Consider the following 55865-nt stretch of genomic DNA (forward strand, 5'->3'; position numbering starts at 1 on the left):
GAGCTATGAAGTGTGTTGCTGGTACTACACAGAAGGTGATGGCAGAATGAGAAACAACTCAGCCGACGTCAGTAAAAAGCACTCAGCTTGTTGTGCTTAGAGGTTACACATCAGTAAAGGAGTTCTTCAGTTGTTCGTGGCATAGGAAAGGGATCTGAGTCTGAAAGCTTTTGTAATCCAGATGTCATGATTTTGCGGCAGACCACCAGCAGTTACCCCAGTGTAAAATATGCAATCTGGGATGCATCGGGGTATGATTCCATAACAAAACTGAGCTATATAGTAAGTCATGCACAAATAAATAGAATTCATTCTTTTTGGATTTCTGTATTTCATGTATGCTTGATGTCTCCTGTCAGGCTCTAGCAACCCATGGCAGTGTAATGCATGGAGCAAGTTCAGAAAATAGACAGATGGCGTTCTGTGAGGTCAGGCTTATTGTACAATAACTGTTCATCTATATATTTTCATGTCCCCCACGTGTATTTTTAAAATATTTTTATTCTCTTCTACACCTCCACTCTAATGATATCCATGGTAGCTTATCAGGTTAATCAAACTCTTTTGACACATGATGTGATTTCTTATTATTTTCCTTTTGTATTGGTAATGCACCAGTTCATGACTGTATTCTACCACTCTTGTCATTTTGAGAGTTCTTTTCACTGTCACCACAATTTTGTGAGTTGGTTTCATGGGCACTACCATTCTATTTGTGGTAATGACATAGTGACCTGTGACATCATCGAATTCACCCAAATATAATGGTGATGACCATTACTTTATGTCCAAGCTTTGTAATTTACACTTGTAAAAAAAAAAGGATGTTTTAGTGATGGGTTAATTATACAATATGTTAGGATTTTTTGATAAGAATAACTTTTGACTGTGATTTCTGTGTTTTGCACTTACAGTTTAGGCAATCATTTCCAAGGGACAGATATATCTGCCCCCCTGTCTTTTTGACTTAGAACCTGCTCTTTTAACTATTCCGTCTCCTGGTCATGCTGGCTCTTATATTAACTCCCTGGCACACAACCCACCTCTTTGTGGCCAAAACAGTAGTTAAGTTAACAAGGTGATATCTGGTGGTGGTTTCTGATAAAGGCAATTAAGGTAATATGCAAGATACTGAGAAATTAATCCATTCATTTATTTGTAGTAGGATTGACTACTGCAATGCATTTTTCACTGGCTGTTCTAATCGTTCTTCATGCAGCTTTCATCCATCCATCCATCCATTTTCCAACCCGCTGAATCCGAACACAGGGTCACGGGGGTCTGCTGGAGCCAATCCCAGCCAACACAGGGCACAATTCAAAATACTGCTGCTAGAAATATTAAACAGACCCAAAAATACGAACACATAACTCCACTTCTCAAGTCCTTACACTGACTTCCGGTTAAACTTGATTTTGAAATCCTCCTTTTAACTTATAAAGTCTTAAATGACCAAGCTCTTGCTTACTTATCTGATGTGATCATTACTTACAAACATGAGCGCACATTGAGATCTCAAAATCCTAGGCCTACTTAAAATGTCAAGAATTCATAAAATAACAGTGGGAGGTTTAGCTTTTTGCTACAGGGTCCCAAAGCTGTCTAATGGTCTGTCTTCTAATATAAGAGGTGCCCCTTCAGTCTTAGCTTTTAAATCCTTAGCATTTTGTGTTTTTTTTTAAGTATTTCAATAAAAATGGTGCATAGTATACCACATTCAAGTTAAAACGATGTTGTCATCCTTTGGGGGATGAGGGGTTAGGGTTTGTGAAGCATTTCCTTTTAGGGTGAGGGGAATTCCTAGGCAGGATCTCACTTAGGGCATCAAATGTGCCAGGACCACCACTGGTAATACCATTCAATTAAGAAAAATGCCAAAAATGACAGCTGGAGTTTTATTTGATATTTTTTTAAGTGATGGATTCTAAAGCTGAACCAACCATTGAATTAGTACAGTGGTGAGTATGGTCAGACACACCTGCCTGGAAAAAAAGAGAGTTTTAACTATATATCTGTGCCATTTTGTATATTTCGGTGTCCAATTTACAGTAGATTGTTTATGACTCTTATTGCAAGACCATGTCGTCACTTACTAAGTACCACTTAAACTGCAGAGAATGTAGCACTTCCGTATGAAAGCTATAAGAAAATATGACCACAAGAGGGCTCTCTCGCTTCAACTCTGATTTAGCAGCAGGTACAGCCATGCACACACAAACCCACAACTTCATTTAATTTACCACTCTGAAAGCTTTCATGAGGATTAATACCAAATGTTAGCCAATACCTGTACATCTGAATAATACATTTGGCACATCAAGCCTGCAACAGACTCACCAGACCATAAAGGAACTCCTGCTGTGATAAGGCTGTGGCGTGCTGTCTCTTGTTATATACCAAATCTACCGTAAACACAGATCAGTAGCCATTTTAGTAACTTTTTCTTCAGCTCTGCAGACTCCTTCTGATTCTTTCCATGCAAAGCTCGTCATTACCCTTAAGTGCTGACATCTTTGCCTGCATTTGATAAGTTGAATGTGTCTTTCCTGTGACCCACAGCAAGTTATTTTCTATATATTGCACATTTTCTTACTTCAGAACGTCAGGTTCAGCTCAGGTCAGGCTCCAAGTTAAAGATCTAACATACCGTGACGGTCTGGCTGTTGCTTATGAGTCAGAGAGATGGAAAAAGTGAGAGCCTTAGAAATGCCGACGGAGACAGGGAAGGGCCTCTCAGACTGAAGCTGCCTTCCAAAAAAAGCTCAGTTTTTGGCACATTATAAAAAGGAACCAATAGAAGCAGTTACAGTTCACAAAAAAAATGTACCTTTCAAAGAAATACTTGTGTTCTAACAGCTCTGTGGGATGCCACAGGGCATTCCCCCAGTTCAATCAGTCATTCATCTTCTGAATCTCCTTCTACAGCTTTATGGGCAGCCAGAACTTACCCCAGCAGTAAAGGAGGCCAGTGATGGGATTCCATTCCACTTCAGGGCCCATTCATACCAAACTGGAGATCAGCTCATTCGTAGGAGTGTCCTTCAGGTGGCCAGCCTGCATCCAATAACTTGGATAGTTAGAGAGTCAGCTGTAACAAAAAAGTGAATTAGGAAGGAGGGTTCCAGCAAAGAAAAGTCAGAATTGATTAGAGACCTTCTTAGAAAAAAATGGAGTCCCTGTGACTTACTTTCTTATGTTGTACTACAGCCTGAATTCATGTAACTAATTTTGAGCCAGCGTATCCAGTTCAGGGTAGCAGGGACACTGGAGAAAGGTTGGAATCAATTCTGGATGGGGTGCTAGTCCATCACACTCACATTCTCAGGACAAACTTAGCCTCTCCAATTAACTTCTGAGATTTTTCTGGTAAGGAAGACAGATGTTTTGAGGTAAAGTAGCTGCGAACACTAATCATGGTGACAGAGATTGGTGGCATGTTGTATGTTGGTCAGCCTTTTATTGACAGATCAAAATGTAAAGTATGTTATGACAGATGATTTTTCAAAATAACCAAAGGACACTAATACTAGTGCAAGCCACACATTTTAGATCTTACTGTTAATAATAATGATAATAATAATAATAATATGTTCTTTGCATGCATGTCATGTTTTTCTATCCATTAAGCTCATCTTACTATTGCATTTGACTGAAAAATCAATTTCCATGGAGACCAATTGTTTCTGATAATTGTCTTTATCTCCCACTTCTGCTATGGACTTGAAGCATTTTGTTTGTTGGAGTACACTGGTCATCATATGCTGTTACTATGGAACAGCCATTCCAGTTTACACAAAGCAGCAGTCCCATGGATCATCAGTGAAAGTGAGATTATGTCTTTTGTTCATGTCTTGTGCTGAGTTCATGTGTCATGTAACAAATCATCAGCATATTACATTAGATTAGATATGTTTTATAAATCTCTCCAGAGAATGTCAACTGCTTACTGCAGCAAAATAAAACATTAGCACGTTTCAAGAGCTGAAAAACACTCCAAATGATAAGAAGTGTTACTGCTGGTTAATCACGTAGAAACTGATCTACACGGTAAAATTCTGTTAGGAACCTACATTTCATATGTGATACAAGTGTTTCCACACATAGAAGTTAAGGAACATTGAGTAACACTCAACTTCAGCTTCGCCCAATGCATTTCAATGGGGCCAATCCCAGCCAACAAGGCAGGAAACAAACCCTGGGCAGGACACCAGCCCACCGCAGGGCGTGCACACACACTCACACACACACCCACACACCAAGCACACACTAGGGACAATTTAGAATCGCCAATGCACCTAACCTGCATGTCTTTGGACTGTGGGAGGAAACTGGAGTACCCGGAGGAAACCCACGCAGACATGGGAAGAACATCCAAACTCCATGCAGGGAGGACCCGGGAATGAACCCAGGTCTCCTAACTGCAAGGCAGCAGTGCTACCCACTGCGCCGCCGTGCTGCCCAATAAATATTATGCAAAAAATAACTAGTAAACTAATGTTTGTACAATTTTCCTATGACTTTTGGATGCAATAAAGAAAGGGACATCAGGAGGAAGCATTGACTGCCTAATGGCAGCAGGTAGAAAATGTTCCTAGAGACTGTGGAGTTATGAGCCTGAGGCTGAAAGTACTCCAAGAAAGCACCCCCACAAGGGGCAGAGCCACTGTGTTGTCAGACCAGTCCAGTTTACCGTTCATATGGAGCCCCAAGTACTTGTAGTTCTGTACCTCCTCCACTTCCACCCCCAGATGGTGACTGGTCTTGGGAGCTTCTTAACTTGAACATTTGTCTTGTTGATCTTGATCTGCAAGTGTTTCTCCATACAAGACAAGGTCCTCCACCAGCCTCCTGTACTCCAACTCCTCTCCATTATCAATACAGCCAATGATGGAGGTGTCTGTGGATGAAAAGAGATGGTATAGTACTAGAAGTCTTTTGTGGAGAGGGTAAACAGTAAGGGAGATGGGATGGTTCCCTGAGGTGCCCCAGTGTTACACACAACCACACAGACATAGACAGCAGCCTGTTAGTCAGGTAGTTCATGACCCAGGAGACTGTGGGGGCATCAAGATTCATAGGTGTTAGCTTGATCATTAGTATTTGAGGCAGAATGGTGTTAAAGGCATTGAAAAAATTAAAGGACAGAATCCTAACTGTAGTGCAAGTAGGCTCTGTGGAGCATGTCGATGAGAGAATCCTCCACACATAACTGTGTCTGATAGGTAAATTGCAGAGAATCAAGATGGTGTGTGAGCTGGGGTTACAGTTGTTTCAGGACCACCCTCACAAACATCTTTATAATGCATGAAGACAATAGAGCAAGCAGGAAAATTACTTGCAGTGTATACTTTTCAGCATAAGAGTTATATGTACCTGTTGGAGTAGTAGTAATGTTTAAAACGTGTGCATAAAATGTTTATATAAGATCAAAACTTTATATATGCAAAAAAAATATGTATGCAGTTTTCAACATAATTCATAACTTAACATCTTATACAGTACTCTTAGTGATCACACAAGTAATCACTCATCCTATGGTGCGCTCCTCCTTAACTAAGTCATACCTTTGGTGGGCTTGGATCACGAAGTTGGGCATTACTAAATTGTATTATTAAAGAAGTAATATAAAACATGAAGGTTAAACAAACATGGGTTCCATTAAAAAGAACATTTGGTCTCTAATAATGAAATCATTGAGACCGATAACATCTGCATTGCACCCATAGGACTAGAATGTTGGCAAACAAATCTGACTTAGCATTATTAATGTTAGGTGCATTATTAATGCTAAGTGCATCTGTTTGTTCTATGCTATTTAATCAAACATCTAACTAATCTACTCCTTTACTACTCATCATCCTTTGTCGTCTAGAGTGGGTCTCTTTAAAGTAATCTGACTTAATGACTAACTCAGATAAGTTCTCTTTCTCAGACAGCCATTGGTATGGGTGTTTTTATGTTTACACTAATATTCCTACATATTAGCTCATACATATTATGCTATTTGTTCATGGTTTTTTAGCAGTTTGTATTTGTGTATATTTTGTTCCTATTTATTTTTTCTTTTTCTAATTCAGAAGGGTACAAAAAGAATAAAAGCACAGAAAAACATCAGATAAATAACAATGGATATGAATTAATATGAAACATTAAACTTCAAATAATGGTTTATTATTCCAGAATCCTCTCATGAACATCCTCATCAGACTAGCAGAACTGGTTCTTACCCTCAGCACTTTGTCTTTTGAAGACAACTTTTTTTTTTACCAGGTCAATGGAGTACTAGAATTGGACCTAGCTATGTGGACATCTTTGTTGGCTGATGGAAGAGTGTTTCTTTTCTTCCTACTTAGGACATATGCAAACGATTCATTGGTGTTTGTGTTGGTGCTACCTCTTGCTCCAGAAGTTAGCTACAGGAATTCAATAATCATTTTGCTAGTTCCTTAACATGTATGTGCACCGGAGGATCAACTTCTGGGCTCATCAGAGGTATGTAATACCACTCCAGGACAAGAGAACACTGTCACTAACAGTATTCTCTCTTTTCTCATCCATAGCAGCGAGAAGATGCCCAGTGAGGGCTTCTGATTCCTCCCATTCTGGTTGGTGTTCTCTAAAAACCAGACGTCTCTGGAAAGAGGCATCTCATTTGGACTTGAGCTAACTGCAGGATGGAGCTCCCCCAAGACAGACCTGCTCTTCTGAGCAGCATTGACGTAAGCTAACCCAAGGCAACGACTGCCTGTTTGTTTCCATTCTTTTGTGTCATTGTGCACCTGTTTTCTTTACTGAATGCTGGCATCAGGTTAAACAGAGCAACCTGGTTGGCACCCTAACAATTTTTTGGAGTCCTCCAGTGTCTTTACTCATCCACACCACCCATCTCTCAGGTTTACAGTCAATGTGTCTGAGACAACTCTGTCATTTCTGGTATCACTCTTTCTATCAGCTTCCCAGGCCTTAAAACTTCTGTCTATTAGAAGCCAACTAACTCACATAGTTACCTTCTCTATAGCTCATTCCATCCATGGCATACTGAAAACTGTCTGCCTCTTGCACAGCTTCTTAGACTCCACCATCTCTGTGGTGATGAGGTTAACTTCTGTAAAGAAAGAGGAATTCCTTCATCAATAGAGGTTACTCTTCTTATACGGAGGTCAGGGCCTTCAATCAAACCTGAAGTACACCATGTAACATCCACTACAAAAGGGACCCCAATAATAAGCCCCACATCATACTGGTCCTCACCTTCCACCCTAACACTCTTATCTCTTCCACAGATCATCAAACAAAATGTCATTTTTTTGTAGACTTTTTACCTAAACGTCCACTGATCTCCTTCTGTCTACCACATAACTTATGAAAAGAGCCTTATTCCTCTCCTGGTACTTGACTTGTAACAAGAGGTTCTGTGTCACTTGCAAATTTGTCACCAACAATACCCTATTTCTGGTCCCTCTCGTAAATTCAATATTAAACAACAGTTTAAAAATTTTATTTACTGCATTTCTTGTAGGAAGCGCCCGATGATGAAACAGTGAGACGGTCATCTACATGATGAAACAGTGAGACGGCTAGCAGAGCACATTCAAGCTGTTAAAATCAAAGTGTTTTACAATGCCGCTTGTAGAACACTTCATGTCCTTTGATCATAGCCACACTGTTCTCTCTGTTTGTCTTTTCTCACAGGACTTCAAGGACACTGTTCAAAGAAAAACAGAAGAAGATAAGCTTATTTTCACCTCGTGATCACATATTTCTCCAGGTCTTAATGACCCACTAACTTTTTAATCTCTCCCTCCCTCCCTTACATTCAAGTAGGAATTTCAGTGAATTTTGTACATATGACTGTGATGACCCTAGAAACCTATAACTGAACATGCATGTTTTTTTGGATTTGGAAGGCAAACTGTAATTACTGCTAAAAAAACTCCTTGTGATCCAGTAAGAATGCACAGACTCCACACAAACAGTAGCCAAGCCTGGATTTATACCCAGGACTCTGAAACCCCAAGTCAGTATTGTTGACCACTGCATTACTATGTCACCCTGAGTGTATTAAAGAAATTAAAATGTATCATTTGTGGTCAAGGAAAGCACCACAACCTCCATGGATAAATGTTGGGACACCAACTTGGTCGTCTCCATTTAATTCTGTCCAGCAAAACTAACATAAAGTGGATGCTAGATAGATAGATAGATAGATAGATAGATAGATAGATAGATAGATAGATAGATAGATAGATAGATAGATAGATAGATAGATAGATAGATAGATAGATAGATAGATAGATAGATAGATAGATAGATAGATAGATAGATAGATAGATACTTTATTAATCCCAATGGGAAATTCACATTCTCCAGCAGCAGCATAATGATACAATAAATAATATTAAATTAAAGAATGATAATAATGCAGGTGAAAAACAGACAATAACTTTGTATAATGTTAAATGTTAACGTTTACACCCCCGGGTGGAATTGAAGAGTCGCATAGTTTGGGGGAGGAACGATCTCCTCAGTCTCTCAGTGGAGAAGGACATTGACAGCAGTCTGTCGCTGAAGCTGCTCTTCTGTCTGGAGATGATACTATTTAGTGGATGCAGTGGATTCTCCATAATTGATAGGAGCCTGCTGAGCGCCCATCGCTCTGCCACAGATGTTAAACTGTCCAGCTCCATGCCAACAATAGAGCCTGCCTTCCTCACCAGTTTGTCCAGGCGTGAGGCATCTTTCCACTTAATGCTGCCTCCCCAGCACACCACCACGTAGAAGAGGGCGCTCGCCACAACTGTCTGATAGAACATCTGCAGCATCTTATTGCAGATGTTGAAGGACGCCAGCCTTCTAAGGAAGTATAGTCGGCTCTGTCCTTTCTTGCACAGCGCATCAGTATTGGCAGTCCAGTCTAATTTATCATCCAGCTGCACTCCCAGATATTTATAGGTCTGCACCATCTGCACACAGTCACCTTTGATGATCACTGGGTCTATGAGGGGTCTGGGCCTCCTAAAATCCACCACCAACTCCTTGGTTTTGCTGGTGTTCAGTTGTAGGTGGTTTGAGTAGCACCATTTAACAAAGTCATTGATTAGGTCCCTATACTCATCCTCCAGCTCATTCCTGATGCAGCCTACGATAGCAGTGTCATCAGCGAACTTTTGCACATGGCAGGACTCCGAGTTGTATTGGAAGTCCGATGTATATAGACTGAACAGGACCGGAGAAAGTACAGTCCCTTGTGGCGCTCCTGTGTTGCTGACCACAATGTCAGACGTGCAGTTCCCAAGACGCACATACTGAGATCTGTCTTTAAGATAGTCCACGATCCATGCCACTAGGTATGAATCTAATCCCATCTCTGTCAGCTTGTCCCTAAGGAGCAGAGGTTGGATTGTGTTGAAGGTGCTAGAGAAGTCTAGAAACATAATTCTTACAGCACCACTGCCTCTGTCCAAGTGAGAGAGGGATCGGTGTAGCATATAGATGATGGCATCCTCGACTCCCACCTTCTCCTGATATGCAAACTGCAGAGGGTCAAGGACGTGTTGAACCTGTGGCCTAAGGTGGTGAAGCAGCAGCCTCTCCATGGTCTTCATCACATGTGATGTCAGAGCAACAGGCCGAAAGTCATTCAGCTCACTAGGACGTGATACCTTTGGGACTGGGGTGATACAAGATGTTTTCCAAAGCCTCGGGACTCTCCCCTGTTCCAGGCTCAGGTTGAAGATGCGCTGTAGAGGACCCCCCAGCTCCGATGCACAGACCTTCAGCAGTCATGGCGATACTCCATCTGGACCCGCTGCTTTGCTGACACGAAGTCTCCTCAGCTCTCTGCTCACTTGCGCTGTTGTAATTATGGGTGGGGATGTCTCTCCTATGCTGGTATCAGCAGAAGGATGTGTGGAGGGTGCAGTACTCCGAGGTGAGAGTGAGAGTGGGTTAGGGTGGTCAAACCTGTTAAAGAAGTTGTTCATTTGGTTTGCTCTCTTCACGTCTCTCTTGATGGTGGTACCCCGCTTCGAGCTGCAGCCAGTGATGATCTTCATCCCATCCCACACTTCCTTCATGCTGTTATTCTGCAACTTCTGCTCCAGCTTTCTCCTGTACTGCTCCTTCGCCGCCCTGAGCTGGACTCGGAGTTCCTTCTGCACGCGCTTGAGCTCATGCTGATCACCGTCTTTAAAAGCCCTTTTCTTCTGGTTCAAAAGGCTCTTGATGTCACTTGTAATCCATGGCTTGTTGTTAGCATAGCAGCGTACAGTTCTTACTGGAACTACAATGTCAATACAGAAGTTGATGCAGTCAGTAGTGCAGTCAACAACTTCATCAATGTTCTCACTATGAGATCCCTGCAGGATATCCCAGTCTGTAGTTTCAAAACATTCTCTCAGAGTATTCTCAGCCTCCGGGGTCCACTTCCTGAATGATCGTGTGGTTACAGGTAGGACTCTCACTTTTGGTTTATAATGAGGCTGAAGCAGAACCAGGTTATGATCTACTTTCCCAAGCGCAGGCAGCGGGGTGGCGCTGTATGCGTCTTTAACGTTTGCATACAGTAAATCAATAGTCTTATTTCCCCGGGTGTTACAGTCCACATACTGGGAGAATGCAGGTAATGTTTTGTCTAGCGTCACATGGTTAAAGTCCCCAGCGATTAGCACAAGCGCCTCAGGGTGCTGCGTTTGTAACTTAGCAACAGCAGAATGGATGATGTCACTCGCTGACTCCACGTCCGCCCGAGGAGGAATGTATACAATAACAACAATGACGTGTCCAAACTCTCTGGGCAAGTAATAGGGACGTAAACTTACGGCCAACAGTTTGATGTCCCTTCAGCAAGTGGAGATTTTGACGTTAACATGTCCAGAGTTACACCACCGTGTATTGACATAGAGAGCGAATCCTCCTCCTTTGTGCTTCCCACAGGTACTTGCGTCTCTGTCCGCTCTAACTGTGCTAAACCCGGGTAGTTCCACATTAGCGTCTGGGATGGTATTAGTTAGCCACGTTTCGCAAAAACACAACAAACTGCATTCTTTGTAGGTTCTGACATTTTTCACCAGCACAGCCAGTTCGTCGATCTTATTTGAGATTGAGTTTACATTCCCCAGAATCACAGAAGGCACCGAAGGCTTAAAACGCCACTTTCTCGCAAGCCGCTTCATTTTTAGCTTAGTGCCCGCTCTGCTGCCACGATACCACCTTCTTACCTCGTCGGTATGCAGGGCAATATAAGAATTCAAAATAAACAAAATAAAAAACCATCAGGCTAAGCAATCATAATTCTGGTTAAGAAGCTGTGTCCTATGATGTGTCTTGTTCCAGGCTGAATGCATCCTTCAAACCACGGTGGACTTTATAGGTGGGGAACTGGAAGGGACAGAGTCAGTTGCCCTCACTGGCCTTCTTTGCTGTATTGAAGAGAGAACAAAAGAAGAGAAAGTTAACGCAAGTGCCTCCTCTTGACCCAGAATAGTAATAACTATGTCAAATGAGCTTGGAGAGTGATCCACAGGTACGCATATGTCACGATACACTGTCTTAAGTCAGTGCACGCTAGTAGTTCATAGCCGGATGGCACTCAAGGTGCCCCAAAACAAAAATAAAGCACAAATATACCACAAAGTATTTTAAAATTAAAGTAACCAATGTTTATTGCAGGAAAAATCATATTTCAGTATTTGTTGGTGAAAGAACAAAAATCCGCAAGAGAAAAAAAAAGGTGTCATGAAGAGGTGAAGTGGGGTCCAACAAATACGCCCCTGCCTCTGGACACCTCCACTAGCTCCCTTCTGTCTACTGCACTGTACCTCAGTCTGGAGCAAGGTAAACTGATGTTGAAGCGTCTTCCACCTTTGTTCATGTTGACGGTCATTCTGCTCCTGCACCAAAATCAATTTTTGCACTAGTTGTTCCAGTTCCTGCATACTCAGTGAGGTACCTACTGATGCTGGCTCTGCTGTTATTGTAGCGGGATTATTGTCAATACTGGAACTTAAGGCTGTCCTCTGTGCCTTCTTAGGTGCCAGCATGCACTCTTCAATGAATTCCAGGGCACCTTGGGCTATCCCACTGCTGCCACCAAAATGTCACGATACACTGTCTTAAGTCAGTGCATGCTAGTAGTTCATAGGCGGACAGCATTTTAAAATCAAAGTCACCAATGTTTATTGCAGGAAAAATCCTGTTTCAGTATTTTTTGGCGAAAGAAAAAACAAAAATCTGCAAGAGAAAAAAAAAGTGTCACGAAAAGGTGAACAATCCATAAAAATAATATGCAACAATCAAGCAAAACAAAATAGTTGTATTCAACAAACAGGACAAATTTGGTAAATTATTATGTAATTACAGGCAAGGGCTCATAAAATGTACACAGTCCAAAGCTGCCAAAAAAATGGTAGAAAGAAAGAGGTTGAATAATTGGTCCAATGCTCTGTAGCAGCCAAAACTTATCTCTCACCCCTTTGCTGAAGCTCTCCCAAAATCTAGGAGACACCCTGGCTTAAAAAGATTGAAAAAATACCTTTAAGACAGCCAACAGCATGGGGGGAAATAAGAAACTTTGCAATATGCACAATAGCGACACCTATCCTCCTCACTGACTTTTTGAACTAATGGCACAGGGGCCTTTTAAACATTTCATACCTACTCGCCTAAGGGCAATAGGCTCATACCATTCTGATGGGGGGAGGGGGTCCACCTTTTCCTATACATAAATGATCTTTCCTACATTTCACACATCCCCGGGGATTATTTCTAAACTCTTACACAATAACAAAACATAAACTCAACAAACAAGTAAGGCAAACCTGCTACCATCCCCACTCTGCGAATGCTTTCCCCCTTTCCCATTTTCTTACTCTCGACTGTTGCAGATCGGCTGCTTGCCGTCTTTTAGCAGCATACAGGGAGTATGCAGCCACGCGCATGCAAAATGAAAACTGCCCGTCAACTAATGCGGCTAGTCCGCTAAAGAAGAGGACTTTGCTAAGCTGGTAAGTGAAGGCATTGTATAAAAATCTAAATATCTGATTGTTACTGGAATGACGCCCTAACATTAAGCATCTTGTGGGTATTTGTTTAACATTCAGCACTGCACCTGTCCACTCTAGACTGTGTTATATTTGGTTAAACACCGGTGGCTACTTGTTCTTCTGGCTCACTGTAGCCGACAAAGGACCCAGTGACAGTTCTACTTACCGTCACAGCATGTGTGACATATTATGTATTAATTGAGTTGACCACAGTTGTGTGAGTCACTGAGTTACTGCAGGGAGCATGCGCTGATAGTGCATTACCGCTCACACCACACAACCTGGATTGTGACCCAAGTCAACGAGTGACACCTCAGCACCACACTAGAACAGTGTGAGTTTTCTTACGGTAGCTGGAGTGCCAATCCTGCCACCAACCCCCACGTTTTCCCGGTAAAGTTTTAACAAAATGAGCAACTAGTGTCTTTGGAGCAACAAGGAGGACTGCAATATGGAAGTATTGTTATACATTCTTGTTTCTGGGTCTTGTTGTCGGACAGAGTTAGATGTCAGAAAGGGGTAATTTTATAACAAAAATTCTACAATGTTATAGTGAGTTAAAGAACGATTGAAATAGTACTGTTGTTTGGATCAAAATTCAAACACAACACTCTAGAGTTGTGAAGCTGATTACTGTGCTGTCGTGCTGTCTTACTACCTAAATCCTTAAAAATGAATTTAATTTAATGCAGCTGCTTAGGATCCTGAACACAGTGGTGCTACTAACATTATATTCATTGAATACACAAGGTAGGGACAAAGAACACCCTCTGCTCAACTAGACCACTTCCTTTCTACCTGAAATGGTAGCACATTTCCTTGCCTGGCCTAAAGTCCCATGAATCTCTTCTCATCACTGGTGTTGTTCCTTGCCTCCTAGAAAAATTCTTCCCAGAAGGTGTTGTCCTCAACTCAGTTTCAAACCTGAGATTTATTGACTGTGAGTAGCCGCTTTTAATAAAGTTTTAATAAAGTCTCAAGAGTTATATAACCATTCATGTGCTTTGGATAGTAGGAGCTTCCCTGAAGGGTTGGAAGCCACCATATGGCAGTGCCTTCTGCCAGCTCCAGCCATTACTGCAAATCCCATTTTTGAATTTGAGCCTTAAACAGGATCAAATGTAACTCATCTTAAGTACCAATCACAGACTGAAAGCAGAGCCAAATGGATGACACGGGTGCTTAGTACAGAATATCAGGTTGTGAATGGGGTTGATTAGTGCATTCTAGCAACTTCACCTTTTATTTTAATTTATGTTTGTTCTTCTTTGCTCTCTTGACTTCAGCCTCAGGTCTTAATGGTAATTCTATGTGTACTGAAGTCTGACCCTGACCCTGTATTTTTTTTTTTCATTTGTAAGTTCTACTAACCTTTTATCCATCAGTTTCTAAATGTGTTTCAACTTGCTTTTTCAAATATTTAAGTCAGGATCACAATCTAGGCAGCATTAGATGTAATGTGAGAACCAACCCTGGACAGGTTATCACTGGGTAAAGTGCAACTCATCAATCAACCTACTGTAAGCTTCAAGTCTTCTGGTCATGGGAATTATTTATGCTGACACAGGAAGAATATGTAAGCAGCAGTGCCCAGACTCTGAAGGCATGAGGCAGTAGCACTAACTACTGTACCACTGTGCTCACTCACAAATACATCCACACATCCATTACCAAACTCTTCTCATCCGGTTCAGGATCGCAGACGCAGAAAGCAATTCCAGCAAAGCATTATTCAACCAGAGAATGGGACACCAGCCACCATGCACACACATTTTCTCAGACCAATTTTAATATTTTAATTATTTGTCTGAAAATAAAAAGGTTTAGAATTGGAAGACTGTCTATGTGCTCTGTAAAAGTAAAAAATAATATGCTTGGGCAGCCCTTCACAATTTCGTTTAAGATGCCTTTTATTGAGTCATGGAGCAAGTAGCCAAGATGATCATCATTCTACACTATTGCACCAGATACTTTGGAAGTGTGTCTTTTATACGCTATAATCAATATTCATGTGAAATCTGGTAGTCATCCCCCCAAATGAGAACACTGGACTTGTTGCTCACTTTTGGTGAACAAATCTAGATTGTTGTTCAACTTAAATAGTTTGGACTGCCACGAACTGTTATCACATATCTTCAGCAATGGTATATACAGGGTGTCCCACTCGGGAGTACAACTTTAAAAATGCGAATTACTCTGCAACGTGTGTATGTATCATCATGCAACAAGGTTCAAAATATTCCTTATTTAATGAAGAATTGATTCTGTGTCATAAAGAGGCGGGCACTATAGCGGGCGCCGCTACGGGGCAACAGGACGGGGCAACGTGCCATACCTCTCATGCCAGTATGGAAGAGATCTGATCGTTTTTTGGAGACAGGGTGATCTCAAAAGGTTTGTGGCCACCTCGATCGCCCAATTTAACTCCCCCAGATTTTTTTCTATGGGGATATTTAAAGGGCAAGGTTTATGCAAGCAAACCCAAGGCCATAGAACAACTGAAAGCAAACATCGAGCGTGAAATTGTTTCCATCGACAGTGACATGTTGCAGAGGACATTCTCAAATATGGAGCGTCGCGTTTCCTTGTGCGCGGACTTTGAGGGAGGAATTTTCAGCACCTTTTGTAATGTGGACTTGTTTTCCACTAAATACAGGTATGTTCAGTTCTTACAGCTCGCCTTTACATTCACGTGTTCGTGAGTAATTCGCATTTTTAAAGTTGTACTCCCGAGTGGGACACCCTATACATCAAGAAGATATGGCATCCAGCACTTACCATTTTGTAAGCATTTTGCCAGGAGACATTTATTAAAAGGATAATGCCAGACCACACTGGATGCTATCTTCCAGGAATGCTAATGAATCAGGTAGATGATACCAACTACACTTCAGGCTTTTCATGGGCTGGTACAGCAGCCTTACTTTCCTGACACATTGAGACCCTGCTACCTGCATTCAAGAGTATCTGGCTGTGCTCCACAACTGAGAGCCCAAGATCAGGCACAGAATTATAGCGCCTCTCATTTGGGGGTTCAGTAAAGGTGTATGGCACCATTGTCTCAGCAGGTAGCCACTATCACCTTGTAGCGGTCATGATAACACTAAGGTTCACATCATCCAGACATGGTGATTTGTTTAATTTTTTGTGGGGTCCAGGAGCACACCCAGCCTTGACCCGGCATGCAAACACTCACACACAGAAATACTGATAAATAATAATAAATATATTAGTTAAATAATGGAAAATGAACACACAATACAACCAAAACTGCATAGACAAAGGACCTCCTCAGATCCCCAACAGCATTAATATATTACAACACAGAATAGCAAACAATAAACAACAATGTCCAAAACAGTCCAGTATAAGAGGAGAAGCTGATAATGGATGAATGAAAGATATAACTTGTGAACAGCTCTCTGAAAGCAATGTAAGGTTTGGACCTAAGACATATTCAATAAAGATGAACTCATATGGATAAGCAGGCACAGGGCAGCACATACAGCCAGATGGAAACTGTAATCCAAGGTGGTTGAGATGTAATCCAATTGAGTGTGAGAGGCATATGAACAAACAGATGGATGATCTCGATCCTCCCTAGTGTTTTTAAGGTTCCCTTGTAAAGGGCCCATTTGCTCAATCCCAGCAGCCCCTGCACCCCTCCAACCCCGCAAAGCTGTCCAATAGCATTATACTGTGCCTGGCCACTAGGAGATATAGTGCATTTTAAGTAGCACTGCTTCAATCTAGCACATGTGATGATGTGATTGTTGTTACATTTCATAGTACAGGCCATATGAAACACTGCAGGTTCAGCCAGTTACCTTACCAATAAGCCAGCCACCATGTTACATCACCATCACATCTGTCAAATCTACTTTGCCTCAAAATAAATGAATCTCAAGTTGACACAGGCCATGGAGACACAAAGTTTGTCAGCCACATCTTGGATGACTTGTGCATTAATGGAATTTAACAGCTTATGGTTAACAAAAGCAGTGTCATTCTCGCTAGGTACCCTTATTGCAATATAAATGCAGTGCTCTGATTATGTTAAGAGAGCCAGACACTGCTGCAAATTGCCTTTTTATGTTTTTTATGTTGGCAGAAGTATATTATGTTTATGTATGTGCTCCCTCACCAAACGAAAACTGAATGTAGTGGGTTTCAGCACAGTGGGCATGACAGAGTGAAGCTTGGCTGAGATATTCCTGACCTGTCGGCCAGTTCCCAGAGAAGTGACAACAGGTATTCTATATAAAGCAATTGTCCCTCTTAAAATGCCACTAAAATAGAGTCTATACATTATATTTATCACTTTTGAGGTGTAATATGTTTGTCACATCAACACACATTATATTAATGGCTTGGTGATAATTAATTATTATGAGGGCAAATCATTATTTAGCTGGTTTGGCTACTTGAACAAGGGTGCCATCATTTCCCAGTTTGTTTAAAATGTTGTGCATGCATGGGTCAGAGTTGCCGTAAATATACAAAAGCTTTCGGATCAAATTTTCTTTTATAAATCCTGATATTTGCATGGGAAGTTGTGATGCACATTTCAAACCACATTTTGTGCATACACTAGCTTTATAAATGTGACCCCAGGTGTGGTCAGATTTCAGAATGAAACATAGCCTGCGGTCTTCCCCTTTGCAAATGGGGAATGTGTGTAAAATTTGGAGGAGATGGGTCCAACAGTGTGGATTTACATACCAGACAAACAAATACACATTCAGCTTTAAATATTACATTTTTAAGCAAATTGGACCACTGTCTCTGGGGGTAAATACTTTTTACAATGGAATTCATACATGTGGACTTGTCATTCTGAAAATACCACTGATACTATCCTCACCTGCTTTTTCTCCTTTGTTCCCTATCTCATCTTAGAATTCCCAGACAGGCTGGACTTGACCAGAAATGACATTCACATCTGTGAATAAAATTTCTAAATAAACTCCAACACTAATTTTGGCTGTGGAAAGGCTGATGAGTGTGTTGAGGAGACCACCACAATAAGCCCCTGTGGTCCTCTTTCAGGTAGATACTGGAGATGGAAATGCAGAGAAATAGGAGATCTACTAAGCCCATTACTTCTATTGCTTGCTGTCTGCCTTTTATTTGCCACTTTTCTCTCAACTTGCAGTGAAAATCACTTGATCCATTAGTTAATATGTTTCTAATTATGACACGATAAAACAGTGCAAAAATCAAATGCCCCATGCATGTATTGCATTTCAATGTAGTGAACACATTGGATTGCATTTAATTTTGGCACAAATAATCTTCCATACTAGAAGCATTTACATTCCTTATTTCAGCATGCATATGGCTGTCATTTAGTACTTAAATAAAGATCTAGAGATAATAAAATCACCAGACTCATTTCTACCCCTAACCCTAACCCTAACCCATACCAAAACCCTAACCTTTACCTCACAGGATAGGGCAGCAACAGTAACCCTAATGCCTAATCTTAAATCAGTAACCCTGATGCGTAATCTGAAGTTATTAAACAATTATGAATATTAATATTAGAACTATTATTAGATGACGACCAACCCCAAACAAAAAATCCTAACCTTAACCTCACAGGATAGGGCAGCAACAGTAACCCTAATGCCTAATCTTAAATCAGTAACCCCGACGCGTAATCTGAAGTTATTAAACAATTATGAATATCAATATTAGAACTAATATTAGATGACGACCAACCCCAAACAAAAAATCCTAACCTTAACCTCACAGGATGGGGCAGCAACAGTAACCCTAATGCCTAATCTTAATTCAATAACCCTGACGCGTAATCTGAAATTATTAAACAATTATGAATATTAATATTAGAACTAATATTAGATGATGACCAACCCCAAACAAAAAATCCTAACCTTAACCTCACAGGATGGGGCAGCAACAGTAACCCTAATGCCTAATCTTAAATCAGTAACCCTGACGCGTAATCTTAAATTATTAAATAATTATGAATATTAATATTAAATTATATAAATAACAAAGTCATGACAAAATACAAAAGGAGGTCGACCACAGTGGAACCAGGCCAATACAGGCAGGACTGCTGTTGGAGCCTCGACCCAGTATGAGTCTTTTTTCTGTTGCACTATATTAAACAGATAACCATAGAATCAAAAACAGAATGATGGCGAATACAGAGGGAAGTTGACCAAAGTGGAGACAAGCCTAACCAGGCGGCACTACTTCTGGAGCCTCGGCCCAGTATGAGTCTTTTTTCTGTTGCACTATATTAAACAGATAACCACAGAATCAAAAACAGAAGAATGGCAAATACAGAGGGAAGTTGACCAAAGTAGAGACAAGCCTAACCAGGCAGTACTACTTCTGGAACCTCGTCACAGTACGAGTCATGCTCTGTTACAACATAGGATAAACTAATAAAAGCAAACATACAAGATTAAGATCTCTCTGTTTAGAATAGGATCCAACAAAAAAACACAGTCGGAAGATACAAGATAGAGCAAAACTTGGATGAGGGCAATACAACAAAACTAATCAATCTTAGTTAAAATAACAAAAAAACCAGGTGAGGTGGATATGTCGGCCCGAAACAAACTAATATTAATGGCCAGTGCATTCTGAACACCCATAAGACTGAAAAACATCCAACTCAATATTAGAGTGGTGTGATCGGAGCTTATGGGAATTCTGATATTTCTCCTGAAACCTAACCCGCGAGCGCCTTATATTAGGGGAGGACTTCCACTTGACCTACTTGGAGTTGCTTTAGTTTCTCTTATTCTTTTCTATATCCCTCCTATCTTACTTATTAAGGAGATAAGAACTTCTCACATACTTAATTATTTAGGATATCTTTATACCATATGTGGTTTCTAAAAAAGTCACTAGAGGAGAAATACAGGGGATGATCCTTTAGAGATATATCATAAATATAAAATAACAAGCGAACGGCCCACCAGGAGCTAAGCAGCGAACTCAACGAACCAACTAGTCCATTGTCCAAGTAGCCTTTTGATCATTTCCCTAAGTGTCTAGAGCAAGCACTGAGCAATCAGGGCAGAACGACAGGGCAACCAGGGAGAGGGATTAAACAAAAGGAAGGTTGATGGCTCTTAATCCTGCCTGGACTCGGCCGGCAGAGGTCAGGGAGGGAGCAACTAAGGGTCATTGACATCTCACAGTAGAGCTTGGGCGGAGTTGGTCTCTTTGAAGCCTGTACCCAGGAGCAGAGTGATTAACACCTCTAGGCGGCTGTGTCAGGGAGGTATAAAAGAATGGGGCTGCATAACACCAGCAGATACTAACCTTATTCTGAAAAGGATATGGAGATATTCTGGCTGTGTGGAGCGGAAACCCTACTTTGTACCTGCAAGCTTTTTATTTTTTATTTTGGGCACCTGATGAAGCCTCGACCGAGGCGAAATGCATTGTGCAAGTTTTATATTTTTTTTGCTCTAACCCTATTTCCTTCCCAAACTAAATAAAATCTAGCTTGGGGCCTCCAAGCAAGGGAACGTCTACAAGAGGGGGTAAAGTATAGCGACCATTCGGTTATTTCTTTAGAACCCAGTGGTAGTTCTTTTTCTTGACTGTTAGGACATTTCTTTTGCATGACCTGGTATTGCTTTATATAAGTCGTTATTGCCATAGGAGTGATTGTCGGATTGCTGTCTAGCTAAGGGGAAGTAAGTCCATTCTGAACCAAATCAAAAGTATTGAAGACTGTGTTTGCTAAAACATTCATATTAGTGACATAACTTAATGGTTCTAATTAGGCAAAAAATAAATAGAGATCAAATACAAACATAAAATTTTTTTTTAACAATGTTTAGTGTCAAGGGTAATTAATAAAGAACTTAATAAATAACTTAAAGACATGAGGCTTGGGGGCATTGGATTGTAATTGCCGTCTCGGTATAAATAGGACTGTAATTGGGCCAAACTCTAGGATATACAGATGTGTGACTAGTTAGGTGGGTGAAAAAATAAGGTGCACAAAGGTAAATGGACCAGAATGACCTCTAGGCTCACTAGGGCAGGTTATCCTTGGATGCCACAACCTAATGCAAACCTTCGTTTTGCCAATGCCAAAAACAATAGGGACAATGAGGAGCCAACCCGGGCTGCACTCACCCAGGGCTGCATGGCCAAAAGTGCACCTGAACTTCCTGAGTCCAACATAATATAAAAGTGGTCTTGCTTTGACCTTACTGATTGGGACAACAACTACAACCCTCATACCTCATCTAAAATAAAAACGATTCAAGATAGGTGTCCGCTCAAAATAGTTCAAGTTCAAATGGTAGAAACATGAAATATAAGATTAAAAACGACTGCCAACCCGTACCAAAACCCTAACCTTTACCTCACAGGATAGGGCAGCAACAGTAACCCTAATGCCTAATCTTAAATCAGTAACCCTGACGCGTAATCTGAAGTTATTAAACAATTATGAATATCAATATTAGAACTAATATTAGATGACGAACTTGTCATATTTTTAAAAACTGCACTGCACTCTTGAGAGCTCCCAAGCACATAATTCCCAAAAACTTCAAAAAATGCTAATTAGGAGGATTTACCATCAAAGCCCAGCTAGTAATAAGAGAAAACACAGGATCACCATAAAATAAAAAGATGTATTTTCAAACAGATGCTCTGAACAAAACGTAAGCTCTGTGGAGTACAAAGCGCCAAAGGTGTTGCCTAACACAATAAAGGCAAACCAAAGCAGAACCAAGTCCCGATATGAAATCCAAAGTGAAGTAAAATAAACAGAGCACAGATTTGAAATATCCACTCAATCACAATGTACAGAAAATAACAGTAATAATTCAAGACAACTTGCCATACCACGAGCACATTTAGAATAAACTGCCAGGAATTGTGGGTTGTCTCTGCCCTTATAAGGTTGAGGGCAGTCCCTTGCATTGATGGGCAGGTGACCACACCCCTTAAGGAACCACCCACAACACCTATGGAACGTAACTCAGACACACAGTACTTACATAGACAAAATCAAACACAAAGAATAAGCCAAATAACTAGAAATAAAATTCATACAAAAAAGAATCAAAAATGAACAGAGAAGACATAAAATAAGGGTTTGAATGCTAACACTTTTACTGTAACACGAATGAGAGATATAAATTGGCTTGATTAGACAGGTGTGTGACAGATTATATTTTTACACAGCTGCAGACAAGGACACAGGTAAACACAAAAGTGTGAATGAGAATTTAGTGAGCAGTACTTATCATTTTCCACCTCAAAAACCTTTTAAAACCTTAAAAAATCTCATCTTAAAATGAGATTTTTAAGGTTTTAAAATGTAAAATGTGGTAAAACTCATTGCACAATCACTGTAAAATCAGCCTACAAAGTGAATTAAAGTGTCAGTTTCTCAAAACTGTAGGTGAATAGAAACTTGCCTATTTTGCTCATCACTACTCAGAGCCAGCCACCTTGGGTGCTGTCACCCAAATGCGAGTCTATTTATGAAAGTTAAGGGGCACATAAGTGAATTCTTATAATACTGAACCCGCCATGGACAACAACAATTAAAGACACCAATAGGGTCCTTCACAACAACAACAGCATCATTTATTTCTATAGCACATTTTCATACAAACAATGTAGCTCAAAGTGCTTTACATGATGAAGAAAGTGAAAAAAAAAACAAAATGAATAATTAAAATTAGGTAGCTTGCAGTCTTACTTACTTTGACTTAAGGTTTGTACAAGCTGGCTGTCCTTGAATTAGTCAGATGAGACTGTCTGTCATGAATCACCTAGTCCTGCAACAAAAACAACAACAATATTTATTTATATAGCACATTTTCATACAAACAATGTAGCTCAAAGTGCTTTGCATGATGAAGAAAGAGAAAAAAGACAAAATAAATAATAAAAATTAGGGAACACTAATTAACATAGAATAAAAGTAAGGTCCGATGGCCAGGGAGGACAGAAAAAACAAAAAAAAAAAAACTCCAGACGGCTGGAGAAAAAAATTAAATCTGCAGGGGTTCCAGGCCATGAGACCACCCAGCCCCCTCTAGGCATTCTACCTAACATAAATTACATCAATCAGTCCTCGTGTATTCAGGGTTCTCATGGAAGAATTTGATGATGATGGTCATGTGGACTTCTGGCCTTTAATCCATCAATGTAGGGACATTACAGTGCTTTGATTAGGTGGTGGTGCAGATTGCCACCACAGAAAACCGGAAAAAGAACTGAAGAGAAAGTAGAGGTTAATACAGATTTTGGAGCCACCAGGAACGATAATGATAATTAATCGAATATACACCTCAGGTCCTAGAAGTCTTATAATACTGAATGTGCATTATGGACACCAAGAGGCACCATTTAGGTAACTGAAGTGGCAGACACTCTGCACCTTTGGACTAATAACTCAATGAGTGTGTAAACCCCCCATCCATCTAAGACTCCACATGGGCATCAACTGGTATTGTCACTACTGGTGACACATGTGGATCGTGCCTTGCATCTAGCACTGTTGGGATTTGCAGCAGCTCCAATGGCTCTAAAGTGGACAAAGTGGGCACAGAAAATGAACTGACATAAACAGAGCAATGTATGAAAATGATGAATCATTTAAGCCCAACACACAGTCTTTTATATTTGGCTGCTTGGCTTTCTTAAAATTTCAACTACAAATTGGAGTCAGATGTCTAGGCATTCTGTGTCATGTGAGTGAGAAATTAGGCAGACCATGGAAACTTTTAGAGACAAAGAGATGAATAAAAAGAATTAAACATCACAAATGGCTGAAAGAAAAAGTCTAAAAGAGCTGCAGAATGGACAAACACCTGTTTCCATTATGTATTCACATAAAATGGGTAGCAATAAAGTATAAGAAACTTTGTACTGTATAGCTCCTTTCTTTACCATACACCTATCTGAAAGCATTTCACAGGTGAGAATTCATATACAGTGGCGTCAAAGAGTATTCTGTTTTTGATCTTTAATATATTTTTTGAAAGCATGTTTTCACTTTGTCATTATGGGTTATTGAGTGTAGATTGATGTACAGAAGTGTCAAATGAATGAATTAAAATTAAATCTACAACACCATGAAATGTGCAGACCTGGATGAAGGAACACGCTCAACTTGGCAAATCGGACTTTCTTGTTATACCAGCTCAGCAGATAGTGCAGGGGTCTGAATCTCTTCTGAATTTACTGTATATTTTGTTAGTTATTGAGAGGCTTGCTCAAGGTCACCCAGAGGTTTCATAAATGTACATGCCTCAGTCTGTTGGAGTTTGATGAGGAACAGATCCTACAGTTTATTCACCTGGAATTCAAGAAGAGAATGTCACCAGTCAGGGGCGTATCCTGCTCAATTGTAATATCCGAGCTTTAGACTTATCAAAAGAATATCTAAGAATCAATTAAATAAACACTTCAGTCTAAGGAATGAACGGGCATTTTCACTGAGAACAGTCTGTTAAGAACATAGCTGAGGTGGATATTGCAAAGAACTCATTTGAATGAGAATTGCAGGGATGCAATATAGCTTCACATATTAACCATATTCAAATCACCATTGTAAGTGAGGAAGGAAGAAAAGAAGACCCAATGAAAATTTGGAGTTCCAATCGGCCCACCCTGTTTATAGCAAGAATCCAAAAAACTGAAATGAAATGGTGGCCCAATAGAAAAGAATTGTAACAAAAGCTTTTCAAGCCTGAAAGGCTTGTCAAAAGAATCTACTTTCCTCATCTTTCGGTTTTATGTAATCCCAACCGGAAGAGAGTGAGTGGGTTTAGCTGCCCTCAGTGGACAACTTCTCTGCATTACCAGGAACAAAATAGATGACAGCAGTTAGCGAGACACCATATACATATACAGTACATCAGGTAAGCTGAGTTATGTTTTCTAAGAAAGGAGCTCAAGTCAATTCAGGAGTGGCGTCAGGTGGCTTGTGAGCCAACATCCATTGTAAAACATTAACGCGGCTTCATAATTCTGATTGAACACTTCCTGAGATTATTCCTGGTGGAGGAGGTGACTTCTGCTAACAGAGCATGTGCAGTCTCTGACTCGCTTGATTAGCATGACCACCAAGCTAGCTGTCTGGGAAGACCTTCTCAGTCATCACACCATAATACAACAACAACAACAACATTTATTTATATAGCACATTTTCATACAAAAAGTAGCTCAAAGTGCTTTACATAATGAAGAGAAGAAAAATAAAAGACAAAATAAGAAATTAAAATAAGACAACATTAGTTAACATAGAAAGGAGTAAGGTCCGATGGCCAGGGTGGACAGAAAAAACAAAAAAAAACTCCAAAAGGCTGGAGAAAAAAATAAAATCTGTAGGGGTTCCAGGCCACGAGACCGCCCAGTCCCCTCTGGGCATTCTACCTAACATAAATGAAATAGTCCTCTTTGTAGTTCGGGTTTTTCACGGAGTCACTTGATGCTGATGGTCATACAGACTTCTGGCTTTTAATCCATCCATCATTGATGGAACATCATGGTGCTTTGGGTAGATGGTGGTGGCGCACGCCACCACCAACAGGACACCGGAAAAGGAAACAGAAGAGAGAGTAGGGGTTAGTACAGATTTTGAATGAATAGTTATTATAATGAATTGGATATACAGAGTATCAGGAATAAATTACAGTGAAGTTATGAGAAGGCCATGTTAAAATAATGTGTTTTCAGTAGTTTTTTAAAGTGCTCCACTGTATTAGCCTGGCGAATTCCTACTGGTAGGCTATTCCAGATTTTAGGTGCATAACAGCAGAAGGCCGCCTCACCACTTCTTTTAAGTTTTGCTCTTGGAATTCTAAGGAGACACTCAGTTGAGGATCTGAGGTTACGATTTGGAATATAAGGTGTCAGACATTCCGATATACAGTGGTGTGAAAAACTATTTGCCCCCTTCCTGATTTCTTATTCTTTTGCATGTTTGTCACACAAAATGTTTCTGATCATCAAACACATTTAACCATTAGTCAAATATAACACAAGTAAACACAAAATGCAGTTTTTAAATGATGGTTTTTATTATTTAGGGAGAAAAAAAATCCAAACCTACATGGCCCTGTGTGAAAAAGTAATTGCCCCCTTGTTAAAAAATAACCTAACTGTGGTGTATCACACCTGAGTTCAATTTCCGTAGCCACCCCCAGGCCTGATTACTGCCACACCTGTTTCAATCAAGAAATCACTTAAATAGGAGCTGCCTGACACAGAGAAGTAGACCAAAAGCACCTCAAAAGCTAGACATCATGCCAAGATCCAAAGAAATTCAGGAACAAATGAGAACAGAAGTAATTGAGATCTATCAGTCTGGTAAAGGTTATAAAGCCATTTCTAAAGCTTTGGGACTCCAGCGAACCACAGTGAGAGCCATTATCCACAAATGGCAAAAACATGGAACAGTGGTGAACCTTCCCAGGAGTGGCCGGCCGACCAAAATTACCCCAAGAGCGCAGAGACGACTCATCCGAGAGGTCACAAAAGACCCCAGGACAACGTCTAAAGAACTGCAGGCCTCACTTGCCTCAATTAAGGTCAGTGTTCACGACTCCACCATAAGAAAGAGACTGGGCAAAAACGGCCTGCATGGCAGATTTCCAAGACGCAAACCACTGTTAAGCAAAAAGAACATTAGGGCTCGTCTCAATTTTGCTAAGAAACATCTCAATGATTGCCAAGACTTTTGGGAAAATACCTTGTGGACTGATGAGACAAAAGTTGAACTTTTTGGAAGGCAAATGTCCCGTTACATCTGGCGTAAAAGGAACACAGCATTTCAGAAAAAGAACATCATACCAACAGTAAAATATGGTGGTGGTAGTGTGATGGTCTGGGGTTGTTTTGCTGCTTCAGGACCTGGAAGGCTTGCTGTGATAGATGGAACCATGAATTCTGCTGTCTACCATAAAATCCTGAAGGAGAATGTCTGGCCATCTGTTCGTCAACTCAAGCTGAAGCGATCTTGGGTGCTGCAACAGGACAATGACCCAAAACACACCAGCAAATCCACCTCTGAATGGCTGAAGAAAAACAAAATGAAGACTTTGGAGTGGCCTAGTCAAAGTCCTGACCTGAATCCAATTGAGATGCTATGGCATGACCTTAAAAAGGCGGTTCATGCTAGAAAACCCTCAAATAAAGCTGAATTACAACAATTTTGCAAAGATGAGTGGGCCAAAATTCCTCCAGAGCGCTGTAAAAGACTCATTGCAAGTTATCGCAAACACTTGATTGCAGTTATTGCTGCTAAGGGTGGCCCAACCAGTTATTAGGTTCAGGGGGCAATTACTTTTTCACACAGGGCCATGTAGGTTTGGATTTTTTTTTCTCCCTAAATAATAAAAACCACCATTTACAAACTGCATTTTGTGTTTACTTGTGTTATATTTGACTAATGGTTAAATGTGTTTGATGATCAGAAACATTTTGTGTGACAAACATGCAAAAGAATAAGAAATCAGGAAGGGGGCAAATAGTTTTTCACACCACTGTATAAGCCGGGGCGAGATTATTTAAAGCTTTATAAACCATAAGCAGAATTTTAAAGTCAATTCTGAATGACACAGGTAACCAGTGTAGTGACATCAAAACTGGAGAAATGTGTTCGGATTTTCTTTTCCTGGTAAGGATTCTAGCAGCTGCATTCTGCACTAGTTGCAAACGATTGATGTCTTTTTTGGGTAGACCTGAGAGGAGTGCGATAAACTTTCTACTATTTCAATGAATCTATTTATTTTCTAGTGATAATATGTTTTGTATCTGTCCTCTAGATATTAGAATGCAGATGGATCCTATGCCAGGTTTATTTGATAGTATGAGAATGGCCAGTATTCATTTGATTAACTTTTACCATGATATGGCTTATGAATTTTACTTTTTCCAATTATTTCTTTATTCAATTTCAATTCTAGTGGTTATATTCATTTTTTGAGTCTTTGTGTTTTTAATGTTGTTAAAAATGGCACCTTTTTTTTCTTATGGACATCATCTTGTTGGGTACTCAAAACTTGAGGGTCATGATGCCACTCGCTACTAACATGTATGACCATGAGCAAGTCACTTCACCTGCCTGTGCTCCAATTAGAAAAAACAAAAAGAAATGTAACCATTTTTATCTCAAATGTTGTAATTCATCTTGGAAAAAGGTATCGGCCAAGTATGTACATGAAGACAAATCAAGATTTCTCCTTGCCATCATCTCTGACCTTGGAATCACTGGGACTGCCCACAAGTGGTTTGATCCTATGGTGGGTCCTAGCAAGGAGTGATGTCAAGGGTGCACCAGGCAAGCATGCTAGGTGCTCCAAGGATCAGTGCTGGGCCCTCTTATCTTTTCCCTGCACACCTCCTGGGCCTTATAATCGAGTCCCACGGTTTCTCTTATCAGACTCAAGATATGCAACTCAACTTGTCAAAGGTGGACTTTTATGTTATCCCAGCACGCCTGACTGTTTTGCACTCCTTATCTCTGTTCAGCTTGACTCACTATCACCAACACCTGCCCAATTGGTACACATCTTTCGGGTGGCAATTGATGAACAGCTGTCCTTCGGGGACAATGTTGCTTTGGTCTGTGAGATTCACTCAAAACAACATCCACAAGATCAGACTGTCTCTGATAAAAGTATGCAGCACAACTCTCGGTCTAAGCTTTGGTCTTGTCACATTGGAACTACTGCAATTTGATGCTGGTGGAAGTTCTGACATGTGTCAGCAAATTGTGGATGATTCAAAATGCAGCAGCACATGTAGTGTTCGACCAGCCAATGTGGTCACATGATACTTCTCTCTTCAGATCATTACATGAGTTGTAGTAGCACATATTAAGTTCAAATCCTTGATGCTTAAACAGTAGTCAGTGGGTCAGCAGCTATGTATAGAGACACTTGTGAGATCCAATGCTCCTTCTTGACCACTCAGATCTGCTGATGAACAGCATCTGATGAGGTCACCTCTGATATCAAATCTCACACTCTTTTCATATGTAGACTGTAGTTTTTAGATGGTGGAATAAGTTAACCACTCCATTCAAACTGCTGACTCCATCAGTGTATTTAAGAAGCATTTGACAACTCTTTTGTTTAGTGAACTTCTGTCTAACTGATATTAGCTGTTAGATTTTGTAACAATTCTAACCAGCTTGTATTTTGTTATCTGAGCTCAACACTTGTGGTGATCAATTTGTAATCTTGTCCTTGTGGTAGAAATTAAATAATTAAACAAAGAAACATATCCCTTACTAGGTAAGACAGAGCATAGGAGTTAAGTGGAGAAACTTGTTTCATGGTACAAAGAGAATCAGCAAAACCTAGAAACTGGTTATTGACTTTTGCTGCACCAAAGAGCCTCAATGTCCAATTACTATTCAAGGAGTGGATGTAGAGTGGTCCACATTAATTACAGATTGGACTGGTCTCAGAACACAGATGAGCTTTATAAGGGCAGAACTGGCTATTTTTCCTTAAGAGACATGGGTTCCTGTATTGTGGGATGTAACATCCTTCACATCTTCTATCACTCTGTGATAGCCTGTGTGATTGTCTGCGCTGTGGAGTGCTGGACTGGTCACATCACCTCAAGAGAGGCACACTGAATCAACAAGCTAATTAAAAGGGCAGACTCAGTTATGAGACACACTCTGGATCCCCTGGAGGATGTAGCAAAGGAAAGAATTAAAGCAAACCTGAGTGCCATTATGAACAAGCTGCACATCCTCATGCTAACACAGGACTTTCAGACAACAAATTATTCAGCAGAAGTGTGTCAGGAAACACTGCTGGGGCTCTTTTATACCAAAGGCAATAGTCTGCATAATACCTCAATGGGACTATGACAGCCAAGTCTGATGTTTTCTTTCTTTTAATTTTCTTTCTTTATAGTCATTCCAGTGTGTGTTCAGACCAAAGTTTGTTTTATTTATTTATTTAGCTTCTAGAAAAATCCAAATTTCCCCTGTAGACAAATAAAGTTCTATCTATCTATCTATCTATCTATCTATCTATCTATCTATCTATCTATCTATCTATCTGTAAAGTGAGTTTGAAAAATTAATGGATGGATGGATGAGTTGCATTTTCACAGCTCAAATTATAAACAGTTGATAGGCTGGGCTCCGGCCTCCTATGACCCTGAATTGGAATTGTGAGTTATATGTTGTGAACAGGCTAAACGCACCCCTAAGCAGACGTGGTCACTCCTCCAAAACCCCCTCTTAAACAGTGATTCAATGGGAAACAAATACAGTTTTTTACCTCCACTTTGCTAGATCAGCAACAGGCTTGCTGCATGATCTGAAACATTTGAAAGCCTGAACTGCAGCTGTCCTTTGGTCTCACTGCCTTGTTTCTCTTCTCCCCCAGAAGAGAAGCCTCTCCCGTGGCACACCCCTATGAAGAGGAAGATTTTCTATTCTTTTAATTGAGAGATGGAGCTGTGCCCACCGGGTACACACGGAGCCCGATTCACTCCTGACAGAGACTTATGTTTGTTTGAAGTGTTTGAATAAAGTTTTTGTCTCTAGAATCTCCTGAGTGTATCTGTGCAACTTTGTGACCCAAGCGTGACAATGTTAGTTGTGCTGTTGATAATAAATGCCTAAATATGAGGTTATCCAGGTATCCATCTGCTTGTCTTACCTCTCTTCTTCAAATGTACAAGTCAAAGAGGCAGAATCTCAGGAGAAAAAAAATGAATTTAGAATTTATGGATCACTACAAAGTAAGTGATGAGCATTAACTCCTCATCCCTCCAAGCTCTGGGTTTGTATCCTGATCCCTTCACTGTCTTTGTGGAGTTTGCTCTTTCTATCCATCTGCATGGGTTTTACTCTCACATCCCAGAAAAGAACAAGTTTCTGTAGGTTATTTGGGAAATCTAAATTGGTCCTGTATGTGTGACTACAGCTATGCTCTCTAATGGACTAACACCCTGTCCAGTGTTGGTTCTTGCCTGGGTATATGGTCTCAGTAAACCAGAACTACACTGAATGAGTTTGACAGGCAGGCACAGTGAAAAGGTTCAGCAGAGACAGAGTCAAGAGCGGGCCCCACTGATTGTTGTCTTTTGGCTTCACTTCCTCAGTGATATTCAGGTCAGGCCATGTAGATTGCTTTGTGCTCACAAAAGAGTCTGAGACTCACAGCTGCTTGTCTGCATGGTGAAAGCCAGTGAACTTTCCAGAAGACATTCAATACATCACCTCTGGCTGTGGAAGGCCTCTGCCAGCTGGCATGGAGAAGCTATTTTCAGCACAAACAAAAGGAATTATTGGAAACTTTCTGCCTTACCCCAGAACTGACGTTGTGCACTGGGAAGCCCACAAATAGAATTTTATCGTATAATCTACAGGCAAGGAAACTACAGGCCTGGCCTTGAATTTCCTCTCTGGCTGTTTTTCTAAAATCAAACCTGACCTCCTTGACTTTCTTTCCATGTGATCTATGCAACTTTATAAACTGCAAGTAAAAGATGGACTAAGAGTGTGATGTGAATAAAGTTCTTAAAGTCCATGCTCCTTTTATTCCTCAGTACCTTAACATCAGCCCCTGAGTTTCAAAGGCCTGTAGTCCTCACTCATGCAGTTTGCCACTTTAAGAATACTCTGTGTACTACACCGACATGTTATTCAGCTCCTTGCAATCTGATTGTGAATCCTGCACATTTTCTAAGATGATTCAGATTCTCTTAGGTCTCAACATTCTACTCTTAGAGTGTGCTGCTCTCAGATTCCTGGATCCTGCAGCTTTACCTTGCAGTGGTCACATATGTCTAACTAAGTCTTAATCTTGATCCTTTGTCCCGCTCGAGCCTGTCCTGTAAGATTGTTGCATCCAACACCTTTTCATGGTGACACTGTCATCCTGCTCCTTATTTGCCACACATCCAATTGCTGCCTCATTATTGTAAACCCATTTGTAGTCTTCAACCTCTCCCTTATATTTCAGCATCCTAAGAACCATGAACTGTGCCTTACCCTTTATTCTTCATTGACACTGATCCTGTCAGACCTCTAAATCTTGTTCCTTTACCCGCTTACAATTCAATGCTTCTCGACCCCTGATCCTTACTTACTGCAAATGCACATAGGAGTGTGAGCCCACCAGAGTTGGGGTTAATGAATGAATGAACTCATCAAATCCAAGTCAACAAATGAAATGGAATTTGAATTGAAATAAAAAAAGCAACAGGAAGTTGAACTGGAATTTATTTCTGACACTCCAAAAAAAAGAAAACAAATTTTGCAGAAGGATTGCCTTTATCCAATAACATTGGGCATGCAACATGTGCTCTAACCATCTGGAAGAAGAGGTTAAGCATGTACATACCGTGCAATTAAGTGAAAAGAACTGAAGAAAGTTCACAGTATAAATTTAGTCCTGCATATGCTGAGGGGTAAATTTAATCGGCAAAATTTAGGGTCATAGAAGGAGCCACTGAATATCACAGCAGCCCTGGGTGTAAGTCAAGAAGCAAACATGGTGGACTGGTATGCCAGTCCTCCATCACATGGGCAGACTGCAGGAGTTCCATCGCTATGAGATAATAATAATAATAATAATTCATTACATTTATAAGCATATTTTATCGGAGAGCAAAGGTGGGTGGGTGTTTGGGTACCCATTGCAGTTTGGATTAAGATATCTGAACATTACATCAGACTTTCCTTCTTTGAAGGTCAGAGCAGGAGGTGTCAGTACACAATCATTTAATGGTGGTACATTGCAGTGAAAAATGGAAAACTGCTGGCATGTCTCATTTCAACTTTGATTCACAGCACATGAAGGACTAAACATATTTATAAAACAGAGGAAGATGATCGCATTTGGTTGTGTGTCTGGTCAGTTTCATGAAGGTATATTCTGTATACAGTATATATACATATGAGTTTGGATTCATTAACAAATGCTGGGCAGGGTGCTGTTATTCAATCATACAAAAAAAGAAAAACTAACACACTCTTTGCATTACATTGTATGATAAGTAACTATAACATATTTACGTTTTTTGTAAGTAATGTAACCAAATTACTTTTAAAAGTAATGCTCTACAACACTGTTAACATAATATATAACAGATTAGTTATATTATAATTATATATAACAATACACTATATACAGTATATAAATATTGTGAAATAAATGACTGGACACACAACGATGGTTTAGGGCAGCCACCCATATAGTTTCCTTGGCTGCAAAAGGGTTTAAATTTTAGTACAATGTGTATGGATTCGAGTCCAAAGTAGAACTGCTCAAGTATGGAGGATGAGGGGTTTATATAGTTGGTTCCCAGGAAGTGACGTCCTCTGTGCCGGGATAGGCAGGATTTCTCGTATTTGTTCTGCGGGGAAAAAAGGGAGAGGTTTAGCTCAACCCGCCACCCCCCGGCCTGGCGTGGAATTGCCGTTTTCTGGTCCCTTTGGTTGACTTCCAAGCACGTGTGTGTGACACTATATTGTCATTGATGACATGATGATGGTTGGCACCCAAGCTGGGATGGACAAGCTGGGATGGATGGTCCCTTACCCAGCCTTGATGCCTGTCCATCCAGAACTTTCCATTATACAGGCCCCCGCGCCAAGGAACCGTCCATCCCAGCCATTTCATGTTGTCAATGGCAATATATCACAAAATAAAAGGTGTAATGTACCATTCAAGTAGTAAGATGTATAAAGAATAGCAGGGTCTGCAGATAGACTCTATTAATTAAATCACCAATATCAACCTTCACCACAGGCCCAGTAGAGAGAGAGGTTGGGAGAGAGCATGTGCTGATAGTGCATTGTCGCACACACCACACAACAAACCATGTGGATTGGGACCCAAGTGCAGCATTTGATACCTCAGTGCCACACTAGAACTGAGACAGATTTTTTAAGGTGGCTGGAGTGCCAATTCTGGTACTAACCCCAAAGTTTTCCTAGTAAGTTGGAGAACCTGCTTGCAGAGCTGGATGTAGATTAATGTTATGCTGAGGATGTGGGACTTCCTTTAAACTCTAAGGCCATGTACTTTGACCCAGCATGTCTGCGTGGAATTCTAGGTAGTGATGTTGTAATCAAATTCAAAAACAGTATTATTCTGGAAATTTATAGGTGGAGTGAATGATGCAAATAAGATATTCACATATTCTTCATGTAGAAATGAAAATTGGTAAAAAATTATCTTGGATAACATGTAATTAATACATTATACATGAATGTATTTGACGTGATTCATAATATTTGATGTGTGATATTTAACAAATCAAGACAAATTATCTTAGAAGTGGAATTTTGTGGAATTTATTTACTTTCATTCCAGTTCAACTCCAATTTGTATCCTTGTGAGCTGGATGCAATTCCAATTCCACTTCACATTCCAGAAAGTGAATTAGAATTGATGATGCATTCCAATCAATGCAGTTTAATTTATGAATGGTTCCAATCCTGGAGATACGTATGGTTTGGTAGCCTGCAGTCTTACTTACTTTGACTTAAGGTTTGTACAAGCCTGCTGTCCTTGAATTAGTCAGATGAGACTGTCTATCATGAACCACCTAGTCCTGCAACAAAAACAACAACAATATTTATTTATATAGTACATTTTCATACAAATGATGTAGCTCAAAGTGCTTAACATGATGAAGAAAGAGAAAAAAGACAAAATACAAAAAATAAAATTAGGCAATACTAATTAACATAGAATAAAAGTAAGGTCCGATAGCCAGGCAGGACAGAAAAAAAAAAACTACAGATGACTGGAAAAAAAAATCTGCAGGGGTTCTGAGGCCACCAGACCCCCCAGTCCCCTTTAGGCATTCTACCTAACATAAATAACCTCAATTAGTCCTCATGGTTTTCAGGCTTCATATGGAAGAATTAAACAATGATGGTCATGTGGACTTCTAGCCTTTAATCCATCAATGTAGGGATAGCACCTGCTTTGATCAGATGGTGGTGGTGCAGATTGCCACCACAAAAAAACAGAAAAAGAACAGCAGAGAAAGTAGGGGTTAGTATGGATTTCTGTGCCACCATGAATGATAATGATAATTAAATGCATATACAGAATATCAGGATTAAACTAAAATGAAGCTATGAGAAAGCCATGTTAAAATAATGTGTTTTGGCAGTTTTTTTAAAGTGCACCACTGTATTAGCCTGGCGAATTCCTATCGGTAAGCTATTCCAGATTTTTTTTTTTTTTATATTAATTTTTATTGTAATCATTCCATACAAATAGATCAATTTATAGCCAAACAAAATTGAAGACAAATCAATCCCCACCCCTGAGAAGGAGAGCTTAGCTAAAGGAGAATTGCTTAGGGCTTTTTAATAAGACAACAATAAGCAAAAGAAAGGGAGAAATAAATATATATGTAAATAAGAGATGGGGCAGGATATTAAATGCGGTAATAGTTATTTCTCTTATTCTAAAATAATATTGATCAGATCCTGCCAGGTTTTGAAAAAATTTTGTACAGATCCTCTAACTGAGAATTTGATTTTTTCCAATTTCAAATAATATAAAACATTGGTTTCCCACTGACTTATCAGAGGAGAATTAGGATTCTTCCAAGTCTGCGTGCCAATAGTGTAGTGAATGCAATCACCGTTTGTTTGTCCTTCTCCACTTCAAGTCTGTCTGGAAGAACACCGAACACAGCTGTTAATGGGTTAGGAGGGATTGTGACCCCAAGGCTGTCTGAAAGGCACTTAAAAATTTTGGTCCATAATGATGTTAATTTGGTGCAGGCCCAGAACATGTGACCCAGTGAGGCAGGACCTTGGTTGCAGCGTTCACAGGTTGGATCTTGCCCTGGAAACATTTTGGACAGTTTTAAGCGAGACAGATGAGCTCAATACATAATTTTTAGTTGAATAATTCTATGCTTTGCGCATATAGAGCTTGAGTGAATTCTCTGCTTTGCTACCTTCCACTCCTTTTCTGATATATTGATTAAGAGATCTTCTTCCCAATGTCCTCTTGGATCTTTGAAAGGTAGGGACTCTAATAGGATTTTATATAATGCGGAAATGGTGTTTAATTCCTCGAAATTGAGCAGTATTTTTTCCAGCACTGTGGAGGGTGCAAGGTGGGGGAAATCGGGCAATTTCTGTTTAACAAAATTTCTAATTTGAAGATACTGAAAGAAATGTGTAGCTGGGAGGTTGAATTTTGAACGTAATTGTTCAAAAGATGTAAATATGTTGTCTATATAAAGATCTCTGAGCATTTTAATCCCAAACCTTTTCCAGGTATTAAAAACTCTTGCAGAGGTGCCACAGATAAAAGATTTTCCATCTTAAAATGCTTTCTAATTTGGTTCCATATTCTAAGTGAGTAAAGCACAATTGGGTTATAAGTATATTTGCGATAACTTGCATTTATTGGAGAGCAGAGCAGGGAGTATAAAGAAGTACTACAGGATTTTACTTCCATTGCGGACCAAGCCTGTGTATGTTCATTTATTTGTGTCCAGGTTTTTATGGCTTGTATGTTTGCTGCCCAGTAATAAAACTGAAAATTAGGTAAAGCCATGCCACCTTCTGCCTGTGGTCTTTGTAGGGTTGCTCTTCGGATACGTGGGATACATGGGTGTTTTGAGTTCCAAATGAAAGAGGTTATTGTTGAATCTGTTTAAAAAATGATTTATTGATATATATTGTAATGGTTTGAAATAAAAAAAGAAGTTTAGGAAGGATATTCATCTTAACAACGTTAATTCTTCCGGCTAGAGTGAGATGAAGGATTGACTATCTATCTAGGTCTTGCTTAATTTTTTCCATACAGACGGCAAAATTTTGTTGATAAAGAGCTTTATGTTTACTTGTGATATTTACCCCCAGGTATTTAAACTTATCTGATCTGATATGGTAAAAGGTAGGGTGTCCAATCTAATTTTATATGCTTGTGAATTCACTGGAAAGAGTATACTTTTATTCAGATTAATTTTAAGACCAGATATCTTTTGAAATTCTGTTAGTGCTGTTAGAACTGCAGGGACGGTGTTTTCTGGGTCTGATATATACAAAACCATATCATCTGCATATAGAGAAATTTTCTGTTCCAGTCCTTCTCTGACAATCCCCTTTATCTGATAAGAATGTCGGCAGTGAACCGCCAGTGGTTCAATAGCGATTGCAAACAGCAGTAGCGACAAGGGACATCCTTGTCTGGTGCCACGTTCTAGCTTAAAGTAGTCTGAGCAAATGTTATTAATACAAACTGAAGCTTCTGGATTGGTATACAGTAGTTTGATCCATGCACAAATATTCCGGCTGTGGCAGGTGGCCGGGTGCGGCCCTCAATCAGCCGCCTATTTAAGGAGCCGCTGCCCTGCAATCAAGGCTGGAGTCGGGTGAGGAGGTGGACGAGGTCAGAGGAGGCGGCAAGGAGAGGCCCTGAGTGTGTGGATAGTGAAGAGACGGCTTGGAGGAGAAGCCAGGACTTTGGGAGACTGTTGGGGTTTGTTGGTGGCGGTGCACTTAGTGACTTATGTACAATAATAGTGTAAATAAATGTGTGGTGATGGACTGCAACGTGTCTGCCTGTCTGTGTCCGGGCTGTACCCTTCTACAGTGGCGTAGTCGGCAGGATGCTGCACCTGGCACAAGGTGCGGACCTGCATATAGTGAATTGTCCGTGGAAGGCCCGGCACAGCAGGCGAACTCACCCACGTGCCGCAGGGGCGGCGTGCACCGAACCCCGCAGAGAAATGTGGAGTCGCAGACCATGAGCGGTCTGCTTTCAGACTTTGTGTTTCAGGGGCAGCTTGGGAGCGCGGTGGCAGCTAGGAGAGCTGCCTGGAAGGAGATGCTGCAGCCGCGGAGCTGCCCAGAACCTCGCCCTCGAGTGTGGAATGAGGGTGAGGAGGCCGCAGACCGAAGGTCCCTCCTCGTAGCAGGCACGGGATTGGGCAGCGTGTCCTGTCCTCCCGCCAACGATTGGTCAGAGGCGGGAGCAGGGAATGTCCGTCTCGTGCCGAGAAGAAACCCGAGTGGGCAGCAAGGAAGTGTCCACAGAGAGCAGTCGGTGAGTGGAACTACTCGCGAGGTAAGCCCACCGCCGTCTGCTTCTCTCCTTGGCGGTGATATTGCAGGAGCTGCAAGAACAACTGCGCCTTGTGCTGTCGCCACCGGCCGAGCGATGTGCCCTCCGGGCGGAGACGCTGGAATCCGGAGGGATGGCAGTGGCGTCGGATCGAGAGCCGCAGGCAGAAGAGGATCGGCGCACTGCAGGAGCTCCAGGATGGAGAGGCACAGCGGGGAAGGTAAGGGAGACCGACCCCGTTAAGCTCCGGACGCCAGCGGGGCTGGGTCTGCCCTCTTACAATGGGCAGATCCGAACCGTCGCGGCGTCCCAAAGTAAACGGAGGAAGCGGCTTGGGGAAGCCAGTTCCTCCGATAAGCGAGGACATGCTGCTGGGTGCGCGTGTCCCGCAAAGGGCCGTCCTCTGCGGAGGCAGAGGAGAATCCCGCAGCTGGAGAGGTGGAAACAGAGCGTGATCCCACTGGTGATTCCGTGGCGGGGAGCACGGACTGCTCGGGCTGGGAAGCCGAGAAAGGGAGCATCGGGGCGCCGATCAGGGCCGAGAGCGTTGGCCCAGCTGAGGACGAGCCGAGGGGCTGCGTCAGGGCAACGCCTCCGCCCTTGTTTTTCTTTTGGATTTGCAGGATCGGGCCCTAGGCTACAGTGTGTTGGCTTGCCGCCGAGGGGTTCCCGTCCTCCCGGAATGGTTCGCTGGTCCCAGGAGGTCTCAGCTAGCGGGGGAGTCATGTGGCAGGTGGCCGGGTGCGGCCCTCAATCAGCCGCCTATTTAAGGAGCCGCCGCCCTGCAATCAAGGCTGGAGTCGGGTGAGGAGGTGGACGAGGTCAGAGGAGGCGGCAAGGAGAGGCCCTGAGTGTGTGGATAGTGAAGAGACGGCTTGGAGGAGAAGCCAGGACTTTGGGAGACTGTTGGGGTTTGTTGGTGGCGGTGCACTTAGTGACTTATGTACAATAATAGTGTAAATAAATGTGTGGTGATGGACTGCAACGTGTCTGCCTGTCTGTGTCCGGGTTGTACCCTTCTACACGGCCAAACCCAAATTCCTCCAATGCAGTGAAAAGGTAGTTCCATTCAATCATATCAAATGCTTTTTCTGCGTCTAATGATAGTAATATCTCTGGGGTGTTTAATGTTATATATTCACCAGCAAAATCAAACAAACGTCGGAGATTGGAAGATAGATGTCGGCCTTTAATAAATCCAGTTTGATCCTGTGATATTACCGAGGGCAGCACTTTCTCCATCCTTCTAGCTAGAATTTTTGAGAGAATCTTAACATCATTATTCAGGAGTGAAATTGGTCTGTATGATGCACATTGTAACAAGTCCTTATTCTGTTTAGGAAAGACGGTAATTAATGCTTGTCGAAATGTTTGAGGTAGTATTTGGTTGTCTCTAGCTTCTGTAAATGTTGCCAATAAGAGGGGAGCTAGCTGAGTGGAGAATTTCTTATACAATTCTACGGGGTAACCATCAGGGCCTGCTGATTTCCCGCTTTGTAGTGCCTTTATAGCATCTAGTAATTCTGTTAGCGTTAAAGGTTTATCCAGTTCCTCAGCACTTAAAGAATCTATTTGTCGTGTCTGTAATGCATCCAGAAATGCGTTAGATTGTGTATTGTCTTCTTTGAGCTTAGTAGAATATAAGGATTTATAATAATCTCTAAATGCGTGGATTATATTTTTATGGTCTATAATTTCTTCTCCATTCGTGTTGGTAATTACTGGTATTGCATTGCGAACTTCTTGTTTGTGAATTTGTTGAGCTAAAAGCTTATTAGCTTTTTCTCCGTGTTCATAGTAATGATGTCTAGACTTATAAATAAGTTGTTCAGTTCTGCATGCAGGGCCTGCCTTTTCCTTTTCCTGTGGAGAGCTTCACTTGGACGCCTGGCTTGTTCCTCATCTATTCTAGTAATTTCGCTTCTTAGCTCTGACACTTTCTTGGTTTCTAATTTATTTCTGTGGGAAACAAATGAAATAATCTGTCCTCTTAAGAAGGCCTTTAGAGTTTCCCAGAGTGTTCCTGCGGAAACCTCTGTGGGCGTGTTTGTCTCTAGGAAGAAGCTGATTTGTTTGGATATAAATTCTGTGCAGTTCTCATCTGCCAATAGAAGAGGGTTAAGGCGCCATCTGCGAGGTGAGTGTGAGGGGCTTAATGATTTTAGCTCAAAGACTAGAGGTGCATGGTCGAAGATAACAATCGTGTCGTATTTGCATGATTTAATTGTAGGCAGGAAGTTATTATCTATAAAAAAAATAATCAATTCTGGAGTAGCTACAGTACAATGCACTGGTGAGTAGAACGAATATGTTCTTGAGTTTGGGTTAAGAAACCTCCAGGAGTCTGATAAGTTGTGATCATTTAAAAACTGTGTAGTTGTCTTTGCCATATTAGATGTCGTCCCCCCTGTCACAGGAGTCCTATCTAAGAGTGGATTTAAAACACAATTAAAGTCCCCAGCCATTATAATTTTATGAGTGTTCACATTGGGAATGGATGCAAATAGATTTTGCATGAATTCCTTATCATCCACATTGGGTGCGTAAATATTTATCAAAATCATTTTACTGTTACATAAGTTGCCCATGACCATCACATATCTCCCTTCAGGGTCCGATACTACATCTGATGCTACAAATGGAACTGTTCTGTGTATGAGAATTCCCACCCCTCTAGTTTTCTTTATAAAGCTAGAATGGAACATTGGCCCAGTCCAGTCTTTTTGTAGTCTGAACTGATCCTTGCTTAGTAAAATTACTATTTTAGCGTTTAAGCCTGTTAGGTGAGAGCATACTTTCTTTCTCTTTAATTCGTGATTCAGGCCTTTAACATTCCAGCTCACAAAGTTAACTGTCCCATCATAGAGACATTGATTCTGAGTTTTTAATGTCATTTTATAGTCTTAACTGGTAATGAGGCAGTTTCAATCTTAGTTTCAAAATTCCCCATGAGTTATTGCATTTTAGCCTATTGTTGCATTGATATTTATAGTTATAGGGATTAGAAGAATAGATTAGATATAGCCTGCTCTCCTTCTCTCCCCCCTTTATCCCCCCACCCCCCCATTTTGCCTCCCCACATGAGACTTGATCCCACATCGCGATGTCCCAGTCCTCTTACATACGAAGAGACAGAGCACGTCCAAAACAAAACAAACCCCACCCCGCAGCGGCAATAGATAATTAAAACATAGAGATATCCATTGCAGCTAAATTCTTAATACTATCTGCCGAAAATATAATCATTAACATTCTTTAAGCTTTAAATAATCTTCAGCAATTTTAAGATATTAAGATAAAAAAAATAATGAACCCTGGGAATGATTTTAAAAAGTAGTCTAGGATAAACATGGTAATAATAGTGTAATGTAATAGTATAAATAGTATAAATAGCAATAAACCAAGTGTATGATGTTAAACAGTCTATTTTAAGGTAGTAAAAACAACAAAAAAAAAAATCCTACTTTAATTACTTCCACACTTCCACACTCACGTCTATAACTCTAATTAAGACATAAACATATAATGTCCAGATAAAGAAAAGGATGTATAATTATAATACCAGTCTCTTTAAATATGGATCCAGAGAGCAGATGATAGGTCCTTCCCATACCTTGATAGAATATAGCTCCTTATTAACTTTCAAAAGAGTGTCGGAAACAGCTTCTTTAATTCCTTTTCAGCTTCGTCTTTGCTTGAAAAAATATAATATTTATCTTGAACTTCCACTTTCAGTTTTGCGGGATACAAGAGGCTGTATTTGATATTGGCTTCCCATAGCAGCTTTTTAATGTCAGAGTAGGCTGTACGTTTTGCAGCTGTTGATGGTGAGAAGTCGGGGATAATACGAATAAGATTATTTTCAAATATAATCTCTTGCTTGTGTCTGAGAAGTGCCATCACATCAAGCTTACTGTACATCGTAGTCGCTCGAAGCGGACTAGGTTTAAAGGTACTAGACCTGTATGTGCGATAAGCAGCTGCAATCTCAATGTCAAGTTTAAAATCATCTCCAATTATTTTAGACAGTAATTCTACTGCAAATTTCATTGGGTTTGAGCTTTCTCGTTTCTCAGGTATACCCTCAATTCTTATATTATTTCTTCTGTACCCATCTTCCAGGGCCGCAAGTCTGTCTCCAAGTTTTTTGCTTTCGGAATTCGCAGCTGTGGCTTTTTCATCGGCGTTAGACGCCAATTGTTCTGCTGTTTCAACTCGAGCCATGAATGTATGCTTAATGTCATCCAGCTGATCTGTAACATCTTTAATCTGGTCGGTAAGTATTTTCAGTTTGGATCTATTTTCTTCGATGTGTTCCTCTAATTTCTCCAACATGCCTTTAAAGTTCACGTCAAAATGTTTAAATAGATTCTTAAGCTCATTCATATTATCCTTCTTAAGCTCATTTATGGCCGTAGCCATGGTGGCAGCCAGTGTAGCAATCATCTCTTTCAGTTCAGTTTTCAGTTCGGACAGTTCGCTTCGGATTTCGTGCTCCAAGCTATTCAAGATTTTAGGTGCATAACAGCAGAAGGCTGTCTCACCACTTCTTTTAAGTTTATCTCTTGGAATTATAAGCAGACACTCATTTGAAGATCTAAGGTTACAATTTGGAGTGTAAGATGAAGGGCATTCTGAAATATAGGATGGAGTGAGATTATTTAAAGCTTTGTAAACCATAAGCAGTATTTTAAAGTCAATTCTAAATGGCATGGGTAACCAATGTGGTGACATCAGAACTGGAGAGATGAGCTCGGATTTTCTTTTCCTAGTTAACATTCTGGCAACTCCATTCTGCACTAGTTGCAATCAATTGATGTCTTTTTTTGGTAGTCCTGAGAGGAGTGTGTTACAGTAATCTAGTCGACTAATAACAAAAGCATGAACTAATTTCTCAGCATCTTGCAATGTTATAAGAGGTCTAACTTTTTCTATATTTCTTAAGTGAAAAAATGCTGTTTTAGTAATCTGATTAATATGTGATTTAAAATTCAAGTCAGAGTCAATAATTACCCCAAAATTCTTTACCTCCATCTTGACTTTTAATCCTAATGGATCAAGTTTTTTTTTAATACCCTCATTATATCCATTTTTGCCGATCGCTAAAATCACTGCAAGAAAGAAGAAGGGGGGAAAATGAAACAGTGTGCATGTTTCACATTGCAAGATGGTGGAATATTTAGTGCTGCTACCTCACTGCTCCAGTTTACTGAATGTCTGGAGTTTGTATGTTCTCTCCACGCCAAACTAGTTTCTACCCAAGCACTGTGGAATCCCACCCATGTCCTAAAAATCAGCCCATGAATTTCAGCTGGTGACTCTAAACTTTACCAGTGTAACAAAGATTACTCCACTACAGACTGGCACCTCATTCTGGCTGGCTTCCTGCCTTTTACCCAGACCAACCAGGATAGCCTCTGGCCCCCATAACCCTGGACTGGGCAAATAGGTTTGATAATGGAGGGACTGAATTTTGAACATTCTGACATGCCCTCAGCTGCTAATCCAGTTCCATGATAAGATCAGCCTACAATGTTTAATTTGCACACATGCCTACACACCCATGGAAAAATGCCTCCAGGATTTCTTCTTTGACATAGATGCAAGTGTGAGTGGTCAGCATAAGTTAATCTTTAAAAATGACACATGCATGAAAGCCAGGTTGGATCTCACTGTAAAAGACCAAGGAGCTTTAATTACCTAGTTCACTTCGGACAGTTTATTACACTTATGTTTTAAAAAACCTTTCCCCATCCTTGATAATTTTGGAATACAGGATTTATGAGATAATCACAAAAAGTGGCAAGCCGCTGTCCTGTAATTATGTCTATAAGATTAGACAGCTGATTGGATATGGCAATAAAAACGGTGCTCCCATTGCATGGACAGTAGCGAACCATCCAGTGGTCTGCAGCTATGAGGACCAATGGCTGATGAGAAACTTCAATGAAGATTGACAACTGGAGCTGATGGCTCTTCCTAGCAAGGGATGGCTATGGCTTAGACCCTTTACTGTTATGGTCAGTAAAATGGTAATAAAAACGTATGTTTCTAAATTATTTTTTTTTTACTTATTTCTAGGAAGCTGGGCCTGCTTAGAACCTTCCATTAACCCAACACATTCAAGGAAGACCAGAGAACTCAAAGAAAACCACTGAGTTACATTCGTGCAAGGCAGGAAACAACCTAACACTCTGTATCTGAGGAACTTGCAGGAAAATCAGACTACCTATAAGAAAACCCCACATATGCAAGGGGAGAACATGCAAATTCCACACAGATATGAAACCAAAGCACTGGATCCGGGAGGCAGCAGTGCTAAACACTGACATTGGTGGCACTGTGGATAATGCTGCTTCCACACTGCTCTAGAGAGTTGTGTTTGATTCCAGGTCTGGTCATTGTATGTGAAACTTGCATGTTCTTCTTGTGTCTGTATGAAGTTTGGTATCTTCCCAAACTCTATGTTACTTGGTTGGTGACTCTAAAATGGTTATAAGCACCTTGAGCATAGAAAATTCACTATATAAATAAAATAAAATGTATTTTTACTACTATTATTATGTGATGTATACATTAATGTGTCCTGCAATGAACTGGCATGTCATTAAGGATTGATGCCTAGTGCTAACAGAACAGGCTCTGGAACGTGAATAGATAATAACAATTTTATTTATACTATACAGTACTTTTCATACATAATGTGCACTTTAAATGATTGCCAAAAATAAAAAAGTCACTTATAGAAGAAATAAAAATATGAAAATACAAAAAATAGCAATAAGTGAAACCATCTAATAGCCCATTCTTAAATCCCAGTTTTTCCTTAACAGGCCATCTTGCAGAAATCAGTCATCACCAGGACAAGACAGCCAGAGGATACATTCATCATAGAGTCTTTCTTGTACAGCTTTGGAAACCAAGGAGCCTGTAGAAAACAATAGGGCAAGGAAAGTATGTGCAAACTGGGCACAAAGAGCGACTGGCTGTGGAATGGAACTCATGTCTCTAAAACTTTGAAGCTGCAACATGAAAAATATGTACAAAACATTGAACTAATTAACTGTGTCATTGCCTTTGTTTTAGAGTTTGTGTGAGAAAAGGTTTTGCAGACTATATTACTGCAAATTCACTTTACAGAAAAATATTTCAAACTTTTATAATTGATAAAAATGTCAAAAATATTTGTCTGAAATGCTATTTGAAAGCTTCAGTAATATACATCATCAGATAACTAGTGTAATGGATGGCATGCAGAGGCTGCTAGGTGAACTCCCTTCCCTTACTTGGCTGGAAGGCACACGTGGCAAATGGATTGAAAAATGGCATGTTGTTCTCTGCCTTAGCCAGGAGGATGCCAGAAGATTCCAGTGCAGTATTGAACACGCTGAAGACCAATACCCAGCGGGGAGGCCTGTGTGATGGAAGGACAGGGGGAGATACCCTATAGTCATTACAGTGTTCCCTGATACAATAGATGGCAGCATCCCTGGGTAAGAATTCCCAAATGGACACCCGCAGAACATGCTGGGATCCGCAGTCCCATGGGGCAGCCCTGTTTTGGGGCTGGCAGGGGGAGCTGATGTGACTAAGAAACTCTACTTTGTGGGGCTTCCATTTGACCTGGAAGTGCTTCCAACTAGCTATGCCCTAGAACCAGAAGTACTTCTGGGTGCAAAATAGAAGAAGCTATTCATCCTCATCCAGGCAAATTGGAGTTGGGAGAGAAGGATGGACAAAGCTCACTTAGAGGAGTAGGAGAGAAAGACAGAAAGATTTGTGTTGTACCACTGTTGAAGCCTTTTTATAAGGTATTTTGTATAATAAAATGTGTGTTTGCACCCGGGACTTGTGCAGTTGTGCCTGCAGTGCCCCCTAGTGGTCAAACTAGTGAGCAGAGCGAATAAGTCAACTTGGTGGCGAACCATCCATCTTCATTCTCCAGCACTTAATGAATATGTATGTCATGTTCAATTCTGTCAATTTGTTTTGTTGTGGAATCACACTCTGATACATCCATCTTCAGACATTTGCACTGTGATAAATGCTGATGAGGACTAAAGTTGGTATTGCCCATTCTGCTAGGCTTTAGTGGCACACCAGACCAATTAAAAAATAAGATTTAGGTGCAGGTATCCATCTGCACCTTCTTTAACTTACATTCCAAACTAAGTGACAGAAATCTAGCTTGTACCAGGCCTCTTGAGCTAGAATGCATGAAATGGACTGAAGCAAGAGCAAAGAGCTGTAAATCAATGAATGACAACTCTGATGGACAGAAGAACTCACCTATGAGGACACACTGATTTTATAACTGGAAGTGATCTAAATCCAATCAGAAGAAGTTATGCATTCCCTTAAAACTCCCTACACCATCCTTAAGACTGGGGAGACACATTCTGGCTCTCTCAAGAGAAGCCTGAGGAAACTCTCAGGAGATTCCCTAGGACACTTTGCCCAGGGCGTACTTCTACACTTTTGAGCACATTCTCCAATACTGACTGAAAATCTCTGAAACAGCCCCTCACTCTGAAACTGAAACCTAATTATCTTTGGGAAGCCAAAGTTGACAAACGGTTCTTTGTGCAAGCCTGAGAACCGAGATCAGGTTTGCCAAGCTTAACAGTTAGCCAATCTAAAGGCTGAGAAGGAGCCATCACTTCATGAAGGGTACTTAGGCATCTAAATTCTTGCAAAGCTGCAGAAGACACGGAAAAGGGCCTAACAACAGAAAGTGAGCTGAGAAGGCAGCATCACAGAACACCACAAACAAACGATCATGCAGAAAAAAGAGAAAGAGTGCACTCCAATGCAAGAGCAATCCTCCACTTGAACCTGGAGCAACAACAAAGCAACAACTCCATACAATATCAGTCATCACTTTTAAAGACCTGATATAATAAACTATCTGTCCCAAGATAAAGTAGAACTCTAAATACCAGTAAACAGTCAGTCTCTTTCTGTTATGTTTGTCTGTCTAGTCTGTCTATGTCCTGTCTTATATGTCAACATATATGCAGTTATCATAATTGTATAATACTTGTGTTCATCAATAAATTATATAATTCTGTTTCTTAAAACAAGTTGCCTTTTAATAGGTCTAATGACCAGAGACCACTAACAAAGAAGAGAAAGGTAAGGTAAATAAAGTAGGAGTGTTGTGAAATAATTTGATTAATTGCCAGTATTGCCGAAGGCAGTTTTACTGCATTTATAATAATGCAGGTGTTTTCACTTCAATAAGAAGTGTTGTGTTAAGTTACTTGTTACTTTAAAAAGCAATTTGACTACATAAAGGACATTACTTTTAACTTGTTACTATACTGCTCTCAAGATTGTGTTGCTCTGTTTAATGCTGTATCTTCAGCTCATTAACATAAATTTATTTCAGCCAGGAGAAGGAATGAAGCGATTGCCCAAACATTTGCCTCTATGTTAGGGATACTTATACCCACTGATGCTGAAAGTGTGTGCAAAGCAAATACATAACCACATATTCAAGTTATGCATGGTGAAATCTACCTCTGTTAATCAGATTACCCAGAGCATAATAACCCAATTTCTCTAATTGGAGTAAGAGTGTATGTGGCATTTTAGAAACCAGGTTTCTGTGAATAACTAGGTAAATGAAATTAAATAAACATGTTATATGAGAAAGACGCATTACCCACCACCACTAGGCCACTAGGAGCTGTAAAATATTTTAAAGGAATTTCAAACTTTTTCTAAAAGAGAGAAAAAACCTTTTTCTGTCTGTGTTGTTCAACTGGATGCCTAGGCTCCAGCCATAGTACTTTGAATGAGGTGTCCCTGGGCATTTTAACAGCCTGAAAATACACCTAAAAACTTCTTTATCACTCTGTCAGGTAAGTCGGGGTAAGAAAATACACCAAAGTTTAAAAACACCACAAATTAAAACTGAAGTGAGAGGTTACTGTCCAGTAGGACCAGATTCCCATCTTTAAGCTTTACCTGTAGAGCAAGATTCCTGAATTTTCTAAAGCATTTGATCCTATAAGGATTCCAACTTTTCAATCATTTAATTTAGAAGTTTTTAATTTTTTATTTAAGTAAGTACATGTGATTGAGAGACAACTTCAGGGTTCATCTGCTGGTAATTTCACCCTGAGTTATAGTTGGTGCTGTCACTTAATGTCTCTACTTTCTTTTGCCTCCAGACTCAGAGAACGACAGTGTGAGGAACACTGATGTCACTCCATTTCTGATGACTGAGTAAAAAGGTTTGATAATGGAGCTCTTTTTCCAGGGCAGCCTTAAACAGAGCACTATCACCAAATCACATCAGCAAAGACAATGCATTGCTGCAATGAGTGCTATTTTTGTCAACTGTCTTTTCCATCTTTTTCATCTAGGGATCACCATTTGGTGCCCAAACACTTTATCATAGTTTGCCTCTTTTATCTTACACTATCCCTACAATTTTTTCATTAAGTATTTGCTAAGTGGAAATACTGCACTGTATTTTCTGGAACAGTAATAAGTAGTAAAGCTACAGAAATTCATTACATAGTAATGGATATTGGCAGTAAGTTAAGTATTTAGATGCAAAATCAAATAAAAGTGATATAACAATAGCAACAAAAATATCAGTACTGTAGTAATATGTACATCCATCTGTTCACTTGCTTGCCCAGTTCTAGGTTGTGAAAGGCAAGAGCCTATCCCAGCAGCAGTGGGTCTAAGGCAGAAGCCAACCACTGATGAGTCACCAATCCATTGCAGTACACTCTCATGTACTCATCAACATTCACTTGCATGAGGCCAACTTAGAGTTGCCAATTGAGCTAACATGCATATGTTTGGGATTTGGGAATATGATATGCAGAAAATGTCACACAGACACAGGGAGAAGATTCACTCCACACTGTGGTGGTGCAAGGTACGACACAGGATCCAAAATATATACTGGGGTGCCAACCAGGTCACCCCATTTAATTAATAAGGAGAAATGCAATAAAAATAGCACAAACAAAATATATGGGGCTGCTATGTCTTCTATAATCTGGGTGTCAGGTTTTGAGCTTTAGTCCAAATAAGACCCTACCCTCAAGGAGCGCCATGAATATACAGTCCTCCGACCTCAAGATGATAGTGTTAGCAACAGTGTCCTTTCCCATACAGATCCAGTATTGTTTACCAACCGACCATTTAGTTCATCATTCCCATTTGTTTAGCTAATAGTTAGGGTGTCCCAATATCTCATGCAGGTTCTTCTTAAAAACTGAAGGTTAACAAAAATGAAAGGTCAGAAGACATTAACCAAAAATGAGGACAGGGTTAAAAAAAAACAAAGAATCACAAACAAATAAATCTTACAAAAATTTTAAGAGAAGGAAAAATTAGTTGATCAACACAAGCAGGAATGTGTTTTAGACATTTTAAGTCTTTATAGACCCAGGGTCCCTACAGCTGCAGAGTCAGGTGGATTTGAGTTCAACATGTAAAACACAAAGACAATAACAAAATAAATAACAGACTAAATTAAGAGTAAATATAAATAATTTGAAACACTTAACAAAAAATATATTTAAAAAAATTTACATAGAAATATATAACACAATAATTAACAAAAAATGACAATATAAACAATATAAGACACACAATTTACAAGTCTGTGGTAAAACTGAGCTGAACTATGCCAAGATTCTACCTATTTTACATAACACCCACTAAACTTTTGCCCTTTCAAAACTGGAACATGGCAGTGGATAAACACATAAAAATGGAGGTAGAAGACCCTGCTAACTGTGGAGCCTGTTAGTGGCACCAAGAGGACCTGAGAATCTGGGGCTGACTGGCAGAGCTGTTCAATCCATTACGTAACAAAAGATGGAGACCTAGGGCACTGTCATCTGAGGGACACCACTTAAGAAAGTTAAGAGGTGTCACAGAAGAATGATAACAATGTTCATGGCATGTACACAAATGGAGACCAATTGTGTTTCTGAAGGCATACTGTACTGGCCTCACTGAATCTCCTGTTCAATTATCCAGCAAGCTAAACACCTTCATGCAATAATTCCCGGAACCACGAAGTGATGTAGAGAATGTTTAATTACAAAAATGGTGTGAAACTGTAAATACAAATACAAACAAACACTAATAAGTACTTGTATAAGTAACATAGAGTAAATACAGCAGCATTTATAACTAAGAGCTTAACAGCCAAAGGCTCAGTAAATTTATGTAATGAAATACAACATTTACTTTGACACTCCTTAACCAAAGTTACTTAAACAAAGACTATAAAACTAGAAAAAAGAGAACTTACAGGGAATGCCTTCACAAGGGCTAACTAAGCAGGATGGCGAAGGATTGTTTGAGAGTACAAACACAGAGGTAATAAACACACCATGCTTACTGCTGCTGCACTCACTTCCTACTTCCTACTTCCTGCCTCCTGTCACATGGCTTCCTGCTTGCAGCAGTAGCATTAGGATTTTTATATTAGGATTACAAAGGTTTGCAAAAACAATTAGAACCAGAACACTCCCTGTCTGGTATCTTTAAGATACCACCAAAAACTGAGCCAAATACTTTAATCTGGTGATAAAAGAAAAACCAGTTCTGAAATAGGCCTGTAAAGGATTTTTGTTGCTCCTTGCTGAACTATCTTTATCTCGACCTTCCTTATTAATCCATCTTTGCTAGGAACAGCCTTCATTATTATTCCCATAGGCCACTCATTCCTCCTGACTTGCTTTTCCTTCAGAAGGACAACATCACCTTCTTTGATGTCAGGCCTTTTATTTTGCCATTTCTGTCGCGTCTGCAGAGTGCTGAGATATTCCGTTCTCCACCTGCTCCAGAATTCCTCAGCGAGGTATTGGACACGCTTCCATTGGTGTCTCAACATCTCACCTGTACCAAAGTTACTTTGAGACAGAAAAGGCGTGCCTATTTTTTGGGTGAGCAGCATGGAAGGTGTTAGGACATTAGGATGTTCAGGATCAGACGAAACAGGTACCAGGGGACGTGCATTAATTATGGTGATGACCTCTGCCATTAGCGTTGTTAACACTTCATGAGTAAGTCGTACACGACCAGACTGCAACAGCATGGAGTCTAATATGTGTCGTACCACTCCAATCATGCGTTCCCACCGTTTTGAGCTTAAGTGACTCTCAGAGGCATAAGTGGACAAAGAGTTCACTTCAGGTCGGATATCTACATCACTTTCTGGGTTGATGAGGTCAAATTTATTTTGTTCTTCTGGAATTTTCTTTAGTGGAAGGCGAAGGAAGCGAGGTCCAGTAATCCATGTTGAACTGGAAAGCTTGGAGGCTGAAATGGAGCGTGAACCATGATCAGCAGGATTTTGATCTGTTGGCACATAATGCCACTGTTCAGGTTTAGAAGACTGCCGGATTCGTTGCACCCGATTATTTACATAGACACTAAAGCGTCTGGATTGATTGTGAATATAACCCAAAACCACTTTACTATCTGTATAAAAACTAGTGGAGTTTAGCTGGAAATCTATTTCCTCACTGACGACTTCCGCAATCTCCACAGCTAGCACCGCAGCACATAGCTCCAGCCTGGGCACTGTAAGTTCAGGTCGGGGGGCAAGTCTTGCCTTGCCGAGGACAAAGCCCACATCTATTTGCTTGTCATGGCTTAGAAATTTGAGATAAGCCACAGCAGCAATGGCATTAACAGAGGCATCTGAAAAAATGCACAGCTCAATGTGCAGGGCATTAGAAGGTGGAATAGCAGAATATATACGGGGTATTTGAATGCCTCTGAGGCACTGCAGCGAACTCTGCCATTGCACCCATTGTTCATGCATGCTTTCTGGAAGGTTGGTGTCCCAATCACTGCCGTGTCTCGAGAGTTCTCTAAGTAGTAAGCGCCCCCGGATAGTCACTGGTGCCAGGAAACCCAGCGGGTCAAAAAGACTATTGACCGTGGAGAGTACTCCTCTGCGGGTATATGGTCTGTCAGTTTCAGGTGCATAAAATGTAAAAATGTCTGACATAATATTCCATCTTACCCCAAGACTTCGCTGATCAGGTAGGTCATCCACAAACAAGTCAAGATTTTGTAGATCCTTAGCTCGATCTTCCTTTAAGAACGCATCCATCACCTCAGCTTTGTTAGAGGCCACTTTGTGGAGCCTAAGATTTGAAGCTGCTAACATTTCCTGCGTTCTCTTAAGGAGATCAATTGCTTCCTCCACAGTGGGGACAGACTTTAAAGCATCATCCATATAAAAGTCTCTTTGAATAAAGCGGCACACATCACTGCCATACTCTTTTTCTCCTTCTTGTGCAACTCGCCTCAGACCATAAATGGCCACAGCAGGTGAGGGACTATTACCAAAAACATGCACCCTCATTCTATGGTCAACAACCCTTTTGTCCTGGTCACTGTCCTCATACCATAGAAAGCGCAAAACATCCCTACAATCTTCTCGCACTAGAAAACAATGAAACATTTGCTGAATGTCAGCAGTAAGTGCAACGGGGTTCTTCCTAAATCTTATAAGGATACCCAACAGGCTATTATTCAAGTCTGGCCCAGAGAGCAGCACATTGTTAAGGGAAACCCCTTCAAATTGAGCACTAGAATCAAAAACCACATGTATTTGGGTGGGCTTTTGTGTGTGGTACACTCCGAAGAAGGGCAAATACCAGTACTCCTTACCTTCTTGAACCGGAGGCGCAAGCTCTGCATGACAGCTATCCAACATCCTTTTCATGAATTCTAGAAAATGAGCTTTCATCTCTGGATGTTTCTCAAGGGTGCGGCTTAGAGATCTAAAACGATTCATAGCATATACACGATTATTAGGCAATTGCCTACGTGCTTTGCGAAAAGGAAGTGGGGCCACCCAGCTGTTGCTGGAGTCTTGGAAGAATTCATTCAACATAGTTTTGAGAAACAAAAGATCTTCCATAGAAGGTGCAAGTTTGTGATCACTTTTTGTTTGGTAGAAAACCGATTGTCCAAGTTTCTCCCCATTTGCTCCAGTCAGATGGCTTTCACTGGGAATGCGGCAAAAGAGTTGGTGCTGCTCAGAAGGGATGAACCTCTCTTTGACCATCATATGGCTCTCGCATGGGTGAAAGAGACTTGGCCTGCCATTATCCAGGATGTAAGTTTTCATGCTAGTGACCTCTGAAGGCCTGTGTGTACCACCCAGGTACACATCACCAATTATTACCCAGCCCAAGTCCAATTTTTGGGCATATGCTGCATCATGGGGCCCATTGATCTGCTTACGGACTTTATGCACCCTTAACATGTCCCTTCCCAGCAACAGCAGGATTGCTGCTTCTGTATCACGAGGTGGTATTTCATGGGCGATTGCCTTGAGGTGATGGTGATTGTGAGCAGCTTCTGGAGTAGGAATTTCATCCCTGTTGTCAGGGATCATATCGCATTCTAGGAGTATGGGCAAAGGAAGACTTACTTTTTCATCTAATGACTCTATGATATAACCAACCGCTCGCCTGCCAGTAGTCTCAGCTATTCCAGAGCAGGTTTTCAATGTATATGCAGCTGAAGGTCCATCTATGTTGAAAATGTCAAAAAAATCTGGCCGAGCTAGGGACCTATTGCTTTGGTCATCCAGCATGGCATACATCCTCCTGCTTTTGCTGCGGTCACTGGCTGGATAAACATTCACAAGGCATATTTTTGCACAGGATTTCCCACTAAAGCCTTCACCACACACCTCAGTGCATTTGGACGTAATAGCGTCATCTGCTGCTTCTTTCTTCTCCCCGCCATGCTGTGCGAGGGGAGAAGGGGACTTGGACAGCCAAGGAGCTGGGCCTGGATGGAGGGCAGCTGAATGCCTGTCACTCTCACATTCAGAACATTTGACACTTGTTTCACAACATCTGGCAACATGTTTGGTTGATGCGCAGCATTTGAAACAGATGTCATGTGTTTTTAATATTCTTTTCCGTTCATCGAGGGGCATCTCTCTAAAGCCTCTGCACTTTCTCAGGGGGTGAGGTTTGCGATGAACTGGACATTGTCTATCTGGGTCATCATTGGCTGGGGAATTGGAACAGGGAGTAATATCTGTTTTGTGTACAGACACTGGCTTACGGGCATTACTGTGACTCTCGACGAATCTCTCTCTCTTGTTTGGGTTAACAGTGGAGGAGGGGAGAGTAAAGCTGGGGTCATTACGTGCCTTAGCTTCACCGCGTATGAACTGCAAAAAGAAGGAAAATGGGGGAAAGGTGACCTTGTGTTCTTGCTTATAGCGGGAGCCCTGCATCATCCACTTCTCCTGAAGCGCATATGGGAGCTTTTCTACTATTGGCTTAACACCTCTAGCAGTGTCCAAGTAGGAAAGCCCTGCTAAAAAACCATCTCGTTTTGCAGCCTCAACCTCAGACAGTAAATCACTCAGTTCCCTAAGCTTTTGGTGTTCTTTTGGTAATATTTTAGGAAAATTGTCCAGTTTTGCAAGCAGAGCACTTTCTATGGCTTCTGGTGACCCATAAATCTCCTCCAATCTCTCCCAAATGCGCTGCAGCCCAATAGACAAGTTCCGCACATTCGCTGACTTGATGCGACGCGCATGTTCTGCAGATTCTGTCCCAAGCCATTTAATCAATAAATCTATCTCTTCTCCCGCTGTAAGACCCAATGTCTCTATGGCATTAAGGAATGTGAATTTCCAGGCCAAATAATTCTCGGGCCGGTCATCAAACTTATTTAGTCCGGATGATATCAGTTGGCTTCGTACCAGATACCTTGCTAAATCTGATGAGGCATGGTCACGAGAGTGTCCAGCAGTTTCATCCATGTGGTGGTTATAACGACTGGGGCAAGGTGTTAGCACAGGCAGGCTCCGAGCACTGCTTGGCTGATTACTTAAAAGGGTAGGATGGCTCCTTTGCCTTAAAGGAGACTCTTTATTGTGTACAGTAGTATCTGCAGGATGACCTGATGCCAGATAGCTTGCTTCTTCTCTGGCTATATTTTCATCTGCTACCAGGTTGGGGACACACATGTCCGGAATGGGGCCATTATTCAAACATCCTTCCCTGAATGAATGCCTGCCGCTATGCTCATTTACATACTGTTCAGTACGCTGCTGTGAGCTCTGTGCTGGCAGTAACTGGGATCCGAGTTCAATTTCTGCGGCCTCTAAGTTTGCAACTGCAGCCTCCATCACAGCTGCTTCAGCCAGCGCAGCCTCTGCCTCTCTCTCTCTCTCCAGAGCATCTAACGTGGCTTCTAGACGGGCCTTTTCCATTCTAAGTTCAATCTCCTTCTTTGAAAAGGCAGCTCTAGCTTGGGCAGCTTCTGCCTTAGCACGTGCTTTGGCTGCTGCTACACTGACATTTGAAACAGCAGAAGATTTAGTCGAACGACAAGCAACAGATCTAACTTCCAATTCTTGAAGCTCCATTTTACATGGACAACTGGACAATGTAGTAACTGTAACTCCTCTAGCAATTCTTGAGCAAATTACTGCGCTGTTATTTCTGCCTTAATATGCCTTATAACAGGGGTAGGCAACGTCGGTCCTGGAGTGCCACAGTATGTGCAGGTTTTTGTTCCAACCCAGTTCCTTAACGAGAACTCAATTATTGCTGATGAAGCACATATTGCTTAAGTGACATTTTAATGCTTCATTTTAGTGGTCTCGCTTGTTAAGGTTCTCCAACCTTAATTGCTTATTTCAATCTTAAACTGCTGCATTCAGTGTTTTAATTGCTCCTTATTAGCAATAAGATGTAAAAGACAAAGCAGCCAGCAGTTCTCC

At 40.8% G+C, this 55865-nt stretch overlaps 1 protein-coding gene across 2 annotated transcripts; it reads right to left on the reverse strand.

Annotated features, from left to right (window-relative positions):
• Nucleotides 1-24277: 24277 nt before the first annotated feature.
• Nucleotides 24278-52255, reverse strand: LOC114659410 (uncharacterized). 2 transcript variants are annotated; one of them, XM_051932836.1, is made up of 3 exons: nucleotides 50397-52255; nucleotides 34539-34613; nucleotides 24278-24369 (listed from the first exon to the last, which is right to left on the reverse strand). In XM_051932836.1, the coding sequence occupies exon 1, from the start codon at nucleotides 52209-52211 to the stop codon at nucleotides 50664-50666; it is 1548 nt and encodes a 515-aa protein (XP_051788796.1). In that variant the 5' UTR covers nucleotides 52212-52255; the 3' UTR covers nucleotides 24278-24369; nucleotides 34539-34613; nucleotides 50397-50663. The 2 variants fall into 2 exon arrangements, with proteins under 2 accessions (XP_051788796.1, XP_051788795.1); XM_051932835.1 differs by lacking the exon at nucleotides 24278-24369 and adding an exon at nucleotides 32258-33410.
• Nucleotides 52256-55865: the final 3610 nt, after the last annotated feature.

The sequence above is a fragment of the Erpetoichthys calabaricus genome, chromosome 10 (assembly GCF_900747795.2).
Source record: "Erpetoichthys calabaricus chromosome 10, fErpCal1.3, whole genome shotgun sequence".
NCBI lineage: Eukaryota > Metazoa > Chordata > Cladistia > Polypteriformes > Polypteridae > Erpetoichthys > Erpetoichthys calabaricus.

What these genes read in the sequence shown, in the direction of transcription:
- LOC114659410 (XM_051932836.1), bottom strand. Translation starts at nt 52,211, where the DNA reads ATGGATGCGTTCTTAAAGGAAGATCGAGCTAAGGATCTACAAAATCTT.